Source organism: Triticum urartu, chromosome 6A, assembly GCF_056163025.1.
Source record: "Triticum urartu cultivar PI428250 chromosome 6A, HENAU_Tu73, whole genome shotgun sequence".
Taxonomy (NCBI): domain Eukaryota; kingdom Viridiplantae; phylum Streptophyta; class Magnoliopsida; order Poales; family Poaceae; genus Triticum; species Triticum urartu.
In genome coordinates, this window is record NC_141878.1 from 357,009,950 (window position 1) to 357,082,038 (window position 72,089).

The window sequence follows — 72,089 nt, forward strand, 5'->3', positions numbered from 1 at the left end:
CAAAACGGCTTTCCGATGTCCTGGTTTCCTTGGTTTATTCGAGTGGATAGTGATGACATTCGGATTAAAAAATGCTGGAGCCACGTATCAAAGGGCTATGAATTTAATTTTTCATGATTTACTTGGTGTCATACTTGAAGTTTATAGTGATGATATTGTTGTCAAATCGGATGCTTTTCAATCTCACTTGGCTGATTTGCGTTTAGCTTTCAAAAGAATGAAAAGTATGGACTGAAGATGAATCCTTTAAAGTGTGCATTCGGTGTATCAGCTGGCAAGTTTTTGGGTTTTATTATTCATGAAGATGGCATAGAGATTGATCCCAAAAAGATAGAGGCCATACATAAAGTGGAGGCTCCAACATGCAAGAGAGATATGCAAAAGTTTCTTGGCAAGGTCAATTATTTGAGAAGGTTCATAGCTAATCTATCAGGGAAAGTTGATGCATTTACTCCTATCCTTCGGTTAAAGAATGATGCTGATTTCACTTGGGGGGCAAAACATCAAGAAGCATTTGATATGATCAAGAATTATTTGTGCACTCCTCCGGTGATGAAAGCACCCAAGCATAGGGAACCCTTCAGACTTTACATTGCAGCAGAGGAAGGAGTTATTGGTGTTGTTCTAACTCAAGAGACCGAAGGAAAAGATCATGCCATCACTTATTTGAGCCGCCGCCTATTGGACGCAGAGACAAGGTATACATTTATTGAAAAATTATGTCTATGTTTATATTATGCTTGCACAAAATTGAGACATTATTTAGTACCGAGTGCTTGCATAGTAGCTTGTCAGGCTGATGTCATGAAATACATGTTGCATAGACCAATTCTTAGTGGTAGAATTGGCAAGTGGGCTTATGCTTTGATTGAATATGATTTGGCCTATGAATCTCTAAAATCCATGAAAGGCCAAATCGTTTCTAATTTTATTGTTGAACATCAGATTGATGACAAGCATGATGTTGATATAAACCTTGTCTCAATAGTACCATGGAGATTATATTTTGATGGTTCAATTTGTACCAATGGCCAAGGTGTTGGTATTGTTTACATGTCTCCTCATGGTGCTGTTTTTGAAGCCTCGTGTCGCTTAGAATATTTTTGTACAAACAATCAAGCCGAATATGAAGCATTATTATTCGGCCTAGAGATGTTACTTGCTATAGGTGTTACACATATTGAGGCTTATGGTGATTCGTTACTAGTGGTGCAGCAAATATCCAAAGTCTTTCAGTGTTTGGACGAATCACTTAATGTTTATCTTGATAAATGTCTAGATATAATTTCTAATTTGGATTGTTTTAGCATTGCTCATATATCTAGACATGACAATTGGAAAGCAAATAAATTGGCACAACAAGCATCCGGATATCATGTTGATCATGGCATGTTTCATATCTCTCAAAGACCGATGTCTTGTCTTGCCAATATGGGAGAGGCCGAACCTGAACCCACTGATTCGGCCATTAACAAAAAGTCTAGTGCAGGTGACAATCCCGACTGGAGGAAGCCCATTGTTGATTACTTGTGAAATCCGAGTGAAAGGGTGGACAGGGTTGTTCGGCGTATGACTTTCAAGTATACAATGAGAGATGATGGTCTTTATCGCTGAACAGTCGATGATGTTCTTCTAAAGTGTTTGGATGAGGACCTGGAAAGAGTTGCTATGGGAGAGGTAGATGAAGGTATTTGTGGCACTCACCAGTCGGCGCCCAAGATGAAATGGTTATTGCGACATGCTGGGTTTTATTGGCCGACTATGATTAATGATTGCTTCAGATATTATAAAGGGTGCGAAGCTTGTCAAAAATTTGGTGATATTCAATTGGCTCCTGCTGCTATGTTGCATCCTATTATCAAGTCGTGGCCTTTCAGAGGATGGGGTTTAGACTTTATTGGGCAAATTCATCCATCTTCCTCAAAGGGGCATCGGTTCGTATTGGTGGCAACTGATTATTTCACTAAATGGTCTGAAGCAGTACCTCTCAAGAACATGACACATACAGAGGTAATTCAATTCATAACCGATCACATTATTCATAGATTCAGTATTCCTCAAACATTAACAATAGATCAAGGTTCATCTTTCATGTCACACCAAGTCAGAGAATTTGCCGGATCTTATAACATAAAGTTGCTCGATTCCTCTCCATATTATGCCCAAGCTAATGGACAAGCTGATTCTAGCAATAAAATTTTAATCAAACTCATCAAGAAAAAGATTGAAGATAATCCAAGGAGATGGCATGAGTTGTTGTCTGAAGCTTTGTGGGCACATAGAATTTCAAGCCATGGTGCTACGAAGGTAACCCCATATGAGCTAGTATATGGTCAAGAGGCCATTTTACTAGTGGAAGTAAATTTGAATGCTTTGAGAATAGCCAAACAAAATGATTTATCGGCAGTAGACTTTTATAACTTGATGATGGACAATATTGATGAAGTTGCCTATAAACGTTTGGTTGCTTTGAAGTCCATAGAGAGAGACAAGTTGAGGGTTGCAATAGCTTACAATAAGAAAGTTAAGTTGAAGAATTTTCAAGTTGGTGATCTCGTCTGGAAAGTGATTCTGCCGATTGGTTCAAGAGATAGAAAATTCGGGAAGTGGTCTCCAAGTTGGGAAGGTCCTTTTAGAATTACAAGAGTTGTTCCCGGAAATTCATATTTGGTGGAATCAATACAAGGGGCATTGTTACCTTGAGCTCTCAATGGCAAATATTTGAAGAAGTACCACCCGAGTGTGTGGCAGGAAGCCTAAGTAGGCAATGGCTGATATATGATTATCGCCCTTAGCACAAACATGGCCGATACATAATTATCGCCCTGAGAAATATAAATGGTCGATGGAGTGTTGACATCGTCCTTACAACAAATACATTGCAAATTATTTTTCAGCATGCTAGTTTTGCCGAAAAACAGGGGAGCATGTGCTGATGCTCAAAAGTGGCATAGTAATAAAATTAGCTTAGGCTATATAAAGACTAATTCAAACTCAGGAGCGGAGGTCACTCCGGATGGCTCTCTTTATGAAGATCGAGATGGATATGAAGATGGTATATAGAGGAGCTCGGATGTAATAGTTATGACAAGTTCGGCGATGCTCATGTTGACATCAGATTAAATAATGGCATTAAACTGACGACCTCTGATGGAAAACGTTTCGACATGAAAGTTGCGCATCTCGTCGAAACGGTGGATTTTGATATAAAAATTGTCTTAATCCGAGGTCGTATGCAACCTGTGGAGGCAAAACAAGGTCAGAAACAGAAGCTGCAGAGTCATTTCGGACCGACCGAGTTTATTTGATCGGTGAGACCGAGTTGGTCCGAAAATTTACCAGAGAGTTGGCAATGTTGACTCGGTAGGACCGAAGCAACCCAATCGGTAAGACCGAGATTGATCCGGAAATTACACAAAGTAACAGAGAGTTGGCCACGTTCAATCGGTGGGACCGAAGCAAACCAATCGGTGAGACCGAGATTGATCCAGAAATTGCCAAAGATTCCTGTCCGAGTTAGGTTAGAGTTTTTGATGTTTTGGATGGAATTTTTAGTCCTTTTCTTGTACGGAAAGTCCAGCCGCCCCATAAATAGATGAGAGGTGACGGCCGATTGAACAACACACAATCAAACAAATCAATATACTACTTTTTCATCTACATTTTATCTCTCCACCATTTTTCTCTCTCGTTCTTCACTGTTCTTCGTGTTTGAGAGCTGCGAATCCCGAGGCTCTAGGGGCGAGCGAATCGACCTAGGGCAGCCCATAGCCGCCGCACTCCCTGACGGGGTCCCTCACGGGGGTGTGGGGTTTTCGGGTCTGCAAAAGCGCCCGTCGACTGTCTTGCGTATCGCGCTGTCGGTCGGGTCTCCTTCGACGTGAGCTGTGGTGCATCACCCCCGGCGTCGAGGGTACCCGTGACGTGTTCGTGTGTCAATAGTGCGTTTGAGGTGTGACCCATTGAGGGGGTGGTGCAACGTGTACAGGCTTTGGAATGTGTACTTGCTGCTGGGAACTTCTAAGCTTCTTCATGCGTCTCTCATCTTGCTCACATAAAAGAAAAAATGTCTATTAGCACACAAGTTATATCTGCATATACCTTTGTAACTGAACTTAGCATTATTCACAGCCTGAACTTCTCATATAAAAGTGGTGAGAGCCATCACACTATGCACTGAGCTGAGCATCTGCCAATGCCTGTGTACCTGAACTGAGCACCCTTCACAGAATGAACTTCACATCATGTTTTTTAATTCTACAATATTTGATTACTTATATGTACCTGAACTGAGCACTCTCCACAACCTGAACTTCTTGTTTTGCAAAGGGGAAATACTATCTACAGTTAAAAAACCTGAACCTTCATGAGTTTTTGAATGGTTGGACTGCTAGTGCATACCAACCTGACCTTCATGTCATATCACATGCATGTTCTATTTTCCTGTTATTTTTTTTGCACAAAACCAGACACATACCAACCTGAACTCTAGCACACTTACTAGTTGAACTTCACATGGCTTTTGCACATGTGAATGTGAATGCAGGCAGATTTTATAGTGTTTGTAGCCTGGAATGAGGCTCACATACTACCTGAACTTCACATGCCTGTAAGCAGGCAGGCAGATTTTACAATGCTGTTCTGTAGCCTGGACTGAGGCTCATACACTACCAGAACTTCACATGTTTGTAAGCAGGCAGGCAGATTTTAAAAAAGCTTTTGGAGCCTGGACTGATGCTCACACACCACCTGAACTTCACATAGCTGTAAGCAAATAACAAACCGAAGGAAGGAAAAAGTTCAACCATACCCTGGCTAGAAGGTCGGCCAACCTTTTTCCAGCAGCTGATAGGCCACCTTGAGAACAATTTGTCATGGAGGTATGAGAGGAATTCAATGGCAAACCATGTCTTGCAGAGGGCACGAAGTTCATCTGCACGAAGCAAGAAGGTCAGAGAAGGCAAGATTGAAGAAGAAGGCAAAATTGGGAGGAAGTTCATGTACTGTTGCCGCTAAATTTTAGGTCACAGCAGATGCCGCCTCCGTGGAGGAGTTGCTCCGTTGGTCGCGCCGCTCGCCATAGCTTGCGTCGGGCCGGTCATCTGGTCTGGCAAGGCTTCAGGCGGTGGTGATGGGACGAGGATGCGGCTTCCTGAAGTCCATGGCGGCTTCGCCGCGTCCAGGCGACGCAGGCTCCCTTGCGCTGGCGTCCGCCGTCGCTCGCGTCGGTGGCCGGTCAGGAGCTGGAGACGGAGGGGAGGCGGAGGACCCGGCCGGCCAGGAGCTGGGGAAGGAGGGGAGGCGGCGGATCTGGCCGGCCAGGAGCTGTAGACGGGGCGAGGGAGGCAGCGGATCCGATGAAGATGGGCGGCAAGGAGGGGAGGAGGTCGGGGATCGAGTGGAGGAGCAGCGAGGAGGGGGGTGGGTCCGCTCGGGATCGGGGGATCAGGTGGATCCTATCGGGGTGGCTCGGGATCGGGTGGGATGCTGTCTGGTTGGGCCGGCAGTTCAGGGAAGTTCGGGAGGGGTCCATCAGGCCCTATATAGGGGTTGCTGTGATCCAAATAACTATTCTAATCCTGGGATTAGAATAGTGTTGTCTTATATATATATACATATATATATATACATAAACACTATTCTGATCACGGGATGAGAATAATATTCTGATCACAACCTGATTTGCCCCGCTAGTAGTATGTTGAACTTCCCTGTGAACTAGGTTGAACTTCCACCAACATTGCCCAAATGGGGCTTGCGATATACCGTTGGAAAGCTATGGACACCAGTATCATGACCCAACTTAAATTTTTGGCAAAATGTAAGGAGTTTAAGAGCAGTTTTGAAAACCGTTTTTTCTTCACACAAGAAAACATGAATCATATTTTCGATCGCATTTCTAAACTGTTTATCGGAATGAGGCATATAATATGGCGTTGGAAAGCTGCTGCAAAACCGCTCCTTCCACATGTTGAAAGTTTCTCTAATTCCCTATGGTTAAAGAGTAATTTAAGAAAACGTAAAATCTTGCAAACCGAACAGCTGAGTTCGTATTTTCGATCTCATTCCTAAACGGCTAATCCAGTTGAGGCATATAATATGGCGTTGGAAATCTTATGAAAATGCGCTACTTTTACATTTTGAAAGTTTTTTCTAATTTTGAACGGTTTAAAAGTAATTTAGAAAAGGTACAAGTCCTACCGAGTTCGTATTTTCAAGCTCATTTTTTAACCGTGCGTCCGAATGCAGCAAATAATATGGCGTTGGAAAGCTTGAACAAATGCGAAACTTTTTTGTATGTATTATTTCTCCCAATTCCTTACGGTTTTAAGTCAATTTTCAAAATAGATAAAAACGTATTTTCCCTATAATTTTTACAAACCTTATCTGAATGAGGCAAATAATATACCGCTGAAAAGCTACGGAAAATGCGAAACTTTTTCATGTTGATCATTTTCTCTGATTCCTAGCCGTTTTCATGTAATTTCGAAAATGGCGATATCATTTGTTCTGCCTTTATCGTGAAACAGATTCTTCAAAAATGCACCACGTGAAGAACCTGAACTTCTCGTCGCGTGTACCTGAACTTCACTCTGTTTTTCTCGTGCTTTTTTCCTCATAGATCTCCATCCACTACTTGTAGCTATCCATCCACTCATCGAAAGCTGCTGTAAGCACACAACTTTCCCGTGTTGATCATTGTTTCATACTCGTGACGGTTTTCAAAGAATTTCATGTGAAATTCATTCAGTGTAGTAGTTGAACTTCCTGCTATTTTCACGTTGAACTTCTGTGATGTATTTTCGTTTGTAATTTACCTCATCCATTCGTTAGTGTTACACAAATGATTTTCCTTTTGTACAAACCCTTCTCACAATATTTTTTTTAACTTTCTTCGACCGGGGACATGAACTTACACAAATGATATTCCTGTCGTTTTGAAGTAAATTAGAAAATGACAAGATCATGATTTCTGCCTTCATCGCGAATGGAAATGCACTGCGTGAAGTAGTTGAACTTCTCGGGCATGTCTGTTTGAACTTCACTCTGTTTTGACGTGCTATTTTTTGACATGCTGTTTTTCGCACTCCATGAAGTAGTTGAACTTCTGGGGCATGTCTGTTTGAACTTCACTCTGTTTCACTTTATTTGTATTTTTCTTATGAAATACACACCATGTAGTACGTGAACTTCCGGTTGTTATCACTTTTGAACTTCTCTCTAGTTTGAGAGAATTGTTTTAAAACACAAGAAACAACATATTTTTTATTTATTTTGGACATCTAAATACACGGTTAACCTCTCTCAAAAGAAATTTTTGAACTTTTCCTCGCCGAGCATTGAACTTCTAGCAACCATTCTTCTCATTTATGAGTTGTTTTTAACAGTGCAAAAAATGGCGCTGTATTTTTTATTTTTTCAACAGGGAAATCCTAGGTTCTAATAAACTCCGAACTTCTCTGTTATTTCAATTTGAACTTCACCTTTTTATATCTTGAGTAAAGAATTGCATTCTATTTTTATATGGAAAAAATCTTAGTTTTGTAATAAACATTATACAAATTCTTCGTTATTTCGAATTGAACTTCTTAGTTTATTTGTTAGCAATGGGAAAAATTTAAGTTTTTGTGATAAATATTGAACTGCTCCATTTTCTGAAATTGAACTTCTTGGTTTATTATTTATTATCGAGGAAAATCTAATTTTTTTTCATATACATTAAACTATTGTATTTTTTAAAATTGAACTTCTTGGTTTTTTCAATTTGGACTTCTTGGTGTCATTCATTTGCAATGGGAAAAATGCTAATTTTGTAATAAACATCGTACAACTTCTTGGATATTTTCGAACTGAATTTCTTGGTTTTTTCGTTAGTAACGGGAAAAATTATGAGAAAAATATGCATTTCTTATCGACATCGAACTTCACCATTTTTTAATTTGAAATTCTTAGGTTTATTTGTTAGTAATGGCGAAAATTCTTTTTTGAACTTTCCCGGGCAGGTCACTTGAACTTCGAGCAACTATATTTTTCATCAAGACAACCGTCACAAATTCGTTACCGTTTGAGAGCAGTATTAAAAATGGCAAAAACAACATCGTTTTTACTTGTTTTTAACATGTAATTGAAGGTTGGACGTCTCGCGCTAGAGATCTCGAACTTCACCGGGAGGAGCACGTGAACTTCTTGCGACAAACCTTTGAAGCTTTTAGTTTTGTATGCTTATATTCTTATCTGAAATGCATTTCGTGTAGTAGTTGAACTTCCCGCTGTTTTCACCTTGAACTTCTGTCACGTATTTTTGTTCAACCTCTCTCACAAGAATTCTTGAACTTTCTTGGGCTGAGCACTTGAACTTCTAGCAATGAAATTTTAGCCTTTCCTTGAATTTTCCGCTGTTTTCACCTTGAACTTCTGTCACGTATTTTTGTTCAACCTCTCTCACAAGAATTTTTGAAATTTCTCGGGGTGAGCACTTGAACTTATAGCAACGAAATTTTAGCCTTTGCTTTTTCATTCTTTTTTTCATACAAATGCACACCGTGTAGTACATGAACTTCTGGCAGTTATCAACATGAACTTCTCTCGGTTACGTGAAAATATCTGAGTTTTTTATAGGCATTGAACTATTATACCTTTTTTTATTTGAACTTCATTGTGTATTTTCTTAGAAATGTCAAAATTGGAGGGTTTTTTTAGAAACATCGAACTTGTTCATTATTTCGAATAGAACTTTGTTGTTTTTTTATATTGAACTTCTTCTTTCTTTTCTTAAACTTCCGGAGTTAACATTTATCTGGGCGAGCTTTGTTTTTTTCTTATTTTTTCTAGCGTGTATGTTTTGTGTTGTTTTTCTCCTTTGTTGGACTTCTTTTTGTTCTTGTCGGGTGGTAGGTGCGACATATGCCAACGGATGGCTTATCATTGTGGGAGCCAGTAAGACGTCGCCGGTGCCTGGAAACGGGATAAGGCGCAGACATGCACGCCGGCGGATCTTACCCAGCTTCGGGGCTCTCCGTGGAGATAACACCCCTACTGCTGCTCTACGGGGTCTCCGCATGATCACTAGATGGACAAGTAGCTACACAATGCTCCTTGAGCTGTTCGGCGGGAGGAGGAAGAAGGGCACGGCTAGCCTGTTTCTTCTCCTTGTGTGGTGTCTAGGACTAGCAGGGGGTCGAACCCTTTGCATGGGTGCCCCGGGGGGGTTATATAGGCCTACCCCCCGAGGGTACAATGGTAATCCGACTGGGCGCGGGGCCCAGCCGTCTGTGACTGCGCTCGCCGGCTTCTGCGCCGGCTGCTGGGGCCCGCCGACTGGTGGGTCCCGCCAGCTGCCGGCCCCTTGGTCGACAGGCAGGCCCCACTGTCCAGGACCTGGTCGGCGGCTGATCACTGTGGCTCCATCTTGGTGACGTGGGCTTCGTCGTGGTAGGCGCGGCTACAGTGCCGCCGCCCGTCGGGCGAACGCTGTAGCCTCATCGCGTCTTGTCTCCTTAATGGGGCGTCTCCTTCGAGGGAGGTGGCAAGCCGGCTGCGGGGAGCCGGCTCTGTCTTGGGCCAACTGGGGGGAGGCGTGGCCGCCTTCGGGTGTCTCTCTGCCCGAAGGGGCCCACCGTCTGTGGGCCGCGCTGGCGGCCCGTCGTGGGTGACACCAGGGTCAACATGGCAACAGTGCCGCGCCGGACGGGTCATGCCCACTCCGTACGACGCACTGTGCCAGGCGTGCTCCGGGATTCGAGGGTGGCAGGCTCCACTGTAGCCACGCCCCGTCACATCGCCGCTAGGTGGATGCAAACTTTGAGGGTACGGTCTCGACCGCTTTATGGGGGCCGGCTTCTTGGAGTCGGCCTTCTCGCGGCCGGCTTCCCGAAGTCGGCCCTCCCGTGGCTTTCTTCATGAGGGCTAAAGTCGGGCCGCCTTCCGAAAGCCGGCCTGGATGACAGCCAGCAAGGGGAAGGCGGCCCCATGTCTTGGATTCTTGAGAGCCGGACGGGCTCGTAATTTTTTTAGAAGGGCCAGGGGAAGCCGGCTAGGCTACCCATGGCTATTTACTCCGACAGTTCAAGTATTTGAATTTACTTGGGCTTCTTTGTTTTGTAGTTTTTGAATTGAAACCAACATATACTAGTTTTTTGCATCCATACATATTGTTAAACTTTAGGAAATAATACATAACAAGAAACTGTACAACATGATGTTAGACTAATGTTTTGTTAGAACATCACATTTTTCCCCTAGGACATATTGTACAATGTTTGAACATGACATTTTTCCTTTTTTAACTCTATGATTTTTGTTGTTGTTGAACTTCAAGGGTTTTTATATTTGAACTTGCAAGGGTTGTCATATCAACTAAGAGATCATTAACCTCCCCTGATTTCTTTCATGAACTTTTAGTTTTTGACGAATGCCCCCGAGTTTCTTTTTCTATAGATTTTTCAGTGACAGTAATACATGAACTTCAACAACTTTTTTTGTCAAGTAGCAAAAGATGTAGAACAAATATGGAAGAGTGTAATTTTTATTCCACGACTTTCCCGTGATTTCAATCATTCCAGGATCGCGTTTTGCGTGAACTTTTTAGATACCGATCTACTTGAAATAACACTTGTGAGAACAAGTCCACTTAAATCAGAATCCAATGAATAATAATTATTTTAATTTATCTTGTTATCATCATTTAGTACTACTCTGCATATGGTTCCATATATTTTGGTCTCACGGACATTAGCACAAGCACCTGATGTTCTAGTACAAGAAATGACCAATTGAAAATCAATGATTTTTTCTAGTAGATAGCAACACTACAAAAGACCGTGGACGAATGTTCATTAGCATCAATTGTAAAAATGGGATGCCAAAAACACACACGGACGTTCGGTTGCACTATTTGCAGCTGTCCAAGTACAGGCACAACGGCAGCTGTCAAGCAGACCAAGTGCAGTAGCAGCTCCCTTCCCATATCCAGTCGCCAGCTCCATGCCTCCATCTTATCCGTCCCTCACAACACTGATTGCAGCAGGGAGAGGAAACAAGTGCTGGTGTAGCTTGGCAGGATAGAGAGATGGCGACCCACACAGTGAGCACACATATCAAACTGAAAGAGGTCGCCTAGAACGTACTTCACAGTGAGCATGCACACCCACACATCCATGTCCAGCTTGGCTTGGCCGGCAAGAGCGACAGAGGAGAGGAGCCGCTGTAGTGAGCCAAATCAAGCCGCACCAATTCTGGCCATCTTGGCGATATCTGCATTCTTGCTGACCCTGTCACCCTTCTCGCAGGAGCCCAGGTGACCTCGTCGACTCCCTTAGAAGCCGGAGACTCGCTGTAGTGGTGCTGTGACTTGTGCTCATACGAAGTTTCCTTCCAGGCATGTATCGGTGGAACTGCTAAATTTTTTCTGTTGAACTGATACAGACAAATTGCCTCAAATATTTATGGAAATATACTGAAGAATGCTGCAGTTTTTTCCTGCAAGAAGTGTCGTTGTCCTCACTCTGATGGAGTAACTCACCGCGGCAGCACCACTTCCTACGTGCTAGCATCCGCTGGATTTGTGGCCTATGAATGTCCTTTACACAGTAGGTAGCCGAGAGCGACCACGCCAGCGCCGAAGGAGAGAATCTCATCGTTGTCTTTTGCTTTTGAGTAGTACGTCGCGGCTGGATCCCTGGTGGGGGCCTGTGCCACGACGGCGCGCAGGGGCATCACGCCGACGAGGGTCAGGCTGGTGGCTCGCACCGGGGAAGGAGACTGGTGGACCGCGTCACCGGAGGTGGAGGCGGGGTGGATCAGGGAAGAAGGGGTCGGGGAGGAGGAGCGCCGGCGACGGGCATCCGGGTCGAGCGCCGTGGAAACAGGGGGAGGGGTGGCCACCGCGCCTCGTTGGCCGGAGATCACGGACGGGTCAGCTTCCGACGCGTCCTCGGGCCCAGCAAGCGACAAACGCGGCGGCGGGATCCTGTACGGCGGCTAGATCCGCGTGGCGGCAGTAGGAAGCAGGACTCGGGTGGGGGAGAGGTAGGTAGCTGGTGAGGCGGAGTGGAGCAGCGGTGGCGCGTGGGGAGGTGCGAGGGTCACGGCGGCGCCGGCGTGCGGGGTGGATTGAGGTAGATGGCGATGCGGAGGCGGGAATGGCGGCGGCAGGGATCAGGGAGAGAGCGAGGAGGGAGAGGTGGGGAACGTGGGGTTCGGGGTGGGATTTCTTTTTTTTTTCTTCTTTCTGTAAGTTCGGAACACCCGCTGCTCCTAGACCTCGTGATCTAAATAGTTATTCTAATTCCAGGATTAGAATAGTGTCAATATATATATAGGACACCACTTTGGGACACCTAGATGCCCGGGCATCTTGCTTATCCATCGTTAGATCGTGTTTAGCGACAGATTTAGAAACCAATGTAAATGATTTAATTACTACTTAATTTGGCAGGCTTTAATTCTTTAACTATTTCATGCATGTATGTCACATCATAGAAAAGGAAGGTGATTAAAATACCATAGTAAAAAAATCAACATTTATTACCTCCTTATATACCACTTATTGATTCGTAGAATAAATCACTACGTATGTAAAATACACATGTATGTTACGTAACTTTCGCAGTAGGTATACACATACCCACCATCTAATTGGGTATACACATACACATACCCGTACATGTACCTTTTTTCAAGGCGCGCGCATATATACATAATTTTGTTAGTTGGTATATGCATACCCGCGTATGTACATAATTTCGTTAGGGTATATGCATACCCGCATATGTACATAATTTCTTTGGTAGGTATACGCATACCCGCGTATGTATATAATTTCTTTTTTTTGCAGGGGTATGTATATAATTTCGTTCGAAGATATATGTATACCCACGTATGTACATAATTTCGTTAGTAGGTATATACATATTCGCTATCTATATAATTTCTTTAATACCTAAAACCTAGAATAAATAATTGGATATATACGTACCCGTGTATGTACATAATTTCATTAGTAGGTATATATACCATGGGTATATTTATATTATTTGGAGTCGGCGCACAATTTGTTGATATAGATAATAAAAATATTTTTTCATGAATATCTTAGAATGGTATCAACTATTATGTATACATTTAATTATCTGTGCGTAGAAAAAATCCACAAGCCGACGAGTCACATTGTGCGTACATAGTATATCCGTTTCCTTTTTATTCTGCCATTCTCTCTCCACCAATTAATGTGTGTTTTAATTCTATTCAAATCAATAAATACAAATGGGTGGACATGCGAGCTATTAAATGCTAGGTGTCTGGGCACCTAGGTGCCCCAAACAATTTACCTATATATATATATATATACACACACACACACATCAATTAGGCTTCAAGTGTGTACTTGTTGGTGGAAGTGTTATCCAATTAGTCATGTAGCCTACAAAGTCTGTAACTTCTTACTCCATTTCTAAATTTGTACTAGTCCTCTATACTGTATATTGCGCTACTCGTACTACTACCTCCCTCCTAGTTTATTGGTCCCTGTCGGATTTTAGACTCCGCAGACCCTGGATAGATTCAAACCCTGGGGTGCGTGCGAAGAACTCAACCTCCCCAGTCTGCCTACTCTCCAATCTCCCGGCCTAGCTCGATGAATAGGAAGGAAATGAGACACAGCAGATTACCCAGGTTTGGGCACCTTGCGGTGTAAAACCCTACTCCTGCTTTGTGGTGGATTGGCCTCGAGGGGCTGGTGATGAACTAGTACAGTGGGAGAACAACCTCAGGAGGAATTGTGTTCTTGTGCTCAACTGAGCTGGTGGGGGTGAGGATGGAATGGATCCTATCCCTCTCTACGGTGGTGGTGCTGCCCTATTTATAGTGGCTTTGATCCTCTTCCCAAATGAAGGCGGGAAGGGATCCCACAACGGCAAAATTTGAAGGGAGACAACTAGTACATATTATCCTAACAAAAGTAGTCTTCGCCTGCAATGCTTCTGGTTGTGACACCAGGGTGGGCTCGTCAATGACCTCCGTCCTGCCGTCCTGGCGGTCCTAGTCTTGTTGCACGGGAATGGAAACCTTTGGCTGATTCCTCGGGACTCCTCGCCAGCGCTTGCCTCCTTAGCACCAAAGAGGAAACTGTTGTACTGTCGGCCGCTGGTGCCTGACTGGCCTTGGTCGTCAAGGCTCACGTAACCTGGACCTCACGAGGTGAAGCTTGCATAGGAATCTTTGCTCCTCAGGAGCCTACCTAAGGTGGCCGCTCATTCTAGAGGTCTTGGTGTTGTCCGCCTCGCGAGGCTTAGCCCATCGCGCAGTTCTTGAGTTGTCAATGCTGATGGTGGGCCGTACCAAGCCGTCAATGGAGCCACGCCATGGGCCGCAGGCAGGCAAGTCTGGTACCCCCGTTCCCAGAACGCCGACAGTAGCCCCTGGGCCCAAGGCACGCTCGAACTTGGCTTCGAGGCGAAGCCAAAGGGCAAGTGTGGAGCACCGCGGGCCCTAACTGCCTGCGGCCTCGGTCGACGTGTGGCGCTTGACGGGACGTGGGCGTCTTCACTTCCCCATGCTGCCTCAGCAGCCGTCCCGGGCTGACAAAAGGCTGGTGCCTGCCGCTGAGCCTTCATTGCCTTCCCTTTGTCTTGCTCCGGATACCCTTCTTCCTCTGGTCAGAGAGCCTCCATATCTGCCGAATCTTTTCCAGAAGCTAACCACTGATGGCCACCAAAAAGGCGACCTGCTGTTCCTTCCATAGGCCAAGCTCCCTTGTTAGAGCTGGGCCTTAGTGCATCGTCCATCACTAAGGAGAAGCACCTTGCTGCCGCGCTCCCGCTGATGGCGGGCATCTCCAATGATGGAGGGAAGACGGTTGAGGGAGTCCTGGACTAAGGGGTCCTCGGGTCTCCAACCTATTGGACATGTGCCGGATTATTGGGCCATGAAGATACAAGATGGAAGTCTTTTTTCCGTGTCCGGATGGGAGTCTTCTTTGCGTGGACAGCAAGCCATACGGCCGGAGATACTATTTCCTTTCTACGTAATCAACTTTGTATAAACCTAGTCCCCTCCAGTGTCCATACAGTACTGGAATCAGCTTATTTGCCGTCCTCCATGGCGGACGGCAAAGGCATGGATCACGGAGGGCAAACGTCTTTGTCGTCCGCCAACAGACAGCAAACTGTCCGTCTGAACACGTGCCAGCAATGGCCTTCTTTGCCGTCTGCTTCCTGGAAACGGACGGCAAAGGATTTTGCCTTCCGCCATCCGAGGCCAACAGACGGCAATGACAACGGACGGTAGTGCAGTGGCGTGAGTGCCGTTAGGGGATTAACGACGCTCTTTGCCGTCAGCTAGTAGACGGCAAAGAGTCAAAGCTCGTTGCCACCCGCTGACAGACGGCAAAGTGCTCAGCTAGGCAGTACTGGAGAGCTGCCACGTGGCTAGTTATGCCGTCTACTAGCGGACGGCAAAGTGATTTGAATCTTTGCCGTCTGCCAGCAGAAGTGACCAAATAGGCAGCCAGTGTTTCCCAGGTTTTACAGGTAGCTGCCACGTGTTCTCTTTGTCGTCCGCTAGCAGACGGCAAAGAGGCTACATACCCCCTGTTTTTATTTTTATCCATTTAATTTCACAAGCTAGTTAAGGGCTCAAGCTAGCATGAAGAATGATATTGCTATGTAAATAGGTCATTTTGGAGCTAACTAGCTAAGATTAGTTTAGGTCATTATTGATCTATCGAAGGTAGTTATGCCATTTTTAACTGACTAAAGCATATTAAGTCATTTTATAGAGCTATCTAAGGTTATTATGTCATTTTATAGCTAAATATGTCATAAATGAACTATCTAGCATGAAGAATGAATTGCATGAAACATGTAGAAAACCACATACCTAGTTATCGCCGTACTCAAACAGGTTGGAGCTCCCTTGATGGTATGGCACACCTTCCATTTGGTCGCGCTTATCCTTGGCCCTTTGGTGTTCGACTTTCCATTGGGCAGAGCACCACGCATCCACCAACGCCTCCCAACAGTCCATCTTATCCACACACCATCTCGGGGGCACCTAAGTGAGTCAAGAGAAATTTCAGCGCTACGCCTACGAATCAAATCAAGAAAACTAAGTTCAAGGCCTTAAAAATAGGTAATTACCTGCACGTACTTCTCCTTACTCAGAAACTTGCCGCGACACTTCTGATTGCCCCTCTTAATACCCTTCGAGGCGTAGTAGTCTCGAACGGCCTGCACCCGAGCCTCGTGCCTTAAGTTTTGAAGTAGGCGCTTGCACTCGTTTTCGACAACCATACACGCGGCCTCCTGCTCTCCCTCTCAAACCCTGTAGAAGGTCTGCAATCAAACAAGACAACACTGATTAGTACAATCACTAGGTAGTGTTGATTTTTAATTTCGTAAAGGAGAAATTACCCAAAACCGACGGAACACAATGTCGGCCACCGTCTCGCGCAAGACATCGTCGACCCTCTCCTCCGGCGGGGCCGGGGCAACCGAGTACAGCTCCCAGGTCAGTGCTAGTTGTGGAACCTGACCCTCACCGGGTAACGTGACCCACCCAGGGAAGTGCTGCCGGCAAAGCACACCAAGGACCTGGTTGGGCCTATGGGATCCATGGGGGCGTACCCAGCCCCTACAGTATGACAAGGCCAACGCATTAGATATTAATTTGAAGGAACATGAAGGCAAAGGGTTAAAAAAGAGTAAATGCACTTACTTCTCCCGCTGCCACGTCCACCTCTAGCAGGCTTCTTCATCCTCCCCCGACCTCTCCCAGCCGAAGAAGAAGCGCCTGCCGCAGTTGTCTGCATACTGTCTAGCAGCGCTCTCCAGAGGGGCTGGGGTGGAATAATGGAACCACCCCTCCCAGTAGCGCTCGCAGGAGGATCGGGGCGCTCTGGACCCTTGCCCACCATCCTGTCAACACCTGCAATGACAAAAAGTAAACGAAATTAGTACAACATAAAAAATTTGGATACCTGACATGAACATAATAATATGTATATAATTTAAGTGTATCATAATCATGACCATAATAAAAATACACCCGATCAACACAAATATATATGGGGTCGGGGTGTGGTGTCAGGGTGTCGGGGTCGGGGTGTTAGGGTCGGGGTCGGGTGTGGTGTCAGGGTGTCGGGGGTCGGCGGTGAGGGAGGGTGTGGTGTCAGGGTGTCGGTGGTCGGGGTGTCAGGTGTCTTCTTCTTCCTCTTCTTCTTTTCTTCTTTCTTCTTCTCCCTCCTCCTGTTCCTCCCTCCTCCTTCTACTTCTTCTTGTAAACTAAACTAAAACTAATCTAAAATAAACTAAACTAAAATAAACTAAAACTATAACTAATCTAAGATAAACTAAACTAAAATGGCGACGGGGCGGGGACGGCCGCGGCGCGGCTGCCCGGCGTGGAAGAGGCGGCGGGGCCGCGATGGAGGTCGGGGAGGGGTGCGGGGCGGCGGGGCGGGGCGGCCGGCTACGCCGGACGGGGTCGGCGGCGACGGCACAGGCCAGTGTGGGTGGGGGATGGCGGCGAAGGGGAGGGGGAGGGGGGGCGATGTGGAAGGGGCGGAGGGGGTGCAGTGGAGGTCAGGGGGCGAAGGGGAGGGGTGCGGGGCAGACGGGGTCGCCGACAGCGCGGGTGTGGGTGGGGACGAATGAGAGAGTGGAGAGAAGAGAGGGGGCGGGGCGGCCGTTAACGTACCTGCCTATTTGCCATCTGCTTGCGGACGGCAAAGAGGTGGGGTCGATGGAATTGAGTTGGTTAAACAATAATATGACCCACCCACCACTTTGTTGTCTGCTAGCGGACGACAAAGATTCTTTGCCGTCAGCCAGCGGACGGCAAAGAACGGGCTAATGGCAATGACTTCGTTTGCCATAATCCACATCTTTATCGTTCGTTTTCTTGTGGCTGACGGCAAAGACCTTCTTTGCCGTCAGCAAGCGAACGATAAAGAATGGGTAGACGGCAAAGAAGTTGATTCTAGTAGTCCCTAGGGACAATCATATTCAGATAGGCTAGACTTCTAGGGTTTTAGCCATTATGATCTCGTGGTAGATCAACTCTTGTAACCCCCATACTCATCAATATTAATGTAGCAGGACATAGGGTTTTACCTCCAAGAGAGGGCCCGAACCTGGGTAAACATTGCGTTCCCTGTCTCCTCTTACCATCAACCTCAGATGCATAGTTCGGGACCCCCTACCCGAGATCCGCCAGTTTTGACACCGACATTGGTGCGTTCATTGAGAGTTCCACTGTGACATCGAAGTCAGGGTTGATGGCTCACCATGTGATCAAGGACAACATCACCGCCGATTGAGCCCTGGCCTCAGGCCAAACCCTCTAGTTGGGTGGTTTTATCATGACCGCCCGTTCGGCCGGTGAGCCAACGATGACTTCTCAGGTCATCGAAAATCCCCTCTGGATTGACTCCGAATACTCCAGACAGATGGATCTGACGGAATTATCGTCCTTGAACGAACTCCTAGATCGCATCGCCGCCCTAGGGGTTGCCACAGACTACGGTCGGATTGGGCTCAAACCCGTTCAAAGAGAAATCAAATCTCCATCGATCACCCACCAGATAGCGGTAGTGGAGGAGCAAAACAACAATTCTCCCTCTGTACTGAGGACAAACTATGTTTGGATCCCCGAGCTCGTAGAACCGGACACCCATCCACGGAACGACATGCTTTGTCCTCCGAGCTTGGAATCAGACGGTAGACCTGAAAAATCATTCGATCTCCTGGAATCCGAACTATTAATCTAGGAAATTTCTCAAACTCCAGATCCCAAATTGGGTCAGGGTTCGGATTTGAATCCACCCACCCACCTAGATATACGCGATCTCACCTACCTACGGCAGCAGTCTCAGGAAACAGTCCATCACTTTTGGGCCAGATTCCTCCTTGTCAAGAACAAGATTAAAGATTGCCGCAACAAAGACACGATCTCAATATTCCACAGTAATTTTACGGATGAAGGAATCCTCAATGCTATCAACTGCCGTCACGTATTACACTTTGCCAATTTGACAGCCATAGTACAGAAGTACTACGCAATGCAAAACGCCTTGAAAACTCAGGCAGCTCGTTGGGAGCCGCCAGATCCCACTCAACCTTTCGTCCAGACAAAAAGGATGCACCCTCGAGAGGCGCCCAACATAGCAGTAAGGAAATCCAAACCCATTACGGGGCGTGGAACCGTTCTGGAAGGATGGCTCAATAGGCCGTGCAAAATACACACAACACCGGATACCATACCTACCCAGAGCCTTAGAGCATGTTGGATACTCCCGCAAGTGGCCAAGAGTGGCGAGGATATCCTCACCAAACATACCTCGGAACAACTCCCCCAGGAACACAACGACCGCAGAGTATTGACAGTCTTCGAGACTTTCGCTTCAAACAATCGGCGCAAGAGGGCACTCCGCGACCTCGGCAAAGTCTGTCAAATCGCAACAATAAATCCTTGGAACTACACGGCCATAATTTTTAATGCCAGTGACGAACCAAAAGCCCGGTCAGTCCGAGCACCAACGGCCTTGGTCCTCAATCCAATTGTGGACGATTTTCGACTTACCAAAGTGCTCATGGACGGCGACAGCGGGTTAAACCTCATCTACGAGGATACACTCAGTAAAATGGACATAGACAGGAGCCGTATTGAGCAAAGTAGCACGACCTTCCGAGGAATTATTCTCAGCCGGGAGGTACGATGCGCGGGAAAAATCACACTTGATGTGGTATTTGGCATGCCGGATAACTACCGGTCCGAAGAAATAACCTTCCAAGTGGCCCCTTTCAAAATTGGACACCATGCCCTGTTAGGGCGAGACACATTCACACGCTTTCAAGCCATACCTCATTACGGGTACATAAAGCTCAAAATGCCCGGGCCCAACGGTATCATCACTCTCGCAAGTGATCCAAATATGGCCCTCCGCCCCGAAAACAAAACAACCTCCCTGGCCCTCGAGGCACTCTCTGAGGCCCTTGTGGCCGAAGAGTTAAACGCTCTGCGCTCAACGGTGGATAGGGACGACATAATCCTCGACAGGTGCTCTAAATCCACCTCCTTCAAACCAGCAGATGAAATAGTCAAATTTCGAGTCTACCCGATGGACCCAAAGAAAACAGCCTCCATCGGTGCACAGCTGGACTCAACGGTGGACGCCGCACTACGAGCGTTCCTACATGAGAATTGGGACATATTCGCCTGGCACCCTTCTGATATGCCAGGAATCCCACGCAGGTTGGCTGAGCACAGCCTCAATATATTGAAGGGATACAAGCTAGTTAAGGAAACACTGTGGCGCTTTTCCAAACCCAACCGATAAGCCATGGGGGGGGGAGCTTGCCAAGCTAATCAAGGCCGGATTCATCAGAGAAATAAAACATCCGGACTGGCTAGCAAACCTGGTGATGGTGCCAAAGAAGGATAAATCCTGACGCTTGTGCGTCGATTTCAAAGACCTCAACAATGCTTGCCCTAAGGATCCATTCCTGCTCCCCCGCATCGATCAAATTATTGATGCCACTGCAGGACACGACTCATCGTGTTTCCTTGATGCATATTCCGGATACCATCAAATTAAAATGAAGGAATCCAACCAAGCTACAACGGCATTTATTACCCCATACGGGCCTTTCTGCTTCGACACTATGCCCTTTGGGCTCAGAAACGTCGGTGCCACCTACCAACGCATGATTCAAACATGCCTGGAGAAACAAATCGGTAAAACAGTTGAAGCATATGTGGACGACGTCGTCATGAAGACCAAGTGCGTCGAATCATTAATAGATGACTTACGCCTCACATTCGACAATCTCCAGTCATATGACATTAAGCTCAATCCGGAAAAATGTGTACTCAGCATCCCCTCAGGAAAAGTACTGGGCTACATTGTTCCCAGTAGAGGAATCGAGGCAAATCCAGCCAAAATCCGAGCTTTATCACAATTGGCTACACCAACAGACCTTAAACATGTCCAAAAGCTAGCTGGATGCATGGCAGCTTTAAGCCGCTTTATCTCCAGACTAGGAGAAAAAGCATTGCCACTTTATCGGCTCCTTCAACACACCGATCAGTTCGAGTGGACAGATGCAGCAACGACCGGATTGGAAGAAATAAAGTTTCTTTTAGCAAGCAACCCAATCCTAGCCGCGCCAAGCGCCAGCGAACTAATTCTATTATACATATCTGCAACACACCAGGTGGTGAGCGCAGTACTCGTCGTCGAACAAGAAGAGGACGGACACAAATTCCCGCTCCAGAAGCCGACATAATACATATCCACCATCCTAACTCCATGCAAATCCCGGTACCCTCATTATCAAAAGATAGCATACATGGTCTTCATGGCATCCCGAAAGCTATCACACTATTTCCAAGAGTGCTCAATCACAGTGGCTTCCGAAGTTCCACTAAACAACATAATAAACAATCGCAACGCAACGGGCCGGATTGCCAAGTGGGCCATTGAGCTCCTTCCATTCGATATAACATATAAGCCACGCCGGGCCATCAAATCCCAAGTACTGGCAGACTTCATTGCCGAATGGACAGAAGCCGAACTCCCTAAAGAGTACGACACATATTCCAACTGGGTCATGCATTTCGATGGTTCCAAAATGCTGGCGGGCTTAGGGGCAGGCTTTGTCCTAACATCCCCCACTGGAGATACAGTGCAGTGTGTACTCCAAATATTATACACAGACTCCAACAATGCGGCCGAATACGAGGCTTTATTGCATGGTATTCAGATGGCTGTCTCCATGGGCATACAACGCCTGGAAGTGCGCAGGGACTTGAACCTCGCGATATCTCAAATAAATGGAGATTTTGATGCCAAGGATCTGAAGATGGCGGCTTACTATAACGCTGTTCTCAAAATGCCGGCTCGGTTCGAGGGGCTCGAGTTTCACCATGTGGCTCGAGAGAGTAATCAAGCGGTGGACGTCCTTGCTTGCATTGGCGCCAAGCGTGACCCCGTCCCACCTAACATCTTCTTGGAAAGGCTTTCCAAGCCATCCGTGGTGTGGCAAGGCGAGAGCGGCAATGTCAGTCCAGAACCAACCATAACCCCAGATGCCGAACATACTGACATCATTGGAGGCTCAGCCACCGAAACAACACCATCGGCCCATCTTGTAATTGTAGTCATTGCCCCATGGACCGAACCATTCTTGGCCTACTTTAATAGGCGAGAGCTCCCCGAGGATCAAAATGAGGTCCGCGGCATTGTTTGGCGTTCGAAAGCCTATAAGGTCCATGAAGGAGAATTCTACAAGAAAAGTGATACTAGAGTGCTTCAAAGATGTATCTCCGAGGAGGAGGGGCGGCAGTTTTTGGCTGAAATTCATGCCGGTCTCGGTGGTCACCATGCAGTAGCTCGGGCCCTTGTAAGCAAGGCCTTCCATATAGGTTTCTACTGGCCGACGGCCCGAGCAGATGCACATGACCTCGTCCAACGTTGCGTCGGATGCCAGCTTTTCACCAACCAAAGCCATATGCCACCCACTGCTCTACAAACAATCCCCATCACTTGGTCTTTCGCGGTCTGGGGGCTTGACATGGTTGGCCCCCTTAAGGAGACAACCATAAGAAAAAAATATCTGCTAGTTATGGTAGATAAGTTCACTAAGTGGATACATGCCAAACCAGTTAAAACGGCCGAAGCTGGACCGGTGATAGACTTTATATCCGGTGTTGTGCACAGTTACGATGTTCCACACAGCATCATCACTGACAACGGCTCTAACTTTACAGCCGATGAGGTGAAAATCTGGTGTGCTAATCTCAGCATTAAGCTCGATGACGCCTCCATATATCATCCGCAAACAAATGGTCAAGTAGAACGAGCCAATGGTCTTATTATGAGCGGCATCAAACCCAGACTAGTGCGGTCTTTAAAAGAATCAGACAAGCACTAGGTTGAGGAGCTCGACTCCGTACTCTGGGGGATGCGGACCACGCCCAATCGCACTACCAGATATACACCTTTCTTTATGGTGTACGGCGCAGAGACTGTGTTACCCTGCGACATTATTCATGACTGACCTCGAGTGTGCATGTACGAAGAGAGAGAGAGAGAGAGAGGCCGATCTCGATCGGCAGGACAACTTAGATGCCATCAGAGAGAGAGAAAGGACGATCTTCGAAGCCCCGATCGGTGCAGGGCGTCGGGGCGCCTGGAGTTGGTCTCGTGGTGGCTCCAGGTGGAATCTTCCATCAGAGCGGCCTGGGTCCAGGCCGAGGCTGCCGCCGAGGAGGGAAGGAAGGTGGCCGGCGTGGCCGCAGCCGCTCACGACGTGGCGTTGAAAGATGCAGTGGCCGCCGAGAAGCGCCGCCATGCGGTCGAGGCCGAGCTGCAAACCCTCCGCGACGAGTAGGTCACCCGCACCCGCCAACTTGAGGAGCAGGAGGAGAAGCTGAACGCCCAGGAGGCTACGCTCACCGACCGCGACGCAGAGCTAGAGTAGGCGGCCTCGGAACAGGTGGCAGAGCGCGGCTGCCTAGAGAAGCTGAAGGAGGAGGTGGAGGCAGCTCATGCATCCCACACCATGCTCGTCTCCAGGGATGAAGCTCGGCTAGAGACCCGGGAGAAGGTCCTCGCCACTGCCGAGGAGGCAGCCACCGCGGGGTGTGCCGCCTTCGACTCCCTCGAGCTGAGGTACCGCAAGGCACTACAGGATCTCTACGGGAGCGGGTTTGAGAATCCGCTGGCGACTCCGGAGGAAGGCCCCGCCGGGCTGCTCCCCAAGCTCGTCGTGGCGCTTGAGGGCATCGTCGTCAGAGTGGGCCCCATGGTGGAGGGGGAGGCCCGCGCACTTTCAACCTCGGCCGCGACGCGCATCTTTAGCCACCACCATCTTCGGGACCCCAGCTTCGACCTTGGCACCTTGCTTGAACCCGTGGATCCTAAGCTCCATCACACCGCTGCCAACGCCATGAAGGATCAGGTGGATGCCTTGCTGCGGAAGTTCCTCTCCATCGACCCTGCGATCACGGCTACTAGCAAGGATGGTGGCGACGTCGTTGATGGTGCCCCCCCCAGCCGGGCGATGGCGATGCCCAAGGCTGAGGAAGAAGCTCGAGGGCGGCGCTTCCCCTGCTTTAGTCCTACATCATGTATCATGCCTTGTGGAGGCATATGAACTTATGCTTGGAACTTTTAAAACACACTATGTTTTGTAATAATTTTCTAGGGTTCCGCAGTTTCCTTTCTTGTTTGCTTTAGCGTTCTTCATCGGCAGGGCCCGGCCCTGCACATACCTCAGTTGCCGTTGGGGCGTCCGGATCACCAGGTCGAGACCAAGGGCTGAGGAGCTACGTGACCAGTTAAGCTCCTAAGTCGCGATGCTCAGGAGTCCCCCTTGACGTGCGAACAACCCTAGGAGGGAGATGCAGGTATAGGTCTTAGCGTTCTGCATCGATAGGGCCCAGCCCCACGCATACCTTAGCCGCCGTTGGGGCTTCCGGATCACCAGGACGAGACCAAGGGGTGAGGGGCTACATGACCAGTTCGGCTCTTGAGTCGCGATGCTCAGGAGTCCCCCTTGACGTGCGAACAAACCTCCATACCTTTCCTTGCCGAGCCCTTGCTCGGGAGAAGTGCGCGAAGACCAGGTCCGAGGGACCTGGCGACGTGGCGTACGCTAGGCGTGACCTAAGCGTAGCCCCCATGCCAAGCCCCTCGCACGACCCTCTCGAGGGGAAAGCGGTGCGTTGAGGCCGAACATCAAGCCTGGTGGCTCGCCTGAGGTTACTGCAGCCTTGAGGCTACCCTCTGTTGTTTATCACCAGCGCGGAGCATGGCGATTCCGCTCTTACACGGGCATAGCCGCTCCTCGACCGTGTCGACTGCTAGCACGGAGCATGGTGCTTCCACTGGTACGTGGGTGGGAGCTGCCTCTGAGGGAAGACCTCAGGGCGTGTACAGCCCCGCCCTGACACGTGGCTTGCACGGCAGGGCTAGAGGAGGCGTGTATGGGCACTCGTGAGCCAGTGCGGGACTCACGAGGCCCTACCTCAAGGCGGGTTGCGCCTGAATTTGATTCGGAACACTTGAGATGGTCTTGCGAGATGGTTAGGCTATCTGCGTCGAGTGAATCTCCTGAGGTTATCGCATGAGAAGGACAAACACCAACGACCCCAGGAGGTGACGTGAACGGGGCCGGCCCACCAGACAGAGCTCGACCGTTGGGTTTGTCAACGCTGTAGGGACGGACCCGAGCATAGACGTCATGCCCAGTCTTCTCATGAGAAAGTTCTAAAGAAAGACAACCGGCATGCGGCTCCCATGGTGGCGAGCCACCGGGTCGCGCACCCTTACTCTTCCGCCCCCGATTAGATCATGCTAGAACAAGGCACCAAGGATCATGGGAGGTGACGTACACGGGAGCTGGCCGATGAACCAGAGCTCAGCCACTTGGGTTTAGCAATGTTGTAGGGACGGACCCAAGCACAGACGCCATGCCAGTCCTTAATCATAAGGCGGTTGAGGGTGGGTTTGAAAGGGTGTATGATGTTCATGGAGATGAAGCACCGGACAGACATGTGATAATCATAAAGCAACTCATGAGAGAAGGGTAGAGCCAGCGTTGATAGGTGCAAAGAACGATACATGCCACAGGGACGGACCCACACGGCTTGGGGATAGTGCATTCCGAGGGGCGCCCCAGCAAAACGAACCAAAAAAGTGTTACCTGGCACCATTGCTAAAGAGGTGTTGGGGTAGTTGAAATGCGTGCTGTAGAAGTTGCTCCTCATGAGCCTCCTAGGCCCTGAACCTCACGAGGCTCTGAAGGCTTGGGGGGCTCGCGAGGATCTGCCACCACCTCCGACAGGATCGCCTGGTGCCTGGCCTCCTGGGCCGCCAGGACGCCCCTCATGTGGCGGTGGTGCACGATAGCCGTGTTCAGCAAACCGAAAGGCATGCGAACATAACTGTGAGGGGGGCCCTCGCACCAGCCAACGTGGGCCGGCCAGAAGAGCTCCTGAGACGCGACCCTATGAAGCCCAGGGATGTTGACGTAGGCGCGCAGCTCACTGTCCTCACGGGGGCCGGGAGCTGTGCCGGCTGGCAGGCGGCGGTCGCCTCACATATCTCTTGCCTCCTGAAGCTCCTTGATCGCCTTGGTGATGAACTCCTGAGTGCCTAGCGCCTCGCGCCCTGCGCACTCTTCACGGAAGCGCGCGCTGAAGCATGCCTCCACATGGTGCTTGAGCACCTCCCTCGTAACGTTGTCCATGTTAGAGGCCCTCCAGAGGAGAGCCCTCGAGCCCATCCTGAGGGCACCGCCGGGCATGCCTTCCTATGCAAGAGGGGAAGGCGCCCGTTAGTGGGCGCAGGGCTTGAGGCAGCGCCGCCAGACATCCCACCCTCCTGAGGTCCTTGGCGGAGCAGCTGCTTCTTCTTCTTGGGGACATCCTTAGGAGGGTAGACAACTTCCTCGTCATCTGGGTCCTCGATCGCCGCTGCCTGGTAGGCGCGCTCGAGAGGGAATACCGCGTCCGTCTCCTCGCAGGCTTCCTTGCATCTTGAGGACATTGTAGCCATGGTGAGTCACATCCATGAACTTGGCCAGGGCCGGGTACCCTAGGATGGTGTTTTACTGGAGGTGAATGTGGGTGACGTCAAAGTCGATGAGCTTAGTGCGGTCGTTGTTGCTCTTGCCAAAGGTGACAGGGAGGTGGATCTGCCCTGTCAGGGTGGTGGAGCCGTAAGTCACTCCTGAGAAAGGCTTGGTCGGCTGCAGCTAGTCATAGGGCACCTGGAGCCGGTCGAACGTCTCGACGGAGAAAACATTGAGCCCCGCACCATCATCGATGAGTGTATTGGTGATGACGACGTTGCTGATGGTAGGTGAGCAGAGCATCGGGAGGGCACCGGCGCTTGCCGCACACTTGAGTTGGTCGGAAGAGCTGAAGGTGATGGTGTACTTGGACCACCTGAGTGGACGCGCGACCTTGAGCTTGGGGAGGGCCGCATTCACCTCATGTGCGAACTGCTTGAAGATGTGATGGGAGGCTAGGGCTGAGCACCGCCTAGGATGCAGGGGATGACGCGAGGCTCTTGGAAGCCCTCAGCCCCCTCGTCCTGGTGGTGGTTGTCATTCCTTCTTGGTGTTGGCAGCAACGGAGGAAGGCCAGCACTGCCCTGAGGGTAGTCCTCACGATGCTGATCTCTTCAGGCACCCTCATGAGGTTGGCCCTTCTAGCAGTCCTCATGAGGCTGATCAAGCCATTCCTGGCAGGGGTCACAGTCGTCCTAGCGACCTCATCCTCGGCCACCTCCACGGCCGTATCCTCGGTCGTTGCGCTCGGGGCGATGGCCGAGGCGTCCATCGCGGATGACCCTGAGCTCCTAGCAGTCGTTAATGTTATGGCTGTGCACGTTGTGGAAGATGCACAATGGGCGGCTGCCCTTCGAGGACTCCGAGTGGTTGCATCCGTGCTTCATCTCTGGTTCGGCCGCGAACACGGCCGGTCCCTTGCGCTTCACGTCCTTGGCCTTGGTCTTCTTGTCTTCTAGGTCAACCTCCGGAAGCTTGAGGAGGGAGAGGCGTCCCTCCTCAGCTCTCGCACACTTGTTTGCCGTGTTGAACATCTCCAGAGTCGTGCATAGGTCCTCATGTATGGCGAGCTCCTCCTTCATCTTGACCTCACGGATGCCATCAGTGAACGCCGAGATGATGGCCTCATCCGACACCTTGGGGATCTTGAGGTGAACACTGTTGAAGTGCTGGATGTACTTCTGCAAGGTCTCTCCTCACTGCTTCTTGATGCGCCATAGGTCACCCGCAACCGGCCAGTGCTCGCGAGTGCCCTGAAAGTTGGCAACGATACGCTCTCGCATCTTGTCCCAGGAGGATATCGAACCCACAGATAGGTTCAGGAGCCACGAGCGCGCGCCGTCTTTAAGGGCCATGGGAAACCAGTTCGCCATAACCTTCTCGTCACCGTTGGCCGCCTTGTTGCTCAAATCGTAGAGCTGCAGGAACTCAACGAGGTCGGGGGTGCCATCGTAGCATGGAGGCAGGTCGGGTTTGAACTTCCCTGGCCAGACGACGCCGCGCAGCTCCGGAGTGAACGCACGACATCCTGCTGTGGTCACGGGGGCCCGCCGTAGAGGTGGGGCCTAATCTTGGCGCTCACGCGCCACCACCACAGGCGGCGCGTGGTCTTGATGTGGCAGTGCTGGGAGCGCACACACATCTTCTTGCGGCCGCGGCACCACCAAGCAGCTTGCCTCGTCGTGCATGGGCGCCAAGTGATGCAGATCGTGCCGAGGAGCCTCCCGCCTTGGCTCGATGATGGCGTCCTACCTAGTTGGTGGAGGAGGTGCTCCGTGGGCTACGTCACCCACGGTAGGTGGAGGGTGAGACAGTGAGAGAGATGGTGCAGGAGACTCTTTGGCGGTGCTGACGATCTTGGTGAAGCGGTCCAGCCAGTCCTCGTAGAGGACGTCGACCGGGCGGTAGCGCAGAAGCTCGCGTGCCATGAGCAACGCAGCCTGCGCGTTCACCGGGTCACAACGAGCATGGGAAGCCGAAGCTGCAGGAGTCAGCGATGGAGTGGCGGTGCGCCCGTCTCGCCGCACAGAGGGATTAAGCGACGAAGCCTTCTGCTCATGGCCCGTGGGACTGGCGGCGGCATTCGCCACTGGTGACGGGGGACGTCGAGGGCAGCCGTCGCCCGCCGGTGCCATCTGACCGACATGGGCGGCGAGGACGACCCGGGGGTCAGGACGATCTCGACAAGCGTTAGCCATGGGAGCGGTGGAGTGGTGGCGAATCAACCGGCGGAAGAGAGGCTCCGACACACCCCTACCTGGCGCGCCAAATGTCGGATTTCAGGCTTCGCAGACCCTGGATAGATTCGAACTCCGGGGTGCATGCAAAGAACACAACCTCCCCAGTCTGCCTACTCTCCAATCTCCCGGCCTAGCTCGATTAACAGGAAGTAAATGAGACATAATAGTTTACCCAGGTTCGGGCCACCTTGTGGTGTAAAACCCTACTCCTGCTTTGTGGTGGATTGGCCTCGAGGGGCTAGTGATGAACTAGTATAGTGGGAGAACAACCTTAGGAGGAGGTGTGTTCTTGTGCACGACTGAGCTGGTGGTTGTGAGGATGGAATAGATCCGATCCCTCTCTACGGTGGTGGTGCTGCCCTATTTATAGTGGCTTTGGTCCTTCTCAAAAATGAAGGCGGGAAGGAATCCCATAATAGCCAAATTTGAAGGGAGACATCTAGTACATCTTATCTTGACAAAAATAGCCTTGGACTGCAAAGCTTCTGGTCGTGACGCCGTGGTTGTAACATCCCAAGATTCTAAATTTTGGAATGTTATATTAAATAAATAATTGTGATTGTTTGTTTGATTGTTGTGTGACTGATTGTGTGAAATTCAGTGGAATTTGAAACTTTTGAAATTTGAATGAGAGGGAATAAAAGGACTTTACCAAAACTTTCATCTTTGCATTTTTATCTCCATGAATTCAAATTCATTTCATCACAAAACACTAGAGTGAAGAAAAATGACCTCTTCCATTTAAAGAAATGAAAAGGGATTTGAAAATGATTTGAATTCCATTTGAAAATATTTCAGATTCAGAGACTTTATGCAACTCAATGATTTTATGAGAGAAGATAAAATGACTGCTTCAAAGTATGTGAAATATGAGTTGGAAGTTTAATAAGAAAACAAAATGGAAGTCATTTGGAAGTATTTAAAAACCCACTTTCAATTTGGAGTTATTTTGAGTTTTATTCAAATTATTTTTCTCCAAAACGAAAATATATGGAAAATAGGGTAAAATGATTCCCTACAGTAGAAAAGTGGAGAAAAATGAGTTTGAAATCATTTTGATATTTTAAAATATTTTTATTTGATTTTTTAAATCAACCAGTAGCACTGTTTGCCTTATTTGAATTTTTATATTTTTTGGTTGATTCTGAGAATATGTTCATGTTTTAGTATTTATTTTTCTAAACATTTCGATGTATTGTATGACTATAAAGTTTTATTTATTAAGGTTTTTGTTTTTGTTCTCTTAAAAAAAGGGAAAACATTTTTTTCTTTAGCCGCAACCTCCTAGGCTAGCAGGCCGGCCCATGGCCACCTTCCCCACGGCCTCGCTCCTGCAACCGCTTCGCCCCGGTCGCCCGCTAACTTCTCTCTCTCACCGACGCTGACTCGATCACGGGTCCCACCTACCCGCCCGAAACCCGGTGCCCACCTTCTTCTTCTCCAAGCCGTGGGGAAGAGCCCACCACGCCCGATGCCGCCGTATCCCGGATCCCTCGGGATCGACCGAATCCCGTGCCTGACCCCTCCTCCACGGCACACCCCCTATATATACCTCCTCCCTCGACCCGTTCTGCCCTTGTTGCCCTCCTGGATACCTCCTGCATCGCCGCCATTTGCTCGCCGGAGCTCACCTCGGCCACCGCCGCCTACCCAAGCACCTCACACCTCCCCATCACCTCCAAAGCTCACCCACGACCTTTCCTTGACCTTCTAAGCCACGTAGACCATCTCCCGGAGCTCGAGGAGCACTGGAGCCCTTGCTCCGCAACACCACCGGTGCCTACCGCTGGAGCCGAAGCCCGCCAAGCTCGCCTCGATCGCCTCGGACCTCCCCGGAGATGAACTCCACTACCATCGAGACTGCAGCGATGCGCCGCGTCCGTCCATCTCCTTCCCCGTCACCGAGGACCACCGGAGGCCTCGCCCACGTCATCCCCGAGCCGCCACTTCCGATGATGACCTCACCGGAGCTCTTCCACTGCCGCGGTAAGCCTCCGACTGTCCAGTTTAATTCCAGCACCTTAGATTAGATCTAAATCGAACAGTTAGGTTTATTTTATTAGAATGATTTTAGTTTACGGTTTGGTTTAGATCTAACCGGCCGACCGGTTTGGTTTATTTAACCGCATGTACGTGTTTTAGTTAGGAGTCGGCCGAGTGCAGTTTAGCGTTGGATTGCCCACCTCACTGGCCCGATAGCAGTAGGCCACGTAGCTAGTGCCGTTTTTTCTGTTTTTTTTCATTTCTATTTTAAAAACAGAAATAGTTTTAATCTTAAATTGCTTGTATATTTTAACCTAGTTAATGTTTTTGAGTGATTACAATTGCATTGTGTCACAAATTTTATGAAGTTTCTGTTAGTGACTTGAAATTTTGAATTTAAGTAGTTTGAAGTTGGATTTGATGAAATTTGTTCGAGTCACTGTTTTGGATCTAGTTTGAATTCTAGAATAGATTTTTGATTGATTCTTTTTGCTGCTATTCTGTTATTGTTTTGCCTATCCAGTAGCATTTAGTTAGTTATTTTTAGTTTACTTTACATTAGTTTTTTAGATAAAATAGTGTTGTTTTGTTTAAATAGTTGTTTTAGTCGTATAATAAGTGTTTTTAATTATTTTTAGTTAATTATTTTTGTAATTTTTTACATGTTGTCATATGTTTCTTATAGACTATAGTAGATAAAATTTTGTAGTTATTTATTAGTGTTTAGCTACTGTTTTAGTATTTGTTTGCTTAGTTCACAGTGATAGTTTATAAAAATAGTTTTTATACAAGTTCTTTTTGGTAGTAAATGTTTTAGTAAATTATTTTCTGTTTTTTCATAAGAAATATATTTTCTATGTTTTAGAAAATTTATTAGAGTAATTTTGTTTTAATAAGAAATTATTGACCATTATTGTGTGATTTGGTTTCTCCCTTGTTTTGTCTTCCACCCATCGCGCCAGGTCTCCCCGGATGGCCTCAAGTACGGGAGCGACGACGGCATCAAAATCAAAGTTGGGGTCGGTGTTTTGGAGATGTCTGAAGACACAGGAGAACGCACGCCCAAGCAGGCCGCGACTCCTCTCTTCAACAAGTTGCCGAGCTCTCTCGGAACGATTCTCCAGGCGAATCACCACATCGGTAAAGAAGCGAAGGTGGCTGGCGCAGTTGTTCGCATGGGGATAAGGAGCATTCTCATCACAGATGTGGCCCAGGGTAGTATTGGCCCTGTTCCTAAGGTCCTGGAGCATGGGGGCGTGCACACGCTCCAGCGTCCGCCGCTGAAGCACCTGCTCCCTATTCTGCTGTATGATGGACTCGGCGTCAGCGACCCGCTGCTGAAGAGGGAGCAGCTCGGCGCGGGCGAAGGCCAGTTCGGCCTGCACGGAGAGCAGGGTGGCTGCGGCGGCCTCCTCGCGCCGCTCCACCTCGATCAACCTGGACTTGAGGGCAGCAGTCCTACCAGCAGCCTCAGCTTCCACAAACTTCAGCTTCAGGTCGTACATGCCCTCGAGATCCGCACGAGCCTTGGCCACCCGGCGATCGACCTCCTCCTGAGCCTTGGCCTCGCGCGCTCCAACGGCGTCCTCTGCTTGGGCAACTTGACGCTCCCTCGTCTCGAGATGTTCGAGCTCAAGGCTACGCTCCACGGCTTCCAGCGCCAACGCCTCCTCGCGCTTCCGGATCTCTTCCTCTTCGGTGGGTGTCCCCCTCAACGACGCAAGGGCGGCTCTGCGTGCCTCCAGTTGCTGATCCAAGGATGCTTGGAGCTCCCAAGCGCGCTTCTTCGCGGCCTCGCAATGGCGGTCAGCTTCTTGAGCCTCTTCCAGAGCTCGGGAGCAGGCCTTACGGGAGGCTGCAAGGGAAACCTCGGCCTTCACATTGTCAAGCTCGTGTTGGTGGCGCCCGAGGTTTATAGCCACCTTCAGCTTACGCCGCTCCTCCACCAGCCAAAGACCCTCAGCCAAAAGATGCGCGTCCACATCCACGAGCTCCTCACCAAGCTGGTTCATCGCGCCCATCGCCTCCTGAAAGAGCTCGTGGCGGACGATGCTCCTTTCATGCGCCGACTTGAGCATGTTGCTGACTCCGTCCTCCACCGCGGGGACCGCAGATGGGGCCCGAAGTGGCTCACCCCCTTTCAGTAGGAGGCTAAGGGCTGGCGCCCACCTAATTGCAGGCCAGGTCTCGGGAGGAGCCCGAATGAGTGGAGGCCCGCTGCTTGAAGAGGAGCCCAAGACCGAAGCTACCCATCTGCCGTCCACGACCAGGGGAGGAACCCTTGGCACGCTTGTTGTGTTCCAAGCAAGGCCGCGAAGGAAGGAAGACGAGGGCGCGAGCTCAAGACGCCTTGTTGACGGGCTGGCTTCCCTGGTTGACTCCACACAGTGAGCAACGCGCGGGCTTGCAGCGCTCAAGTCTGGCGGGAGAAACGAGGCGAGAGGAGGCTGCTTCTCTGGAGATTTCATGGCCTTTGTGGAAGGGATCCAGAAGAGACGTTGTCAGGAAGGGAAGCAGCACGCGGAGAATCACCAAGATATGGTACTTACTCGTCAACGACGATGTACTTCCTCCGTTTTAACAGCCTTAAAGGTGCCGCTGCCGCGGCTTGGGGACCCCTTCCTCTCGTGAATCTCTTCGAAGTCGACGCAAAGCCGACCGAAGCACTGGACATGGCGGCCGACACGAGGCGCAACTGGAGAAGTGCTCGAAGGGGCAGCCTCACGAGCACCAAGCTGACGGGAGCTATCGGGCTCTGCCTCGCTGCGACCTGCCGAGGCCTCAGGAGCCCCGGCCTCGGGAGATGAAGACTGCATCGCCCCCGTAACCGCCGCCCCAGGGCAAGAGTCACGAGTTCCCGAGGACGACGCCTCTAGAGCCCTGGGCGGCATCAGCACCTCGGCACCTGTGCCATCGGCCTCCAGCGGTGCTCGCCCCCCTGCATCCACACATGGGGCGAGCCCGACGTTAGCGGCGAGGAGGGGAACCAAGTTGACGGGGTTCTTACGGGGCCCCACCAGACCGACTGGATGCATCCCCCACTCATCAAAGGAGGGCATCTGCTCCATGAATGTCGCCTTGTTCAAGCAGTGGTACAGAAGGCAACTCTTCCTTGGCATGTCGTCTGGCAACAGGACACCCGTCAGGACCTCGAGCACCATTTGCCGCGCCTCAAGAGGGAGCCCGAACTCCTGAAGTCTCATGTGGTACTTGCTGTTGAACAAGGCCCACATCGGTCGAGAGTGGCGCTGAAGTGGAGCAATTCGGTGTCGGACGAACTTCTTCACCACCATAGGCGCAGTCACATCAAGGTCCTTGAGCATCTTCAGCCTGAGCCAGACGGGGGCAAGGCGTGAATCGGCGAGCCTTTGGTGGAACCAACCGGAGCTAGGAATGGCAGGCGCTGACGGAGAAGAGAGCAGGGGGCTGAGCACTCCAACATCAACAAATACCCACCGTGTCCAAAACTCGCTCGTGGATGGTGGGAGCTTGAAGTCAATCCCCGCGCCGGCCATCACCGCCACGGCCTGAAAGCTCAGGCATCCTGAGCTCTGCCGGGGATCAATCAGGTGCAAGGAGAAAGAAGTGGTGGAGAAGGGCCACGGAAGGAGCAATGCCAACCATGGCCTCGCAAACGAAGGCGAAGACGGCAAGAAGGGTCACGGATTGGGGATCAAGGTGCAGCATGTGGATCTGATAATGGGCAAGCACTGCGTAGAAGAAGGCGGAGAAAGGAGGAACTAGGCCAACTCAAAGGGCGTCGATGAAGAATGGGACCTCGGTGGCTGTCCGGTCGATACGGGCACGAGACGCAGGCCATGCCACCATACTTCCCTACTCATTGAAGCTGGAGGCGAGCATGGGATGCACCTTGTCCATGGCTTCTTGGTTGAGCACCAGCGACCTACCAACGGCAGGCTCAGAGGCCAGGCGTAGCCCTGCAGAGGACTGGGGACTCTTCCCTTTCTTCGACAGGTCCGATGCCATGGCAATGGGAGGATTGAGCTCAGATCGGATCGGGGGAGAGGCTGAGCTTTGAGGAAGCGGAAGAATTGGGGAGTGCGCGACAACAACGGGAGGGAAACCGTGTAGACCGCGGTGGCCGCCTAGCCAGGCGGGTATCAAGGCAGCGTGGGGAAGCGGAGACGCCCATGTCCAATCAGTCGCCACGCATCGACCAGGGCCGCAGGCTATTAGGGCCCGTGGCACTCCGCACTTTCCCTTTGGCTTCGCCTCGAAGCCAAGCCCGAGCGCGCCTTGGGCCCGGGGGCTACTGTCGGCGTTCTGGGAACGTGGGTCCCTAGACTTGCCTGCCTGCGGCCCATGGTGTGGCTCTGCGAGCGGGCCCGTACGGCCGATCTTCACCAACAAGCATTCAAGACCCTCGCGAGGGGCCAATCCTCGCGAGGCGGACGACACAAGACCTCCTCAGGAGCGGCCTCACCAGGCTGGCTCGCGAGGGACGGAGAGATCAAGGCAAGGCAAACCTTGCGAGGTTCCTATGACGTGAGCCATGACGATCGAGACCTGGCGGGCGCCAGGTGGGTGCTAGCGCGCACAGTGTCCTTGTTTCCTCTTTGGTGCTAAGGACGCAAGCGCAGACGAATAGTACCGAGGCATCATGCAAAGGTTTCCATGTCGATGCAATGAGACCTAGACCAACAGGACAGCAAGACGGAGGTCACCATGGAGCCCAAGGCAGCGTCACCACCAGAGCCTTTGGCAGGCGAAGACTGCTTTTGTCAGGATAACTTATACCAGCTATCCCCTTTCAAATTTGTCATTGTTGGCTCCCTTCCCGCTCAATATTTGGGGAGAGGACCAGGGCCTCTATAAATAGGATTAGCCACCACAGTAGGAGGAGAGAGAAACTCAGCCATCTCATCCGGGACGGATCGTTCAGATCATCCTCCACCACACAAACTCACCAAGCACAAGAACATCTCGCCTCAAGAGTCTATTCTTCCCTTTGTACTGTTCATCCTCAACCCAAGAGGCAATCTACCACCACCATACTAGAGTAGAGTATTACACCACAACGGTGGCCCAAACCAGTATAAATATTGTGTCTCTTGTGTTGTGAGTTCGTCGATTTAGCCTTTGAGATCGCGAAGTGCTTGAGGGCGTGATCAGCGAGGGAGAGATCTTCGCGTGCATCCCAGTGTTCGAACCTTAAGGGTTTTGCCGGAACCCGAAATCTGACAACCTCGCCGTCGAGGCCACCATCGACGCCTCGCGCACCGACGCAGTAACACGGTTTGCTGCTTTAAACGACAATTCGTGGTGTTTTCTCGAGGCCACCCACGGTGCCTTCGACGAAGGCTACGAGGTGTTTTCTCAGCGTGCACGTGCTTGCCTCATCTCGAGAGCCAGCAGGTTGGTGCCCGAAGCGGCTCATGCAACTCACCACTACGACGAGGGAACCCATGATGTGAGGCCTCGCCCTCTTCCATGTCCAAGGAGCCAATCGTCATCGATATCTCCAACAATGATGAGTAGCTTGTCTTATTAGCTTACTATAAGGACCCATGTTGAGTTTGCTAGCTACTGCCTTTCCTTTACAAATTCTAGTGAATTGTGCTATCTGCTTTTACCATGCAATCTTCTGGTCTAGTGTATATGTTCTATATGTCGTGCAATGTGGTGTTCAGTTAACTGTTTGGTGCAATTCTGCAAATGTGATGTTCAATTCTTCAGGGTGCAATTTTCCAAGTTGTCAAGCATGCTTGGTTTGCTTAACTGTTTGATCTTCTATTAGGAGTATGTTATATTGTGCAATGTGGAGCTCAGTTAACATTTGGTTCATTTGTTGTGGTGTTTAGTTAACTGTTTGGTTCAATTCTGCAATGCGATGTTCAATTGTTGTGGATGCATTCTGTTATTGTATACCATGTGAGAAATAAATTGAATTTGGCTGTACTAAATACATGAGAAAAAAAATTACAATTGCTATATTTCCAAGTTGTTAAGCATGCTTGGTTTGTTTAACTCTCTGATATTCTGTTAGGAGTATGTTATATTGTGCAATGTGGTGCTCAGTTAACATTTGGTTCATTTGTTGATGTGTTTAGTTAACTGCTTAGTTCAATTCTGCAATGCGATGTTCAATTCTTCTGGGTGCATTCTGTTATTGTATACCATGTCAGAAATAAATCGAATTTGGTTGTAATAAATACATGAGAAACAAATACAATTGCTATATTTCCAAGTTGTTAAGCATACTTGGTTTGGTTAACTGTGTGATCTTCTATTAGGAGTATGTTATATTGTGCAATGTGGTGCTCAATTAATGTTTGGTTTATTTGTTGTGGTGTTTAGTTAACTGCACGTGCATGGTCCGTTGTCTAATAGCATATTATTGTGCAATTGTAGGAACCATTCTAATATTTAGGTTTTTACCAATTTGGTCTTGCACATGTAGGTCCTGCTGCCAGAGGTTTTGACCCACTATTCGATCCTTTTTCCATATGGGGAAATGAGTTGTCCATGAATATCAATCAAGTCAAGAAACACAGAAAGATTGTTAGGATAAAGAAATTAGCGGCAAAAAAGAAAATCTTTGTCTGCACAATGAAGAAGACATCAGTTCACTACAAGATGGTACTAACTATTATACCTTGCCTTTTTTTACTCCTTTGCCCCATTTCCAATATAGTGAACATATTTATGCACATCCTTGTTTTCAGGCCTTTACTAAGCAGTTCACTGATGATTACCTCTCAAACCACCTCTATGGTCAGGAGGCGAAGAAGGTTTTCATAGAACACCCATAGTTCAATATTGAAGTGTTCCTGAAGAGGACGAAGGATGGACGGTCAATCATCCACAGGCACTTGCCTAAAGTTGCAAAGACCTTCAACATGAATGAAGGCTCAATATTCGCCTTCTGCTTCAGTAGTTTTCCAGATGAGATGCATCTGTCTATGTACCATATATGATTCTAATTTCAAATGTTCTAGATGTTGCATGTGAAACTTGGTGCTGGTATAGTTGTGTAATGGGGTAGCTGAGTGCTGAAGCTATATCATGTTGTACTCGGATGTATTTCAATTATGAAATCCTCTCTTCCTTAATATGGAAAAATGAAATATATTATGTGCTTAATATGAATGTCAATTAGATTAATAAATGGATTATTAATAATAGGTCAATTAGCAGGCTAATTGCGTTTTCCTATTGCAAACGGTTATTAGGAAAACACCGTGGGTGATGACCTCAGGCAACACACACAGTTTCCAGGAATAAACCGTGTTGGATCAATGAACAATCACACACGACATTCTCTTCAAAACTGTTTGCGTTATGCCACCTTGCACAAACGTTTTCCTTGGAGCGAGTGTGTGGATGTACATACGAATGTAAACGTTTAGCAGGGACTGGTTGTGTGGGATGTACTTGCGACCAGAAGCGATTTTGCATGTATAATTGTATTTTTTAGTCTACTGTATGTATTACCATATTTTGGCGCTCGCGGGTCACACACGACCTCATTTGCCGAGCATGTGTGCCAGGAGGGCATATCCCTGACGGTTTCTGGGTCGTGTGGGAAGGACCCCCCTATCGCTCACACTCACTTGGAGACGGTTCCAAATGCCGTTGCGGAAAGGGGTTAAAAACCATTTGTATAGCACCTCGTTGTACTAGTGATGTTGCATTAATTAGTATGCTTGGAATTTATGCCAGAGATATGATTATACTTGTTGCGCTAGGATGAAGGCTCCACACCTTCCCTTTTAATGATAATGAAAGCTTAGCTTCTTATGCTAATGGTAGATATGATTACTATACGTGGAACGAATAGAAGAATTTGTTGCTTCTATGGGTGCTTATGAAGTTGAATCTTTGTTTGAAAAGTATGAAGCTTTTGATGATGATGTTTATAGACCTAAATTTTTTGCTACACTTAAATATTGTTATGAGAATTATAAGTACAATTCCAATATTGATGTATTTATTGAGGAAGTATCTGCTGTCCAAGAAGAGACTAATATTTTGCAGTAGTCTATGGAAGAAGGAATTGATGAAACTGTGAGCTCATTGGATGAAAAAGATGACGAGGAGAGCTAAGAACAAAAGGAGGAAGAGTGGATTAGCTACCTGTCCCCACCTTCTAATGGGAGTAACTCTTCAACTCATGCATTGTTTAATTTCCCTTCGTTCTTACCGAAGGATGAATGCTATGATAATTGCTATGATCCTGTTGATTCGCTTGAAATATCCCTTTTTGATGAAGTTGATGCTTGCTATTCTTGTGGCAAGATGCCAATATGAATTATGCTTATGGAGATGAACTTGCTATAGTTCCTTATGTTAAGAATGAAATTGTTACTATTGCACCCTCACATGATAGTCCTATTATCTTTTTGAATTCTCCCAACTACACTATATCGGAGAAGTTTGCTTTTATTAAGGATTATATTGATGGGTTGCATTCTACCATTACACATGATGATTTTGATGAATATAATATGCATGTTCTTGCTGCTCCTACTTGCAATTATTAGGAGAGAGGAACTATATCTCCACCTCTCTATGTTTCCAACACAAAAAATTGCAAGAAAATGCTTATGCTATTTGTTGGCCTTTACTTGATGTGCATGAGTTGTTCTTGTATGACATGTCGATGCATAGGAAGAGAGTTAGACTTCGTCATTGCATGATATATGTTTCTTTGTGCCCACTACTAAATTATAAGTCATTGCTAATTAAAATTGGCTTTGATATACCTTGGGATCTGGGTGGATTGATTACTTGAGCACCTTATGCCTAGCTTAATGGCTTTAAAGAAAACGCTGCCAGGGAGAAAACCTCGAAGTTTTAGAGAATCATTTATTTTCTGCTGAGTAATTTTGTAAATATAAAAAAATAGAGGGGAACCTAAAAACTTCTTCAAAAAGAGAAGCGATTGAAAGGTGATGCATTGGAGAAGTGAGGGTCGACCTTGAACACTTGTGTTCATGCTCATGGAAACAATGTAATTTTTTCATGGAAGCTTCTCACAAAAATAATTATCCCCTTGTACAAATCCATTGTATTATAAAAATAATGTTCCAAGATTTGCCTTTAGGATGATTAGATTGCTTGTTGGTATGTGCGGTGTAAAAACAAAAAACTTTGGCTGTAGTGTGTTAATTTTCATTTTTTACTGGAGCGTCAAAAGTTTCTGAAATTTTTACACAATATTGCTATACAAATTGATTATCTTTTCCTAAGTTTTCACAATTTTTGAGGTTACAGAAGTACAGTAGATGTCCAGATTGTTATAGACTATCTTGTTTAAGACAAATTATGTTTTTGATGCATTGTTTTGCTTTTTATGAAAATATCGATTCTATCGGTGACATAAGCCATAGAGAAGTCGTAATATAGTAGATACAATGCAAAAACAAAATATGAATGGTTTTTGCAACAATACTTAAAGTAGTGTTTGCAATATTGTACTAATGGATCTTACCGAGCTTTCTGTTGAGTTTTGTGCGGATGAAGTGATCAAAGATCGAGGAGGTCTCGGTATGAGGAGAAGGAGGATAAGCAAGAGTTGAAGCTTCGGGATGCCCAAGGACCCCAAGTAAATATCCAAGTATACTCAAGCATCTATGCTTGGGGATGCCCCGGAAGTCATCCCATCTTTCTTCAACAAGTATCGGTATGTTTTTGTCTTTGTTTCGTTCATGTGATATGTGTAAATCTTGGAGCGTCTTTTGAGTTTAGTTTTCATTTTTCTTTTATGCACCATGCTGGTATGAGATAGTTCATGGTTGATTTATATAATGATCATTTCACTCCACTTATATCTTTTGAGTATGGCTTTATAGAATGTAACACCCACGATGCGGCTATATCTCTCATGTGTTGGAGCACGACTTAGAGGCATAACCGCATAGTAGGCATGTCGCAAGAGGGGTAATCTTTACACATCCCATGTACTGAATAAGAAAGGGATAAAGAGTTGGCTTACAATCGCCACTTCACACAATACATAAATATAGCATTACATCATCCAGAATACAATCAAGGTCCGACTACGGAACCAAATAAAGAAAGACAACCCCAAATGCATAGATCCCCGATCACCCTAACTGGGATCCTCTACTGATTGTCTGGAAAGGAAACATAGTAGCGTCCCGAATCCTCGTAGAACTCCCACTTGAGTTCGGTCGCGTCCCCTGCACTGGCATCATCGACACCTACATCTGGTTTTGGAAGTAATCTATGAGTCACGAGGACTCAACAATCTCACACCCTCGCGATCAAGACTATTTAAGCTTATGGGTAGGAAAGGTAGTGAGGTGGAGCTGCAGCAAGCACTAGCATATATGGAGGCTAACTTACGCAAATGAGAGCGAGAAGAGAAGCAAGGCATGGTCGAGAAGCTATAAGATCAAGAAGTGATCCTAAAACTACTTACGTTCAAGCATAATACGAAACCGTGTTCTCTTCCCGGACCTCGCCAAAAAGATACCATCACGGCTACACACGCGGTTGATTCATTTTAGTTGAGTTTAGTATCAGGTTTTCTACAACCGGATATTAACAAATTCCTATCTGCCCATAACCGCGGGCACGGCTTTCGAAAGTTCAAAACCCCGCAGGGGTGTCCCAACTTAGCCCATCACAAGCTCTCACGGTCAATGAAGGATATTCCTTATCCCAGGAAGACCCGATCCGACTCGGAATCCCGGTTACAAGACATTTCGACAATGGAAAAACAAGACCAGCAAAGCCACCCGAATGTGCTGACAAATCCCGATAGGAGCTACACATATCTCGTTCTCAGGGCACACTTGATAAGCAATCCGTACAACTAAAACCAACCCTCAAGTTTCCCCGAGGTGGCGCTGCAAGGGGCTCTAGTTTGGACCAACACTTAGAGGAGCACTGGCCCGGGGGTTTAAAATAAAGATGACCCTTGGGTCCGCGGAACACAAGGGAAAAAGGCTTAGGTGGCAAATGGTAAAACCAAGATTGGGCCTTGCTGGAGGAGTTTTATTCAAGGCGAACTGTCAAGGGGTTCCCATTATAACCCAACCGCGTAAGGAACGCAAAATCAAGGAAAATAACACCGGTGTGACGGAGACTAGGGTGGCAAGAGTGGAACAAAACACCAGGCATAAGGCCGAGCCTTCCACCCTTTACCAAGTATATAGATGCATTAAAGTAAACAAGATATAATAATGATATCCCAACAATATCCATGTTCCAACAAGGAACAAACTCCATCTTCACCTGCAACTAGCAACGCTGTAATAGGGGCTGAGCAAAGCGGTAACATAGCCAAACAACGGTTTGCTAGGAAAGGTGGGTTAGAGGCTTGTCATGGCAATATGGGAGGCATGATATAGCAAGTGGTAGGTATCACGGCATAGCAATAGAGCGAACAGCTAGCAAGCAAAGATAGAAGTGATTTCGAGGGTATGGTCATCTTGCCTACAAAGTTCTCCGAGTTGACGAAAACTTGATCCTCGTAAGCGTACTCAACGGGTTCCTCGATCACGTAATCTTCTCCCGGCTCTACCCAAAGCAAGAACACAAGCAAAGGAAACCACAATCAACCACGGTGCAATGCGCAAGCAACATGATGCAAAACATGGCATGATATGCGGGATGTGATATGCAATGCATATGCGTGCTCCGGAAGGAAAAGATTGATCAAGGCATCAACTTGGCAAACCAAGTGCGCCGCTGGAAAGATGATTTGATTTCAGTCGAAATTGATATAAATATCACCAAAATCGGAGGCACGGTTTGCAAATGGCAAGCAAAACAAGAATGCACCATTCTGCGATTAACAGCACGATGCCATCTAGAATGCAACAAGAAACTAAGCTTCTGCACTCCCACATAGAAACAAAGCACATGGCAGTGATCTACTCAAGATGCTTGACAAAAGATGAACACTGAGCTATGGCTAAATCACACAAAAGCAGGTTCAAACAAGCATGGCAAAAGTGCAAAAGATAGCAGCTTCACAGACTTAGTGAAAATACTAACATGTCAGGAATTAACATCAGGAAGCAATGTTTGGAGCAAGATAACAACATGCTATAGGAACATAACATAGCAATCAAAGGAATGTCATGAATCTACTCAAAGCATATAACAAAAGTTCCTTACTGACCATAAGCCAAAAAGGATCAAAAGATATGATGGCACCCATGTAAACATAGCAAGTTACGTTACCAGATTCAGACTTAGCAGAAAACTGAGCATGGCAAAAAACAGAATTATGAAGGCCTCTTTGCGAGCTCGATTCACTCATCACAAAGCCTTGCATGACAAGCTAAGCATACTACCAGCAAGAAGGCATGTTCAAGAAGCTAACCATGGCAAGAACAAGTTCATAGCATGCTTGGATCAACTACAACAACCTTGGCGAAATTTATTAACACGTAAACAATCTGCCAGGAACATTTTATAGAAAAAGTAGAGCAAGATTGAGTCATGCTAGGGCACTCCATAAATGCAAACAGGGGCATGGATGGATAGAGCACCACCATATGCCCAAATCATCCTTACTGAACATACTGAAAAGAAGCATGGATCTCTGTGTAGCAACATGAATACATGGCATAAAAATAACAGCAGGGAAATGACAGTGAAATTCTAAGTCCCTGAAAACCAGCAATATCATCAGAGCTAATTTGCATGCTTGTGATAGTAAACACATTGATCACAAAAATACATGGAATACACCCCTGTAAAGATGGCATGACATAGCCCAAAACAAATGTACAGCTCATGCCCATATGCAGCACACAATAAATGTAGCAAAAATGACAAATGCTCATACTCTCCTAAGAATCAGCACCTAAAATTTTATAGCACTCTTGCACCCATGATTTGGGTATCAAGATGGACTCAAACAAGCATGGCACAATGGAACAACATGAAGAGAACATCATGATGAACATTTTGATATATTGCACGTCCAAAAATGGAGCATCACACAGGAAGTTATGGCATGATGAATAGAGGCATAACACATGATGGGGGGAAAGACTTAGTGGAAATTCTACCCCGCGAAACAGATCTAGGGTTCGTCTCCGAGCGCGTGAACCGAGGCAGGGCCGGAGTACTTTCCGGAGAGGGGGAGGTGGCTGGAGAGGAGGTGGATCCGGTCTGGCCCGACCGGATCCGGCCGGCGACGAGGCCGGGAAGACGCGGCGACGGCGGGGCGGCGCCCCCGTGCGGCGGTGCGGGGCGGCGAAGGCGCGCGGCGGCGGCGATGGCTGGCGGCGGCCGGCGTTGAGGGAGTGAGGCGGCGGCGCAGCGAGGACTCGGCGGCGGGGCGCGCGGCAAGGCGCGAGAGGAGCGCGCGGGCTCGGGGGGGCCGACCCGGGCCTGGCGGGCTGGCGGCAGGGACAGCGCGGTGGCGACAGGTGGCGACGTCTGGTTGGTCAGGCGGCGGTGGCGGACGCATCCGCCGGACGTGGACGTGTCCGGCGGCGCGGGAGGAGTGGGGCTTAGGGTTTCGTCCAGGAATGGAGGAGGAGACGTTTTTATAGCTAGAGGGGGCTAGGAGAGTCCAAATGGGGAGCGTTTTTCAACCACGCGATCGTGATCGAACAGCCGAGAGGATGGATGGGTTATTGGGCCACTTTGGATGGGTGTTTGGCTGCAACACACACGAGGTCTTTACGGTTCCCCGGTTAACCGTTGAAGTATCAAACGAACTCCAAATGGTATGAAACTTGACAGGCGGTCTACCAGTGGTGTACCAAGGCCACTCGGAAAATCTTGGTCCATTCCGAGAATGTTTAACACCCGCACACGAAAATAGGCAAAAGGGGGCGCCGGAGGACGTAGGAGTGCCAGATTGCAAAACGAACAACGGGGAAAAAGCTCGGATGCATGAGACGAGCACGTATGCAAATGAGATGCACATGATGACATGATATGAAATGCATGACATGAAAAAAATGCAAAACGAAGACAAAACCCAACCACGATGAAAACTCATAACATAGAGCCGAAAATGGCAAGAGTCGGAGTACAAATATGGTAAGTTACATCCGGGGTGTTACATAGAATGCTTCATGTGCTTCACTTTTATCATTTGAAGTTTGGATTGCCTATTTCACTTCAGATAGAAAACAATTGTTTGTAGAATGCTATTTTGCTTCACCTATATTTATTAGAGCATTGTCTTTTGTAGAAAGAATTAAACTCTCTTGCTTCACTTATATCTATTTAGAGAGTCAACATGAATTGGTCATTTGCATGGTTAGTCATAAAATCCTACATAAGACTTATGGATCACTGAATATGATATGTCTGATTCCGTGCAATAGTTTTGCGATATAGAGATGATAATATGTGGTAGGTACTAGCAAACGGTTGTGGCTAGTAAGAATATTGGTGTTAAGGTTTGTGATTGCTGAAGAATGCATGTATAGTCTCTCGTTATGCTGTGAAGTTAGAGCATGATTTATTATTGATTGTCTTCCTTATGAGTGGCGGTCGAGGACGAGCGATGGTCTTTTCCTACCAGTCCATCCCCCTAGGGGCATGCGTAGTAGTACTTTGCTTCTAGGGCTAATAAACATTTGCAATAAGTATATGAGTTCATTATGACTAATGTGAGTCCATGGATTGTACACACTCTTACCTTTCCACAATTTGCTAGCCTCTACGGTACCGTGCATTGCCCTTTCTCACCTCGAGAGTCAGTGCAAACTTCGTCCGTGCATCCAAACCCCGTGATATGATATGCTCTATCACACATAAGCCTTAATATATCTTCCTCCAAACAGCCACCATACCTACCTATTATGGCCCTTCCATAGCCATTCTGAGATATATTGTCGTGCAACTTCCACCGCTTCCATTTTGATGACTTGAGCATTCATTGTCATATTGCTTTGCATGATCATAAGATAGCTAGCATGATATTTCCATGGCTTGTCCGTTTTTTGATATCTCTGCTATGCTAGATCATTGCACATCCTGGTACACTACCAGCGGCATTCAGATAGAGTCATACTTTGTTATAGGTATTGAGCTGTAATTTTTATTTCTTTTGAGTTATAAGTAAATAGAAGTGGGATGATCATCATTATCCATTATTAGAGCATGTCCTAGTGAAGAAAGGATGATGGAAACTATGATTCCCCCACAAGTCGGGATGAGACTCCGGACGAAAAGAAAAAATGAAAAAAAGGAAAAGAAAAAAAGGAAAAAAGAGAGAAGTTACAAAAAGAAAAGAGGCATGCTAATTCCACACTTGTGCTTTAAAGTAGCATCATGTTTTTCTTATAGAGAGTCTCATATGTTTTCACTTTGATATACTAGTGGGAATTTTTCATTATAAACTTAGATGCACACCAAATAAGTTTTCATGTTGAGCTTTCATACACTTATAGTTCTTGGTGCATTCATTGCATGGCAATTCCTACTCCTATCATTGATATCCATTGATGGGCATATTCATAGCCCGTTGGTTCGCAGCGTCGATGTGAAACTTTCTTACTTTTTGTCTTCTGTATATTTACCCCTATCATCATACTCTATTCCACCTGTAGTGCTATATCCATGGTTGTGCTCATTTATTGCATGAGGGTTGAAAAAGCTGAAGCGCGTTAAAAAGTATGAACCAATTGCTCGGCTTGTGTTAAGAAGACAGAGCATGAGAAGACAATATGATTTTGTAGGGATAGCTTTCTTTAGCGTTGATATTTTGAAACACACGATTGTTTGTTGGGATGCCTGAGTATTGATGTCTTTATGTAAAATTTTAGACTATTGGTTTGAATCACTTATGTCTTAATATTCATGCCATGATTAGATATATGATCAAGATTATGCTAGGTAGCATTCCACATCAAAAATTATCTTTTTTATCATTTACCTACTCAAGGACGAGCAGGAATTAAGCTTGGGGATGTAGATACGTCTTCGTCGTATCTATCATTTTTGATAGTTTCATACCAATATTATACAACTTTCACATATTTTTGGCAACATTTTATATGATTTATTGGACTAACCTATTGATCCAGTGCCAGTTTCTGTTTGTTGCATGTTTTTTGTTTCGCAGAATATCCATATCAAACGAAGTCCAAACACGATAAAATTTTACGGAAAGTTATTTTGGAATATCTATGATTTTTGGGAGGTGGAATCAACGCTAACGAAGGCCCACAGCCTCCACAACTCACCAGGGCGCGCCAGGTACCCCTTGGCACGCCCAGGTGTCTTGTGCCCTCCCCGTAAGTCGGTTGGGGCCCTTCCTCAGTCACAAGAAAGATAATTTATGGAAAAAATCGTGTAAAAATTTCAGAGCAATCGGTGTTACAGATATCCGGGAAAAGAAACGGTGAAGGGCCAGAAAACAGGAACATGAAACAGAAGAAAACAGAGAGGGAGATCCAATCCCGGAGGGGCTCTTTCCCCTATGCCGCAATGGATGCCATGGACCAGAGGGGGAACCCTCCTCCCATCTAGGGGGGGCAAGGAAGAAGAAGAATGAGGGGCGCTCTCTCCCACTCTCTCCCGGGGGCGCCAGAATGCCGCCGGGGCAATCGTCGTGTGACGCCGATCTACTCCAACAACTCCATAATTTTCACCAACATCTTCAACACCTTCCCCAAACTATATTCAGTGGTCCACTCTCCCGCAACCCGTCATACCCACTACTTGAACATGGTGCTTTATGTTTCATACTATTATCCAATGACATGTTGCCATCCTATGATGTCTGAGTAGATTTTTGTTGTCCTATCTGTAATTGGTGAATTGCTATGGTTGGTTTAATTTGCTTGTGGTTATGTTGTTGTCCTTTGGTGCACATCATATGAGTGCGCATGTGGATCACACCATAGAGTTAGTTTTCTGTTGATAGGACTATGCATTGGAGGGCAAGGGTGACAGCAGCTTTAGCCAAAACATAGAAATTGATACGTATGGGATTGAAGGGGGGCCAATATATATCTTAAAGATATGGTTGGGTGTTTTACCTTAATGAATATTGGTAGTTGCGGATGCTTGCTAGTAGTTAAAATCATAAGTGCATAGAATTCCAAGTAAGCGACGACATGCTAGCAGGGGCCTCTCCCACATAAAACCTTGCTATCGGTCTAGCAACATAGTAAATTGCTAAGGGACAATTCCGCAAATTGTACCACCACTATTCCAAACTTGTTTTACTAAACTTAATTGTTTGTTTATTTAAACAACACCGAACTTTTATTTTGACATTCCTTATTATCTTGCAAACCTATCCACACCTACAAAGTACTTCTAGTTTTATTCTTGTTCTAGGTAAAGCAAACATTAAGTGTGTGTAGAGTTGTATCGGTGGTCGATAGAACTTGAGGGAATATTTGTTCTACCTTTAGCTCCTGTTGGATTCGACACTCTTATTTATCGAAAAAGGATACAAATAATCCCCTATACTTGTGGGTTATCAAGCCACCCGATGCCATGTGAACTCTGGCGACCCCGTCATCGGCTTTTTCGTCAACCCCGAGCCACACCGTGGCCACCTTCGGACTCGCCGCGTCGTGTTGAACCTCGTTGTACCCTTTATGTGCTCCGGTGACCACCGGAGAGCTCGCCTGCATCGAACCCTAGCCGCCCGCGCTGCCGTCATCTCCATCTCCAGCGACCTGTGCCGCCTTGTGAGCCCTAGACCCTCTAAGTCGTTCGATCTCGCACAGAAGCACGCGTCTAAATTTTTTAATTTGTCAAATCGTTTTTGAAAGTTTAGGCCATTCACCGTTTAGAGTTAGCAATGAACACTTTCCAGCCAATAGGAATAAAACACATGTCACCACCCTATGCGAAACTATATCCGGAACAATTCGTTAACTAAAATGAAAAATGCACTTTTGGAAAAAAAACTGGATCTTGAATTCATCACAACTAATTATCCAGAGGGACAAATTGGATGATTCTTTTTGCAAATGAACCGTTATGAAATATAGATTCAGAATGTTTTTAGTAAAATCAAATTTGAAACTTTGAAATTTGAATTCAAACATAATGTTTAAATGTCAAATTGGTCATAATTTTTAATCTACAAACCCAATTTAGGTGATTTTTTTTGCAAAATGATCTCCATGAAACATACATTCACCCTAAGAATGTTTAAATGTCAAATTGCTCATAATTTTTAATCTACAAACCCAATTTAGGTGATTTTGTTTTGCAAAATGATCTCCATGAAACATACATTCACCCTGTCTAGAAACATTTAACATTTGAATAATTTCAAATTCAAATTCATTTAGGGCATAACTTGAAATCTACGAATCTGATGCAGAGCATCATACCACTACAGCAGGATGGTCCAAACACGACACTACAATCACTACAAAAAATACACTTCCGTGATGTGCTACTTCTTGAGCTTGCGTTGGTTTTTCCCTTGAAGATCAAAGGGTGATGTAGCAAGGTAGAGATAAGTATTTCCGTCAGTTTGAGAACCAAGGTATGAATCCAGTAGGAGACAACGCTCAAGTCACTGAATACATGCACAAACAATCAAACAACTTGCACCCAACGCGATAAAGGGGTTGTCAATCCCTTCACGGTTACTTGCAAAAGTGAAATCTGATAGAGATAGATGAAAGTAAACAAACAATAAAGTAAATATTTTTAGTATTTTTGATTTATAGATCAAAAAGTAAAATATTGCAAAAGGAGTAGATTGCAAACTAAAATTGTAGATCAGAAACTTAGATGATGGAAAATAGACCCGAGGGCCATAGGTTTCACTAGAGGCTTCTCTCAAGATAGAAAATAATACGGTGGGTGAACAAATTACTGCCGAGCAATTGATAGAAAAGCGCAAAGTTATGACGATATCTAAGGCAATGATCATGAATATAGGCATCACATTTGTGTCAAGTAGACCAAAACGATTCTGCATCTACTAATATTACTCCACATATTGACCGCTATCCAGCATGCATCCAGAGTATTAAGTTCATAAAGAATGGAGTAACGCATTAAGCAAGATGACATGATGTAGAGGAATTAAGTCAAGCAATGTGATGAAAACCCATCTTTTTATCCTCGATGGCAACAATACAATATGTGCCTTGCTGCCCCTACTGTCACGGGGAAAGGACACCGCAAGATTGAACCAAAAGCTAAGCACTTCTCCCATTGCAAGAAAAACCAATCTAGTTGGCCAAACCAAACCGATAGTTCGAAGAGAATTACAAAGATATCAAATCATGCATAAAAGAATTCAGAGAAGATTCAAATATTGTTCATAGATAAGCTGATCATAAATCCTCGATTCATTGGATCTCGGCAAACACACCGCAAAAGTGTATTACATCGAATTGATCTCCAAGAACATCGAGGAGAACATGGTATTGAGAATCAAAGAGAGAGAATAAGCCATCTAGCTACTAGCTATGGACCTGTAGGTCAGTTGTAAACTACTCACTCTTCATTGGAAGGGCAATAGAGTTGATGGAGAAGCCCTCCGTGATTGAATCCCCCTCTGGCACGGTGCCGGAAAAGGTCCGTAGATGGGATCTCACGGGTACAGAAGGTTGCGGCAGTGGGAAAGTGTTTTCATGGATGCCTCTATTGGTTTGGGGATATATGTGAATATATAGGTGGAAGAATTAGGTCAGGATGTGCATGAGGGGCCCTCAAGGTTGGGGGCGTGCCCTACCCCCTGGTGTGCCCTCCGTCCTTGTGGCTCCTCTGACGTCATCTCCAAGTCTCCTGGTTGTCTTCTGGTACAAGAAAATTCATCGCAAAGGTTTTATTCTGTTTGGAATCCGTTTGGTATTCCTTTTCTGCGAAACTCAAAAATAAGGAAAAACAGGAACTGGCACTGGGCTCTAGGTTAGTAGGTTAGTCCCAAAAATAATATAAAATAGCATATTAATGTATATAAAACATCCAAAACAGATAATATAATAGCATGGAACAATAGAAAACTATATATCTGTTGGAGACATATCAAGCATCCCCAAGCTTAATTCGTGCTCGTCCTTGAGTAGGTAAATGATAAAAACAAATTTTTTGATGTGGAATGCTACCTAACATATTTATCCATGTAATTTCTTTATTGTGGCTTGAATGTTCAGATCCGTAAGATTCAAAACAAAAGTTTAATATTGGCATAAAAACAATAATACTTCAAGCATACTAACAGGGCAATTATGTCTTCTCAAAATAAAATGGCCGAAGAAAGCTTATCCCTAGAAAATCATATAGTCTGGCCATGCTCCATCTTCATCACACAAAATATTCAAATCATGCACAAACCTGATGACAAGCCAAGCAATTGTTTCATACTTTTGATGTTCCAAACTTTTTCAACTTTCACGCAATACCTGAGCATGAGCCATGGACATAGCACTATAGGTGGAATAGAAGGTGGTTGTGGAGAAGACAAAAAGAAGGAGATAGTCTCACATCAAATAGGCATATCAACGGGCTATGGAGATACCCATCAATAGATATCAATGTGAGTGAGTAGGGATTGCCATGCAATGGATGCACTAGAGCTATAAGTTTATGAAAGCTCAAAAGAAAACTAAGTGGGTGTGCATCCAACTTGCTTGCTCACGAAGCCCATCATTTGAATATACAAGCCAAGTTCTATAATGAAAAATTCCCACTAGTATATGAAAGTGATAACATAGGAGACTCTCTATCATGAAGATCATGGTGCTACTTTGAAGCACAAGTGCGGTAAAAGGATAGTAACATTGCCCCTTATCTCTATTCTCTCTTTTTTTATTTGGGCCTTGTCTCATTTTTTTGGCCACTTTTTTTTTCATTTTTTATTTTTCGTCCAGAGTCTCATCCCAACATGCGGGGGAATCATAGTATCCATCATCCTTTCCTCACATGGGACAATGTTATAATAATGAAGATCATCACACTTTTATTTAATTACAACTTAAGAATTACAACTCGATACTTAGAACAAAATATGACTCTATATGAATGCCTCCGGTGGTGTACCGGGATGTGCAATGAATCAAGAGTGACATGTATGCAAGAATTATGAACATTGGCTTTGCCACAAATACGATGTCAACTACATGATCATGCAAAGCAATATGACAATGATGGAACGTGTCATAATAAACAGAACGGTGGAAAGTTGCATGGCAATATATCTCAGAATGGCTATGGAAATGCCATAATAGGTAGGTATGGTGGCTGTTTTGAGGAAGGTATGTGGTGGGTTGTTGGTACCGGTGGAAGTTGTGCGGCACTAGAGAGGCTAGCAAAGGTGGAAGGGGAGAGTGCGTATAATCCATGGACTCAACATTAGTCATAAAGAACTCACGTACTTATTGCAACAATCTATTAGTTATCAAAATGAAGTACTACACACATGCTCCTAGGGGGGTAGATTGGTAGGAAAAGACCATCACTCGTCCCCGACTGCCACTCATAAGGAAGACAATCAATAAATAAATCATGTTGTGACTTCATCACATAACGGTTCACCATACGTGCATGCTATGGGAATCACAAACATTAACACAAGTATTTCTCAAATTCACAATTACTCACTAGCATGACTCTAATATCACCACCTTCGTATCTCAAAACAATCATGAGAAATCAAACTTCTCATAGTATTCAATCCACTTTATATGAAAGTTTTTATTATATCCCTCTTGCATGCCTATCATATTAGGACTAAATTTATAACCAAAGAAAATTACCATGCTGTTTAAAGACTCTCAAAATAATATAAGTGAAGCATGAGAGTTCATCAATTTCTATAAAATAAAACCACCTCTGTGCTCTAAAAAGGTATAAGTGAAGCACTAGAGCAAAATTGCATTGCTCAAAAGATATAAGTGAAGCACATAGAGTATTCTAATAAATAAAGATTCATGCGTGTCTCTCTCAAAAGGTGTGTACAGCAAGGATGATTGTGGCAAACAAAAAAGCAAAGACTCAAATCATACAAGACACTCCAAGCAAAACACATATCATGCGGTGAATAAAAATATAGCCTCAAGTAAAATTACCGATAGACGAAGCCGAAAAAGGGGATGCCTAATGGGGTATCCCCAAGCATAGGCTCTTGGTTGTCCTTCAATATTACCTTGGGGTGCCTTGGGCATCCCAAAGCTTAGGCTCTTGTCACTCCTTATTCCATAGTCAATCAAATCCTTACCCAAAACTTGAAAACTGCACAACACAAAAGCCAACAGAAAATCTCATAAGCTCCGTTAGTATAAGAAAATAAATCACCACTTTTGATACTATTGTGAACGGTTTCTTTATTTATATTAGTGTAATATCTACTGTATTCCAAGTTATCCATGGCTCATGCCCCCCGATACTACCCATAGAATCATCACAATAAGCAAACAACACATAGAAAACAGAATCTTTCAAAAACAAAACAATTGTAGCAATCTAGATATTTATAATACTTATTTAACTCCAAAATTCTGACAAATTAGGACAACCTAAGCAATTTCTTTATTAATATTTTCCAAAAAGAATCAGGATTTTTTAACGCTTCTATTAAAAATGAAAATTGTATTCCTGAGTGTAAAAGTTTCTGTTTTTCAGCAATATCAAATCAACTATCTTTGTAAGCTATCCCAAAGGTCTTACTTGGCACAAACACTAATTGAAACACAAAAACACATCTAACCAGAGTCTATATGATTAATTTATTGCAAAACAGAACGTAAAAATCAGAAACAAAAATAAAATGGGGTTGCCTCCCAACAAGCGCTATTGTTTAACGCCCTTAGCTAGACATTGAGATTTCAAAGATGCTCACAAGAAAGATAGCAATTGAAACACGAAGAGAGAATCATGTAGCACGTGAAAAACACATCTAAGTCTAACATACTTCCGATGCAAAGGCATCCTATAGGAAAACAAATTATCAAGGCAAGCAAAAACTAGCATATGCAAGGAAAAGAAAGGAGCAATGTCAATCTCAACATAACGAGAGGTAATTTAGTAACATGAAAATTTGTACAACCATATTTTCCTCTCTCATAATAATTACACGTGGGATCATATTCAAGTTCAACAGAATAGCTATCACATAAACTTCTCTCTACATGATCCACATGCATGCAAAGTTTACACTCTTCCAAAATAGTGGGAATATCATTAACTAAAGTCATGACCTCTCCAAACCCACTTTTATCAAAAACTTCATAAGATTGAACGTTATCCAAATATGTGGGATCTAAAGTTGACACTGTTCCAAACCCACTTTCATTATTATTGGAAACACTATTTATCAATCTCATATTCATTATGGGGCTTAAATAAATTTTTAAGATTATTAGAAGAATCACCCCAATCATGATCATTGCAACAAGTAGTAGACATAGCAAAATTAGGATCCCAAAGCTTAGGGTTTTGCATATCATTAACATAATTGACATTAATAGAATTTATAATAACATCATTGCAATCATGCTTTTCATTCAAAGATATATCGCGAATCACTTCATAAAGCACTTCATCACAATTTTCAGATTCACGGATTTCAAGCAAAACTTCATCAAGATAATCTAGTGCACACAACTCACTAGCAATTGGTTCATCATAATTGGATATCTTAAAAAGATTAGCAAGTGGATGAGGATCCATAAACTCTTTGGTTGTTGATTTTCAATAAACACACAACTATAACAAGCAAACAAGAAAACAAGAAAACAAACCAAGTAAGACATAAGGGCAAATGAAAAGACAAACAAAAGGAGGGCGTAGAAAAAGGCAAATCTATTCGAAAATCGCTTTAGAAGTGTGGGAGAGGAAAACGAGAGGTGAATGGCGAATAATGTAATACAAGAGACGGGAGTTTATGATGGGTACCTGGTATGTCTTGACTTGGCGTAGATCTCTTCGGCAACGGTGCCATAAATTGCCAAGATGATGGGAGAAAAATCTTGACTTGACTTGGCGTAAATCTCCCCGGCAACGGCACTGTAAATTCATCCTTCTACTTCTTGAGCTTCTGTTGGTTTTTCCCTTGAAGAGGAAAGGGTGATGCAGCAAAGTAGAGATAAGTATTTCCCTTAGTTTGAGAACCAAGGTATCAATCCAGTAGGAGACAATGGTCAAGTCACCGAATACCTGCACAAGCAATCAAACAACTTGCACCCAACGCGATAAAGGGGTTGTCAATCCCTTCACGGTTACTTGCAAAAGTGAGATCTGATAGAGATAGATGAAAGTAAACAAACAGTGAAGTAAATATTTTTGGTATTTTTGATTTATACATAGGAAAGTAAAAGATTGAAAAATGAGTAGATTGGAAACTAAAAATGTAGATCGGAAACTTATATGATGGAAAATAGACCTGGGGGCCATAGGTTTCACTAGAGGCTTCTCTCAAGATAGAAAATAATACGGTGGGTGAAAAATTTACAGCCGAGCAATTGATAGAAAAACTCAAATTTATGACGATATCTAAGGCAATGATCATGAATATAGGCATCACATCCATGTCAAGTAGACTGAAATGATTCTGCATCTACTACTATTACTCCACACATCGACCACTATCCAGGATGCATCTAGAGTATTAAGTTCATAAAGAACGGAGTAACGCATTAAGCAAGATGACATGATGTAGAGGAATTAACTCAAGCAATATGATGAAAACCCCATATTTTTATCCTCAATGGCAACAATACAATACGTGCCTTGCTGCCCCTACTGTCACTAGGAAAGGACACCGCAAGATTGAACCCAAAGCTAAGCACTTCTCCCATTACAAGAAAAACCAATCTAGTTGGCCAAACCAAACTGATAGTTCGAAGAGAATTACAAAGATATCAAATCATGCATAAAAGAATTCAGAGAAGATTCAAATATTGTTCATAGATAAGCTGATCATAAATCCTCGATTCATTGGATCTCGGCAAACACACCGCAAAAGAGTATTACATCCAATAGATCTCCAAGAACATCGAGGAGAACATGGTATTGAGAATCAAAGAGAGAGAAGAAGCCATCTGCCTACTAGCTATGGACACATAGGTCTGTGGTAAACTACTCGCGCTTCATTGGAAGGGCAATAGAGTTGATGTAGAAGCCCTCCGTGATCGAATCCCCCTCTGTCAGGGTGCCGAAAAAGGTCCCTAGATGGGATCTCATGGGTACAGAAGGTTGTGATGGTGGAAAAGTGTTTTCGTGGATGCCTCTATTGGTTTGGGGATATATGGGAATATATATATAGGTGCAAGAATTAGGTTAGGAGGTGCACGAGGGGCCCACAAGGGTGGGGGCATGCCCTACCCCCATGGGCGCGCCTCCTTGTGGCCGCCTCATGGCTCTTCCGACTTCATCTCCAAGTCTCCTAGTTGTCTTCTGGTCCAAGAAAAATCATCACGATGGTTTTATTCCATTTGGTATTCCTTTTCTGTGAAACTCAAAAACAGGGAAAAAAATAGGAACTGACACTAGGCTCTAGGTTAATAGGCTAGTCCCAAAAATAATATAAAATAGCATATTAATGCATATAAAACATCCAAAACAGATAATATAATAGCATGGAACAATCAAAAATTATAGATACGTTGGAGACATATCATGATGATACGTGTTTGTCGCAGTAGGTCACGTTTTCTGTCATGCATGTACATCCATGACGATTTTATGACAGAATCAGGATAGTCATACCTTTGCTATCGTACAAGTGTTCCATGGCAATACCAAAATTATCATCACGGAAATGTCCACTTCCATGACGATAAATGGCGCGTCATGGAAGTGATTTCGTCAAAGGTAACCGACATGTGGCATCCACCGTAACGGGTCGCCGTTAAGCTACCGAGTTCCGGTTTGGATCCAATAACCCGTTGAAAGCCCGGGCCAATGGGGATTTTCCACGTGTAAAATTCTCAATGGCTAGAGGAAGCACGTGTTGGCTCAGTGTCGGGACAAATGTCATCCACACATTGGGCGGGAGGCGCCTATGATACGTCGACACGTGGCCCGGCCCAATAGAGGCCCATTCAGGTGAAAAGGCTAGCCCGTTTGACTTGGTCAAAAGGTAGCGGGCAGGCCCACGGAAAGCCTGCTAACTCAAGGCGTATTATGGCCTATCCGAATTGGGCCCAGTAGCGTCATCTGGGCTGTTCAATATGATTCCAGCCCGTTGTAACTTCCGGCCCATGTATGGCCCATGACGTCTCTTGGGCCATACAAGGTGTAACGCCCCAAGACCGGAGCTTTCAGATGCCTTCCATGTTTCCGAGTGTTGTCGGGTGATTCATTTTGGTTCGTTGCATCGTGTGCATTGCATCTTGTTCATGTCATCTGCATCATGATAACAACAATTAAAATGTTTAAATTGTTGTTGCACCAAATTGATAAATGCATATGGGGATTTACCGGATTCGTTATTTGTTATGTCCAACCCCATTTAAATTGTTTAGATGGTGTAGTTTTGTTATGTTTCACCTCTTACCATGTTTAACAACATTTAATATTGTTGGGTACATAAACGAGATCGAACTAAATAATTGATGTGGTGTTCCGTCAATATGCAACTCGTTGCATATTGAGCTCCACTTAATTTGTAGGATTGTTTGTGCACTTTGCCATGCCTTGCATATTTAAACTGGACATGCATCATACTTGATTGTGCATCATGACATGTTTATGTGATGGTTGTTTACTATGTTGTTTGTTCTTTTCCGGTGTTGTTTCTTCGGGTTGGTTCCGGTAACATTGCATGTGTGAGGATCCGTTGGCTACGTCCGTTTGTATTCTTCATGGACTCGTTCTTCTTCCTTGCGGGATCTCAGGGAAGATGACCATACCCTCGAAATCACTTCTATCTTTGCTTGCTAGTTGCTCGCTCTTTTGCTATGCCTATGCTGGGATACCTACCACTTGCTTATCATGCCTCCCATATTGTTGAACCAAGCCTCTAACCCACCTTGTCCTAGCAAACCGTTGTTTTGCCATGTTACCGCTTTGCTCAGCCCCTCTTATAGCGTTGTTAGTTGCAGGTGAAGATTGAAGCTTGTTCCATGTTTGGAACATGGATATTCTTGTTGGGATATCACAATATATCTTATTTAATTAATGCAACTATATACTTGGTAAAGGGTGGAAGGCTCGGCCTTATGCCTGGTGTTTTGTTCCACTCTTGCCGCCCTAGTTTCCGTCATATCGGTGTTATGTTCCCGGATTTTGCGTTCCTTACGCGGTTGGGTTATAATGGGAACCCCTTGACAGTTCGCCTTGAATAAAACTCCTCCAGCAAGGCCCAACATTGGTTTTACCATTCTCCACCTAGCCTCTTTTTCCCTTGGGTTCTGCAGACTCAAGGGTCATCTTTATTTTAAACCCCCCCGGGCAGTGCTCCTATGAGTGTTGGTCCGAAACGGGCAGCCTACGGGGCCACCTCGGGGCAACTCGAGGGTTGGTTTTAGTCGTAGCTTGACCTATCCGGTGTGCCCTGAGAACGAGATATGTGCAGCTCCTATCGGGATTTGTCGGCGCATCGGGCGGCTTTGCTGGTCTTGTTTTACCATTGTCGAAATATCTTGTAACCGGGATTCCGAGTCTGATCGGGTCTTCCCGCTAGAAGGAATATCCTTCGTTGACCGTGAGAGCTTGTGATGGGCTAAGTTGGGACACCCCTGCAGGGATTGAACTTTCGAAAGCCGTGCCCGCGGTTATGGGCAGATGGGAATTTGTTAATGTCCGGGTGTAGAAAACCTGAAGTTGACCTTAATTAAAACACATCAACCGCATGTGTTACCGTGATGGTCTCTTCTCGGCGGGGTCCGGGAAGTGAACACGGTGTTGGAGTTATGCTTGACGTAGGTTGTTCTAGGATCACTTCTTGATCATTGTTTCTCGATCGTGCTTTGCCTTCTCTTCTCTCTCTCATTTGCATATGTTAGCCACCAAATATGCTAGTCGCTTGCTGCAGCTCCACCTCATACCCTTACTTTACCCATAAGCTTAAATAGTCTTGATCGCGAGGGTGTGAGATTGCTGAGTCCCCGTGACTCACAGATACTTCCAAAACCAGTTTGCAGGTGCCGATGTAACCGAGCAGGTGACACAACCGAGCTCAAGGAGGAGCTTGAGGAAGATCTTGTCCTTTATGTTGTTTCGTTCTAGTTGATCAGTAGTGGAGCCCAGTTGGGGTCGATCGGGGATTTGTGTAGCATTTGGGGTAGTCTTCTTTTATTTTTGGGTTCCGTAGTCGGACCTTGATTGTATCTGGTTGATGTAATGCTTTATTCATGTAATTGTGTGAAGTGGCGATTGTAAGCCAACTATGTATCTTTTTCCCTTATGTATTACATGGGTTGTGTGAAGATTACCTCACTTGCGACATTGCTTTCAATGCGGTTATGCCTCTAAGTCGTGCTTCGACACGTAGGAGATATAGCCGCATCGAGGGCATTACAAGTTGGTATCAGAGCCTTCCCCAACCTTAGGAGCCCCATTGCTTGATCGGATAGCTGGCATTGTTGAGTCTAGAAAAATGTTTTGAGTCATTTAGGAATTATATATCAGAGAGTTTAGGAATTCATTTTACTCCCTAGTCCCTTCATCACTCTGGTAAGGCATCCTGACGTAGAGTTTTGATTCTTCTCTTCTCAAATTTTCACAAAAAAATTTAGGATCACGCGGGTATCTTGGAATCGTTCCGATGGTTTTGTGACGAGAACATTATTCTTGGTGCCTCCTGACATTTTAGGGGTTGTGGCAGTGTCCCGGGGAGTTGAGCTCCGAGGTGTTGTCGTCACAATTTTATCGTTGTAGTTCTGGAATACCTGAGTTTAGTTCGCCGACATCGAAAATCTCTTTTATGCAGTTGTTGGTGAGATAACCTCGACGCCACCCAGTACTGGGGCGGGAGTTCGGGAGTATTGCCATAACTCGTATAACGGATGCTTTTCGAAGGTTGAGGTAGACGATTTCCGAAGGTTTCTTGGTTATGTGTTGAAGGATGGATACAGCTGGATGTAGGATTTGCTAGTTTTGGTGAGATATTATGCTTCCCCTGTATCCCCAACACCTGATTGCATAACCGGAAAATTTCGGGAGTTTATAAGTGGGAATTCAAGTAGCTCTTAGGATATCTTTCCGACAGAGGTATGATATGAAATTGGGGTTCGACGTCTAGTGGTCCGCCTATTCACGGCTGATTTTACAGTGGTCTCGTTATGTCTTAAAGAGTCCTTGGCTATGCCAACTCGGGGACGCTTCGTATGTCATGTGCACTGCATTGTACATGATGGTGCTATACGATCGAGCCCGTGTAGGCCCCACCACGAAAACTTCGGACGAAATCTCTATTATATGTTTGTTCTGGCTTATTCTGCAAGCCAATCCTTCGTTTTGCTTTTGAGTTGTGGTATTCGAGTTGCTTCGAAGTCAAATGTTGATTCCATATTTTTCCTAAGCGGTGTTCTGATATTTCTATGTGAATACTAATCCTTCTCGATCATCGAGTTTGTCATGTCAATCCTTTTCACCGGTGTGCTTCTCTTCAAGTGGATCCGATTTCAACATACAGAAGATCAAGTATCAGTTTCTTCTGAACGGTGTTTGTTTCATCCGTCTCCAAGTTGCCTTTTGTAACATCCTCGATGCGACTATATCTCCCACGTGTCGAGGCATGACTTAGAGGCATAATCGCATTGAAGGCATATGTCGCAAGTTAGGCAATCTTCACAACATCCCATGTAATATGATAATAAAAGGGGAGATAACATAGTTGGCTTACACTCGCCACGTCAATCAAGTACATAAATAACATTACATCATCCAAACACTCATGGCCCGTCTACGGTGCCAAAATAAAAGATAACCCAACAAGCGACACGATCCCGATCACCCCCAACTGGACACCACTACTGACCATCAGGAAAGGAAACATAGTAACGTTGAGAGTCCTCGTCGAACTCCCACTTGAGCTCAAGTGCATCATCGGGAGAGGAATCATCAGGCCCTGCATCTGGTGTAATAGTAATCTGTGAGCCACAGGGACTCAGCAATCTCGCACCCTCGCGATCAAGACTATTTAAGCTTATAAATATGGCAAGGTAAATATATGTGGAGCTGCAACAAGCGACTAGCAAAATATGGTGGCTATCCTGTTCGCAAAATAGAGCGAGAAGAGGAGGCAAAGTGCGAGCGAGAAACTAGAGAACAACCTGCGCAAACATTACTCCAACACCGTGTCCTCTTCCCGGACTCCGCCGAGAAGAGGCCATCACGGTAACACACTCAGTTGATTCATTTTAATTAAGTTAAGATTCAAGTTATCTACAACCGGACATTAACAAATTCCCATCTGCCCATAACCGCGGGCACGGCTTTCGAAAGTTCAAATCCCTATAGGGGAGTCCCAACTTAGCCCATGACAAGCTCTCACGGTCAACGAAGGAATAGACCTCCTCCCAAGACGTTCCGATCAGACTTGGTATCTCGGTTCTTCAAGACACTTCGACAGGTTAAAACAAGACCAGCAACACCGCCCGAATGTGCCGACAAATCCCGATAGGAGCTGCACATATCTCTTTCTCAGGGCACACTCAGATTGTCTTAGGTACGGGTAGGCCAGCCCAGAGTTGCCCCTGGTGGCCACCAGCAGCTGACAGGTGGACCAACACTCAGAGGAGCACTGGCCCGGGGGGGGGGGGGTTTAAAATAAGATGACCCTCGGGCTCCGGAAACCCAAGGGAAAAAGAGGCTAGGTGGCAAATGGTAAAACCAAGGTTGGGCATTGCTGGAAAAGCTTTAATCAAGGCGAACTATCAAGGGGTTCCCATTATAACCCAACCTCGTAAGGAACGCAAAATCCGGGAACATAACACCGATATGACGGAAACTAGGGCGGCAAGAGTGGAACAAAACACTAGGCGAGAGGCCGAGCCTTCCACCCTTTACCAAGTATATAGATGCATTAAGATAACAAGATAATATAATGATATCCCAACAAGTAAATAAATGTTCCAACAAGGAACGTCCTTCAATCTTCACCTGCAACTAGCAACGCTATAAGAGGGGCTGAGCAAAGCGGTAACATAGCCAATCAACGGTTTGCTAGGACATGGTGGGTTAGAGGTTTGACATGGCAATTTGGGAGGCTTGAAAGCAAGTGGTAGGCATCGCAGCATTGGCATAGCAAAAGAGCGAGCAATCTAGCATAGCGAAGATAGTAGTGATTTCGAGGGTATGATCATCTTGCATGCACAGTTGTCAGAGTTGACTGGATCCTCGAAAGCAAACTCAACGGGCTCCTCGTTAGCGAACTCGTCTCTCGGCTCTACCCAAACAAGACAAACAAGCAACAAGGACACAATCAACCACGTGCAAGACTCAAACAAAATGATGCAAAGATGATATGCTATGCGGGATGCGATGCGGGATGCATATGCAAGATGTGACAGGAAATGCATGAACCTGGCCTCAACTTGGAAATCCAAGTGTGCCACTGGAAGGATGAGATGAAATCGCTTGAAAACGATATAAAGAACGCCGAAATCGGAGTTACGGTTTCGAAATGGCAAGCGATTCAAAAATGACACCGGTCTGCGATTTACAGCAAGTAGCCATCTAAATGCAATGAGATGAACATACTACAGCACCCTAACATGACAACAAAATACATGGCAGGGATGCCTTCTGATGCTTAACAAAAATTTAGCACTGAGCTACGGCCAATTCATCCATTAACAGGTTCAAACAATAATGGCAAAAATGCATATGGCAAACAGATCTCAGACTTAGTGAAATTAACACTTGTCTGGAATTTCAGATCAGATAGCACTCTTCGGAGCAACAAAACTACATGCTACAGGACCTTAACATCGCAAAGTAAAGCATGGCATGGAGCTACTCAAAGAGCTTAACAAAAGTCCCTTATTGACCTTGAGCCAAAAGGGATCAGAAAATACAATTGCAAGCATGTGAACATGGCAAAAACATAATCAGTTTTCAGACTTAGTGAAAACTGGCACATGCTGAAACATAACTCAAGTAGGCATGTTTACGAGCTCGGTGCACTCACTACAGAGCAAGTCATGAAAAGCTAAGCATACATCCATCAAGAACACACAAAATTCAAGCTTTACATGGCAAGAACAATATCATATCATGCACGGATCAACTACAACATCATCGACAAAATTGCAAACAAGTTTACAATCTGCCTAGATTCACAAAGTAGCAAAAGTAGAGCTCGATTGACTCAAGCTAGGGTGCTCCATAATTGCAAAAAAGACATGGATGGATAGAGCACTACAATATTAACAAAACATCCTTACTGATCATCCTCAAAAGAGGCACGGATCACTAGGAAACAACATAAACATATGGCATCATGAGATAAACAGCTCAAGGACTTAGTGGAATTGCTAAGTCCCTGAAATCAGAATTACCAAGTGCACCACTTTGCAAGCTCGTGCTAGTCACCACACACATCACAAAAATGCATGGGTTGCACCTCTGGAAAGAAGACAAAACCCTTAACAAAACATATGTAGAACATCAGGGCATATCATGCACACATTAATCATGGCAAAAATGACAAAAAGCTAAATGGAGTAGAAGATCTGACAATTATCTCAAGTAGCCCTCTTCTAACAGCATTTCGGGCATCAAGATAAACTCAAATGAAAATGATGCAATGGAATGAAATGATGTACTCTCTGAGATGAACATTTTGATATGCTGTATGCATGAATCAGAGCTACGGATGCAAAGTTACGAGGCTATGAACACGAGCACATGAAACAGGGAATCTCCGGGACTTAGCGAAAATTACCACTCCGAGACAGATCTAGGGTTCTAGGCACGGATCTCGAGGTTGACCGGATCCCTCGTCGGAGTTGAGCCGGAGAAGCTCGATCTCGCAGGGGGAGAGGGCTCGCCGGCCGGAGAAAGGACGGAGAGGAGGCGGCGGCGTGGAGGAGGCCGCGGGGCGACGCGGGCCGGCGATGGCCACGGCGACTTGGCACGGCGGCCGAGGTCGGCGAGGCCGCCAGGGCTCGGTGGAGACGGCGTGCGGCGGCGGGGTGCGCCGGAGTCGAAGAAGGCGGCGGCGCGGCACGGAAGGAGGCGAACAGCGGCTTCGGGCCCTCGGGGGCCGGCGCTGGGCCTGGCGGGCCCGCGTGGGTGGCGGCGCGGCGATGTGGGCGCGGCGCGCGGGCGAATCCCGGGGCGACACTGGCGGTGGCGGCTGGGTCGGACGGTGTCCGGCTCCGTCCGGACACGTCCGGCGGCAGCGGAGACGGATTTTTAGGGTTTTGGACGAGGGGGGATCCGGATTTCGGGGAGAGGCCTTTAAATAGAGGTAGAGGGAGCTAGGAGAGTCCAAATGAGATGCGGTTTTCGGCCACGCGATCGTGATCGAACGCTCTAAATGATGGAGCAGGTTTTGGTGTGTTTTGGGCCAAATTGAAGGGGTGTTGGGCTGCAACACACACGAGGCCTTTTTGGTCCCTCGGTTAACCGTTGGAGTATCAAACGAAGTCCAAATGATACGAAACTTGACAGGCGGTCTACTGGTAGTAAACCAAGGCCGCTTGGCAAGTCTCGGTCCAATCCGGAAATGTTTAATCCCCACACACGAAAGAAAGGTAGAAATGACCACCGGTGGAGAACGCAGTGCCGGAATGCAAAACGGACAACGGGGAAAATGCTCGAATGCATGAGATGAACACGTATGCGAATGCAATGCACATGATGACATGATATGAGATGCATGACAGCGATAACAACACACGGAGACAAAGACCCGAACCCGAGAAAATAAAATAACTTAACGCTGAAACGGCAAGAGTTGGAGTACAAATTGGGAAAGTTACATCCGGGGTGTTACACCTTTGTTTTTTCCTGCCCTCCCACCCTTGTTTCTTCAAGGACTCAGATTTCTTAATCAAGTATCTTTTTATTGATGAGAAGTCTCTCCGTTCTTTTCAGTCAATGTTCGTATCTGGTGATTTTCATGAAGATTCTAACGGAGCTTCTAGTTTATCATTCTTCGTTCTTTTCTTCTCTGGTGGATTCAAGTCAAGCCTTGTCGATCATATCTTTTCCTCGTTCCAAATGTTTTCTCTTGCCGGTGCACCTCATATTCATTCACCTCTCGCTATCCATTTGTTCCGGAGTGCTCAAGATATCTCGAAGATTCATGTTACCACTCTGCTTTCGTTCAAACTCTTTTGAGGTTGTTATATCATTTAAGCCTTTTAATTCAACCGATGCAATCTCTCTTTTCAAGTAATCGTTCAACGGTGTATCTTTTGAGTGGGCCCTAACCCACAGGTCTTTTTCTAGGATCATACCTGGCTCTTCTTATTTTTCCCAGAGCTATCCTCAAATTTCTTTCCGAAGTTTGACGTAAGAATGATTTGTCATCAGTCAAATGTCTTTCTCCAAGATCTTCCAAATTCTTTTCATCATTGGTTCAACTTTTATATTCTTCTTTATTCCGGAGTGCCTCAATAATTCATGGTGGTGTTTCTCGTCGTAATTCTCAGATTTTGAAGATCGAAGAAGAATTTTCTCTCAATCTTGCTCCATTCTCTTCAAGATTTGTGGTTCTAGTTCGAGGCCATCCTCTCATAATTGTTTTTTTTCGATTGTCAAAATTCTTTTCACCTATCCAGAGCAATTCAAGATTCTGTTCAGTTTGTTTATCCGGACCCATCACCTAAGAATTTTTTCAATCCAGCCTTCAGCTCTCATACTCTAAATTTTACCGGTGCTTCGCTCAAGTGATCTTTAATCGGCTCGTGATCTCTTCGTTCTCTTGTATCTAAATTCTCTCAAGCTTCTTCATTCATTTTATAATTCTTCCCAGTGTTTCTTTATCTTTACTTCGTTCATAATCAATTCTTACGGTGGTTCGTTCAAGACTTCTCGTCATTCGTTTATCATATCAACTCTTTCGTTCTTTTCAACCCTACCGGTGGATCATTGAAGACCTTTCTCAAGTTTGTGCTATATCCATCTTAATCCTTTCTATGAGAATAAGCAATATGCTAAATCCGTTTGCTCATCATCAATTTAATTGGTGAAGGAGGAGCATAACATAATTCTTATTCTTGTTTCATCCAAGTGATTAATTCCTTATTCCGGAGCCTCATCAAAATTCTTGGTTTCAATTGTTTCATCTTTTCTTTTCCGGAATTCCAAGCTCTCTCAATTTATTTCACCGCGAAGATCCATCTAATCATTGCAAGGATTCACCTTGTATTTTCAACTTCTCTTTCTTCTCGTTATCCTTTTGTTACCGGAGTTCTTCATGAAGGTTCTACATGATGGTTTCATCAATGATTTAATTTCCTTCTCGAAGTGTTCATCAACATTCTTTTCCAAGGAGCTCAAGTATTCTTCTTCGTGCAATACGGAGTGCAATTCTTTCTACCTTATTATTGGAGGTGGTATTATGTCATTTTTGATAATTTGAGTTCATGTTTCATGATACACATGCTGTTAAGAATGAGGTATTTTAAATCCATCAACCTCTTCGTAGGAGTTATCTTGTGTCATGTTTCACCTAAAGCCTCCCCTAAGGGTTGTTACTATTATGGTGCTTATAAATGACCCAAGTTCTTCATTTATACTTCCGGTGAAATTAGTTTCTCGTCTTCTTGTTGATATCAATCCAATCTATTGTTTCCGTTAGTGGCAGAATTTCACCTCAAGTTCTTGAGATGTTTTCCATAAGCCCTCAACAAGCCTGTTCTTTTTGTTGTTGATTTCCCAACAACTCCATTAAATCCTTCTTTTTAAGGATGCTCTCTCAAATTCATTTGAGGTAGAACATGTTGTTTTCTTCTCCGTTCTTTTCTTTGCATTCTTTCATTTCTTCTAGAGGCTTTGTATTGCTGCTATATTCACCCATCATCTCGTTTTCTCAAATATCATGTTCTTTTCGTGCTTGTCCATTTTTAACTGGAGTGCCGTGTCCTTCATTCAAGTTCTCTCATCTTATCAAGTTTTACCTCACTTTTCAACCGGAGTGCTGTCTGAAATCTTTTTACCCATTGTGCCATTCTTTCAATAGTTCCGGAGGCGGTGTGTTGTTGATCTCATCAAGTATCTTCTCATATTGTCAAGCTCTTCTTCAATTCCTTCCATTTACAGTCAGAGTGCTGTCCAAATTATATCATTCTTTTCCCTTCTCTATCTTTTTTTTAACCGAAGTGTTATCGTAATTGATCCTTATCGTCCCTTGTACATCTCGTTTCAACCGGAGTACTTGCATGTACTTCTTGTTCATTGTAACCTTTTTTTCTAATTTCTTTCAACCTACAGGGTTCTCGTGATGTTCCTTGTTCCTCTTTTCTAACGGAGAGTTCTCAACTTCGTTCATCTCAGTTGTATTCTTTTCTCGAAATGGCTTAACCTTTTCAAGGTTCTTTGGTTTCACTCATTTGTCAAAGAAGCAACTTAGTTTTACCCGTTCTCTTTCTCTTTCGTTTTCCCCTCCGGTGTCATTCTAGATCTCGGGACGAGATCCTCTCATAGTGGTGGAGTGTTGTAACGCCCCAAGACCGGAGCTTTCAGATGCCTTCCATGTTTCCGAGTGTTGTCGGGTGATTCGTTTTGGTTCGTTGCATCATGTGCATTGCATCTTGTTCATGTCATCTGCATCATGATAACAACAATTAAAATGTTTAAATTGTTGTTGCACCAAATTGATAAATGCATATGGGGATTTACCGGATTCGTTATTTGTTATGTCCGACCCCATTTAAATTGTTTAGATGGTGTAGTTTTGTTATGTTTCACCTCTTACCATGTTTAACAACATTTAATATTGTTGGGTACATAAACGAGATCGAACTAAATAATTGATGTGGTGTTCCGTCAATATGCAACTCGTTGCATATTGAGCTCCACTTAATTTGTAGGATTGTTTGTGCACTTTGCCATGCCTTGCATATTTAAACCGGACATGCATCATACTTAATTGTGCATCATGACATGTTTATGTGGTGGTTGTTTACTATGTTGTTTGCTCTTTTCCGGTGTTGTTTCTTCGGGTTGGTTCCGGTAACGTTGCATGTGTGAGGATCCGTTGGCTACGTCCGTTTGTATTCTTCATGGACTCGTTCTTCTTCCTTGCGGGATCTCAGGCAAGATGACCATACCCTCGAAATCACTTCTATCTTTGCTTGCTAGTTGCTCGCTCTTTTGCTATGCCTATGCTGCGATACCTACCACTTGCTTATCATGCCTCCCATATTGTTGAACCAATCCTCTAACCCACCTTGTCCTAGCAAACCGTTGTTTGGCTATGTTACTGCTTTGCTCAGCCCGTCTTATAGCGTTGTTAGTTGCAGTTGAAGATTGAAGCTTGTTCCATGTTTGGAACATGGATATCCTTGTTGGGATATCACAATATCTCTTATTTAATTAATGCATCTATATACTTGGTATAGGGTGGAAGGCTAGGCCTTATGCCTGGTGTTTTGTTCCACTCTTGCCGCCCTAGTTTCCGCCATATCGGTGTTATGTTCCCGGATTTTGCGTTCCTTACGCGGTTGGGTTATAATGGGAACCCCTTGACAGTTCGCCTTGAATAAAACTCCTCCAGCAAGGCCCAACATTGGTTTTACCATTCGCCACCTAGCCTCTTTTTCCCTTGGGTTCTGCAGACTCAAGGGTCATCTTTATTTTAAACCCCCCCGGGCCAGTGCTCCTCTGAGTGTTGGTCCGAAACGGGTAGCCTGCGGGGCCACCTCGGGGCAACTCGAGGGTTGGTTTTACTCGTAGCTTGACCTATCCGGTGTGCCTTGAGAACGAGATATGTGCAGCTCCTATCAGGATTTGTCGGTGCATCGGGCGGCTTTGCTGGTCTTGTTTTACCATTGTCGAAATGTCTTGTAACCGGGATTCTGAGTCTGATCGGGTCTTCCTGCTAGAAGGAATATCCTTCGTTGACCGTGAGAGCTTGTGATGGGCTAAGTTGGGACACCCCTGCAGGGATTGAACTTTCGAAAGCCGTGCCCGGGGTTATGGGCTGATGGGAATTTGTTAATGTCCGGTTGTAGAAAACCTGAAGTTGACCTTAATTAAAACACATCAACTGCATGTGTTACCGTGATGGTCTCTTCTCGGCGGGGTCCGGGAAGTGAACACCGTGTTGGAGTTATGCTTGACGTAGGTTGTTCTAGGATCACTTCTTGATCATAGTTTCTCGATCATGCTTTGCCTTCTCTTCTCGCTCTCATTTGCGTATGTTAGCCACCAAATATGCTAGTCGCTTGCTGCAGCTCGACCTCATACCCTTACTTTACCCATAAGCTTAAATAGTCTTGATCGCGAGGGTGTGAGATTGCTGAGTCCCCGTGACTCACAAATACTTCCAAAACCAGTTTGTAGGTGCCGATGTAACCAAGCAGGTGACGCAACCGAGCTCAAGGAGGAGCTCGAGGAAGATCTTGTCCTTTATGTTGTTTCGTTCTAGTTGATCAGTAGTGGAGCCCAGTTGGGGTCGATCGGGGATCTGTGTAGCATTTGGGGTAGTCTTCTTTTATTTTTGGGTTCCTTAGTCGGACCTTGATTGTATCTGGTTGATGTAATGCTTTATTCATGTAATTGTGTGAATTGGCGATTGTAAGCCAACTATGTATCTTTTTCCCTTATGTATTACATGGGTTGTGTGAAGATTACCTCACTTGCGACATTGCTTTCAATGCGGTTATGCCTCTAAGTCGTGCTTTGACACGTAGGAGATATAGCCGCATCGAGGGCGTTACACGAGGCCCTTTGTAACTCTTGGCCCATTAAAGGCCCGTGGTGAAGCTGGCCCATAATGAACAGTATAACGCTTTACACCCATTAACGGCCCATTATTCCGTTGGGCCATTTCCAGCGCGCGTTACCTTTCGGCGTTCTAAGGGACCATTTATTCTTGGGCTCATTTCGAGCTATCGGTTACTTATGGCCCATTACTGGCCTATTCTACTTGTGGTCCAAATTCAGACCGTGGTTGCAGTCGGCCCATTTGTGGCCCATTAACCCATTGGGATGTTTTCATAGCATCATCAAATATAGCACATTAACGACCTGTGATGCATGTCGATAGAATTAAGCCCGTTATACATTTCGGCCTATTGATGACCTGTTATGGTTGGGCCATGAACACACGATTTACACTCTAGCTCGTTTACGACCCATTTTGTAGACTGTTATTGGTCCATGAATGGCCCGTATAAGGCCCATTGATTATATGGCCCGTCGAGGGCCCATGGATTCTACAGCCCGAAGGAGGCCCATGGTCACTACATGAGGTAGCAGGACGATGGTTACAATGGTTCGTATGTTGCCCATGGTTATTGTGGCCTAGTTATAAAAATAGGTTATTGTGGCCACTAGAAAAACGCGGAAAAAGAACTGCAGTGACTACAAGCAAACAACTAAACAAGACAATAAGGAAATAAATAAGCAAGCAACTAACGCTAGGACATTAAGGGTATTACACATATTACATCCACTGGGCATCAAAGTTCGCCACTAGTGCAAATATAGGGAACAAAGCAGCATATCAGATACACTGGTTGTCAAAGTTGGTGACCAGTGCAAATAAACGCCGCGGCAAAACAAGTCCAGAACTAAAACCACTTCAGAAGAGCTCTAGAAAAATATCCTGGGTACCCAACATGCTGGCAAGATGCTTAGCAAGCTTATTGACTTTCTCTTGTTTGGCGCTTAAATCCTCCAGTGCTTGCTATTGCACCAGATCTAAATTCTGCAGGGACTTCCTTAGTCCTTCCGCTTCATGTCGCAGCACATCTGATCGATGTCTTTCAACTTGAGGTTGAGACTCAAGAAGACGAACTGATTCAAGCAGCGAGTTCGAAGAGCTTGTGCCAGCAGTACTGGCTAGTAACTCGAACACTACATCAAGACAGGACTTTTGTGTTGTCTCACTCTCATCAAGATAGTTTTTATCAACTTTCTTGGAGACCAACAGGGATGTCTCACTATCTTGAACCTTATCTGCATTACTTCCTTTACCATTGGATAACGGGGTACTCTTCTCCAATATTTTGTCTGCATTCTAAAAGAGAAACAAGCCAACACATCACAGGTTTACCATGTTGTATATGAAACTCATTTTGGTAAATCAGTTCTATAGTAAAGTTGACAGGATAACAACATGAAACAAACATATATCTATATACCATGGTCACTATATGGTCTATATCATTCTAGTTTTTGTTGCCAAATCGACATAGAGACACGGTTCAAATAATATATGTTTAGGACAAATCACCATTGACATAATATAAGTGTGGGAAACTACACAGCAACAACAATACTTGTAATCTGCATGACATGAGAACATAACTATTTATTCAATTGAAACTGAAATCAACATAGAGCAAATTACAACAGCAAACTAGTTAAAGAAACAGGTTTAAAACATACCTGTTGCGCCATTAGAGTTTCAGTTCCATCCTTCAAATTTGAAAACAGTTGGTATGAGTAAATACAGTGATGCAAGAGCAAAGGAGTATGAACCAAACTTATAGAACCAGACCTGAGAACAATTCTTGTTCTTCTTTAAGCGTTGAGTGGGATTCAGAGTAGTGGTCCTCGTGCTTTGGGCACTGAAGTTGCCTTACTAACGAATGCACCGACTTGTTACTCCCTTAGATACTACCATTACCCCCTCTAATTCAAATGGCTGATAAACAAGAAAAGTAATTGAATGTACAGACATTGCATGATAGACATGTGCAATGGATAGTGGGGAATAAAAGAGGGCATGAAATAATTCACATTTATTGTCTAACCAAACAGGATAGCATGGCACAATTTCACATATATTATGGCTAACTAAACAAGATAGCATGCCACATTTTCACATATATGATTGCTAATTAAATAGGATAGAAAGACATCATTCAAAATATGATGACTATGTAAACAGGATGACATGATATAACCATATGATGTGTTTATTAAATAGGTTGGCATGCCATAATTCACATACATGTCGCCTATAGAAACATGAAAACATGATATATTTCACGGATAGAATGACATAATTCAAAATATGATGACTGTAAACACTAAACAAGATGAGATGATATAACTATATGACGCCTTTATTAAATGGGTTGGCATGCCATAATTCAGATAGATGTTGTCTATGTAAACATGATGGCATGATATAATTCCAATATATTATTTATATACTAAGCAAATAAGCAGATGGAAATCGCATATATGATGTAAAAACTAAGCAATGCAAGACAACATATGCATGATATGAGTAATATAACCCTGCCAAGTTTAAGCATGGACCTCAGGGGGAAATAGGACTGGTCATCTGTCTCTGAATCCTCCCTGAGGAGCT

General features: G+C 45.7%; 1 protein-coding gene and 1 long non-coding RNA gene across 7 annotated transcripts; one reads left to right on the top strand and one right to left on the bottom strand.

Moving 5' to 3' along the window:
* Positions 1 to 10,772: 10,772 nt before the first annotated feature.
* Positions 10,773 to 12,656, bottom strand: LOC125513151 (uncharacterized). Its single transcript, XR_007285706.2, has 2 exons — positions 11,522 to 12,656; positions 10,773 to 11,415 (listed from the first exon to the last, which is right to left on the bottom strand). It is a non-coding gene; the product is annotated as an uncharacterized LOC125513151 (long non-coding RNA).
* On the top strand, positions 11,041 to 37,877 carry LOC125513150 (uncharacterized). Of its 6 annotated transcripts, none has more exons than XR_007285705.2 (4): positions 11,041 to 11,208; positions 11,289 to 11,377; positions 37,221 to 37,399; positions 37,486 to 37,877. XR_007285705.2 is itself a non-coding variant. In XM_087527980.1 (3 exons), exon 1 carries the CDS (start codon positions 21,348 to 21,350, stop codon positions 22,929 to 22,931), a length of 1,584 nt encoding a protein of 527 aa, XP_087384106.1. In that variant the 5' UTR covers positions 17,690 to 21,347; the 3' UTR covers positions 22,932 to 30,802; positions 37,221 to 37,399; positions 37,486 to 37,877. The 6 variants fall into 5 exon arrangements, 3 of the variants coding, with proteins under 3 accessions (XP_087384106.1, XP_087384108.1, XP_087384107.1); XR_015608206.1 differs by having other exon boundaries at positions 11,041 to 11,205; XM_087527980.1 differs by lacking the exons at positions 11,041 to 11,208; positions 11,289 to 11,377 and adding an exon at positions 17,690 to 30,802.
* Positions 37,878 to 72,089: the final 34,212 nt, after the last annotated feature.

Coding starts and splice junctions, on each gene's coding strand:
- LOC125513150 (XM_087527980.1), top strand. CDS start 21,348: ATGGTCTTCATGGCATCCCGAAAGCTATCACACTATTTCCAAGAGTGC.